The 69,837-nt window shown below is 44.5% G+C and overlaps 3 protein-coding genes and 1 long non-coding RNA gene across 4 annotated transcripts in view; 3 read left to right on the forward strand and 1 right to left on the reverse strand.

The window, feature by feature from the left end:
- Window positions 1-365: 365 nt before the first annotated feature.
- KLF11 (KLF transcription factor 11) lies at window positions 366-12,511 on the forward strand. Its single transcript, XM_083495630.1, has 4 exons — window positions 366-820; window positions 4,036-4,296; window positions 5,744-6,737; window positions 8,604-12,511. Exons 1-4 carry the CDS (start codon window positions 776-778, stop codon window positions 8,897-8,899), a joined length of 1,596 nt encoding a protein of 531 aa, XP_083351756.1. The 5' UTR covers window positions 366-775; the 3' UTR covers window positions 8,900-12,511.
- Window positions 12,512-13,672: 1,161 nt separating this feature from the next.
- CYS1 (cystin 1) lies at window positions 13,673-19,334 on the reverse strand. Its single transcript, XM_083495784.1, has 3 exons — window positions 18,678-19,334; window positions 16,216-16,268; window positions 13,673-14,275 (listed from the first exon to the last, which is right to left on the reverse strand). Exons 1-3 carry the CDS (start codon window positions 19,017-19,019, stop codon window positions 14,179-14,181), a joined length of 492 nt encoding a protein of 163 aa, XP_083351910.1. The 5' UTR covers window positions 19,020-19,334; the 3' UTR covers window positions 13,673-14,178.
- Window positions 19,335-30,787: 11,453 nt separating this feature from the next.
- RRM2 (ribonucleotide reductase regulatory subunit M2) lies at window positions 30,788-40,103 on the forward strand. The gene is made up of 10 exons (XM_083495680.1): window positions 30,788-31,064; window positions 31,546-31,623; window positions 32,984-33,142; window positions 33,288-33,404; window positions 35,897-36,030; window positions 36,458-36,552; window positions 36,654-36,787; window positions 37,492-37,596; window positions 37,735-37,848; window positions 39,321-40,103. Exons 1-10 carry the CDS (start codon window positions 30,954-30,956, stop codon window positions 39,471-39,473), a joined length of 1,200 nt encoding a protein of 399 aa, XP_083351806.1. The 5' UTR covers window positions 30,788-30,953; the 3' UTR covers window positions 39,474-40,103.
- Window positions 40,104-58,108: 18,005 nt separating this feature from the next.
- LOC310703491 overlaps window positions 58,109-69,837 on the forward strand; it is a 63,640-nt gene continuing 51,911 nt past the window's right edge. Inside the window, exons 1-2 of the long non-coding RNA XR_014524188.1 lie at window positions 58,109-58,294; window positions 68,167-68,291. This is a non-coding gene — a long non-coding RNA (uncharacterized lncRNA). The remainder of the gene's footprint in view (window positions 58,295-68,166; window positions 68,292-69,837) is intronic.

Raw genomic sequence — 69,837 nt, forward strand, 5'->3', positions numbered from 1 at the left:
AAACGCAACATCTGGCAATAATAGCGTGTGTGGCGAGAAAGGACACCGCGTCACGCTCGGCTGCACGATCTCGAGCCGCGGGCGGGGCTGCCAGAAGCGCGCGGCGCTGTTGCTGGGGTGGGGGCGGCGACGTCGTCGACGCTCTCAGCCCGGTCTCTTTGCCGCGCGCGCGCCCTGCCTCGCAACACGCCCCCTCGCTCTCGTCCCCGTCCCCGCCCCCGCCCCTTCCCGCTCTCACGTCCGGGCATTCCCTGGCTGGCTTGCCGCCTCCCCGCTTACTGACAGCCAGCCGGCCCCGCCCTTCCTCTGGCCCAGCCAGGCTCCTCCCTCCCTCCCTCCTTCTCCTCGCGCCGACCTTTCCCCTAGTTTCCAGAAGGTGGTTCGGCTACTCGGCTCGCCGCCGCGGAACGTGCCCACGAGGGGCCTTTCCTGCTATCAGCATAGCTGCACGAGGCAATCACGCCGCCCGGCGGAGCCCATTGGCCAGCCCGGAGGAAGCTCGTGCTGCGATTGGCGAGTAGCCTCTCCCTCCTCCCTCTTCCCCTTTCGTTCTCTCCTCCTCCCTTCGCCCGCCTCCCAGCTGCTTTTGCTGTATGGAGTGTTTTGGTGTGTTTCCCTCTGTGTTTTGGCTGCTCGCCTCCCTCGGAGGAGGGAGGGCGGGAGGAGGTAGGTGGGAGGCAGGCAAGCAAGCAAGCAGGCGGAGGAGGAGGAGGCGGTTCTGGCTGCAGCTCTTGCTGGCTTTGTCACATCGCTGCTGCCTGCGGGAGCTTCCACCATGCATACCTCGCCCTGCGTCGAGGCGATGGGTGATGCCCCCGCGGTGAGTACCACTTGCTGCACGGGGCGACGCGCGGGTGGGGGCGCGGATGCAGGGCAAAAAGACCCAGCCTGCCTCGATTTTACTCCCCGCTTCTGATCCTCCTCGCTTTCCAAAAGGTGCAAACGACTTGAGGTGCATGCGAGGGGGAGGCACTGATTCCCTGCGTGCGGGGAGGAGGAAGGAGAGCAGCTATCCTTGCTAGCCTTTCTTATTTATTGCTTTATTTAACCGCAATCTATGGGTTGCCAAGACGCCAAGGTGACGGGAGCGAGAGATGCGCGTGGCGCTGGGGGGGGGGGAAGCAGCCTTCCTCTCTTCTTATTTTTATTTTATTTCTATGGAGTGAACTTATATACCGCTTTTCGCCCGTAGATCCCCGGGCGGTTCTCTGCAAATCCGTGAGGGGTCGTGCCAACAAAGCCCATTAACGCTAGCCTTTCCTCCGGGCCAGGTCCTTGCTAACTTACCTGGGACTTGGTGAGGCTTATGATGGTGCATAATAGGCTAATGCTGCTCCTTTCCTCCCTCCCTCGCTTCTGGTGACTGGGAGCTATGCAAGCATAAGCGTGTGGGATGCCCTGGACGTTTGTGCTTCTTGCGCCACCCCCGATCCTGCCCCAGGTTTATTGGGAAGGAAGTTCTGCTTAGTTTCCATGGAGCAGGCAGACTTGCCAGTCAGTCCAGCCTGCACGAAACTGCTGCTTTGCTGGATCTAGGGTGGTGGTGGTGATGTCTTACACTGACGCACATCGAATAATGTGCATCAGCATGAGTAATCCCAGTGATCCCGCAGTTGCCCGGTTGTTGCATGAGTATTACAGAGATTACAGTAAATGCAGGGAGGAGTGGTCTCGCGGCTTAGGGGAGGTGAGAGCCTCAACCTTTGGGGAAGGTTTCTTTCTTTGTTAACTTGTGTCATTGCAGAGAGAGAGAGAGAGAGAGAGAGAGAGAGAGAGAGAGTCCTAGCCCCCCACCCCACCCCCGCAGGCAGCCTTTACTTTTGGACCTTGTGGGCAGAGCTACCCCGCCTCACAGGGCTTCCCAGCAGTGGCTCAGCCAGAGACCACCACCCACTTGCTCACATGGCTATTTTGATGCATGACGTCGCCCCACTCCTCCCCCCCCCACCCCTGAGCTATATTTGGAGTGGGTGGTTGCTCTGGATCCCATGAGGGGGGAAAGAAAGCCTTCCGCCCCATTCCTTCCCTTTTGGAAGGTGGCGCTTCGCTGCCTCCCACCCAATCCACATGGACATCGTCATTTTGCTGATCTGCATGCCGTTTCCTCCCCCCCCCCCAGTTTTTTAAAAATACTGTTATTAAAGCAAAGACAGTGCGAGGAAGGCGGGGAGGTCGGTTGGGCAATTGGACCTGCCGTTTGGTAGTGTTCCTTGGTACAGTGAATTGGTGGGGTATTTCCTGCCGTCTTTGTGATGGCTCTGGCTCTGCTTTTGCAGCCCGCTTCTGTTGTGCTGTGTGCCAGCTCATCCAGCTTGCCTCTGCAGTGTCTGGGTGAAAGGAGGTGATTTAAGGACAAGCCGCCAGGCTAAGTTATGGAGCCGCGCGTGCCTGCTTGGAAAGCAGACCAAGGCGCGTTGAACTTATTTCCTCCTTCCTTCCGAAGCTTATCAAGCAATTGTGGATTAATAATTGTCACGAACTGCAAGTGAACCTAAAATTCTTCTTCTTAAACGTTTCTCATCTTGGATTCTCTAGCCTTTGAATAGGCTGTCCCCCTCCCCCAAGTTCTTTTAAATCTTATTGATTTGACACAGATATCATTTTAGCACCCAAGGAAAATAATGTTCATCAGTTGCAAGCAAATGGAGAATTCCTGGTGGTTTTTAAGCATTTCTCCTCATATTCTGGAATCTTTTACCTCCATATTATTAAATGTATCGGTTTCAAGATTGCCCATCTTACTCCTTTTTATTCCCAGATTCTTTGAGTTCATTTGAGTTTCTGTGAACTTGTGATACCAATTTGTTAGGTTAGCTTCACATTTCATATTGGCTTAACCATGTGAATAGGTGCTTTCCGTTGGGTTCATTTATTATCATTATTATTATTATTAGTAGTAGTAGTAGTAGTAGTAGTAAATATATGCACATGGCAGCTCTGCGGCATCTAAGGGAGCATAATAATTGTCTGTAGACACTACATGGTTTACTGTCCAGCTGCCTGATTCCACTTTCCTTTTTATTCTGGGCTTCTAATTGCCAGTTTTGAGTGTGAACTGAATAGGGAGTAGAATCCTATGCACATGTGGGGTTCTAGACTGGTGAAAGGTATTTGCATTGCACTAATTTGCTATAGGGAGATGCTCATGACCAACAAAATATGGTGGCTTTGACCCATACATGAGTCAACCATGCTGGGCATTTATTTCAGCGGCCTGTTGTGTTGCCTATATTTATTATTCTTTCTAAGAAACCATCACTGAACAAAACTGGAGATAAAACAATCCCCCGCTATGTCTCATCTTCCCTGCAGTTTTGGAATATTAACATTAAATACTGTGTCATTCTGGGAAGTCACTTTAGAAAGTTGAAGCAAAGCTGCAGATGTTACATCTTCTTGGACCTTTCCCAACACACGCACACATGCGTGTGCACACCCACCCACACCCACCCCTCTCTCTCTCTGTTGTTGCCATGGTGGTGCAGTCTGTGCTAACTGAAGAAAGGAATAACTTTCCTGTGGAAGAGCAAAGTTGGCAGCCAGATTTTGCTTTTTTAATCTCTGGGGGCCTGATCCAATTTGAGTTGCACATAAAAAAGGTATTATTGTGCAACTTAGTTGTTCCAGAAGGTGAACAGGATATGTATTTGAATACACATCACATTCAAAGGAGTGCAGTGCGGGAAAGCAACTGAATTCACCCGTGAATTACCCAGCAATTGATATGCATGCATGCTGAGTCAGCTCATTGGTCAGGCCAGCGTAGTACTGCTTTCACTGACTGGCAGCAGCACTCCCTTGGCTGCCAGTCGTTACTACCTGCTATTATTTTAGCAGGTGATAGATAGAACGTGGAGCTCTGAATGCAGGGGATGTACTGTACTAAGTACTAAGCTATAGCCTTTCTTCTGCTCATGTGTGCATACTTAGAAACTGGATTGGGCTCTGGCATGTATGCTGCCTTTTTAAAAGCAGACAATAGGGCATATGCTTGTTTTCCGTGTGACTTACAAACAATGGCTCACTTATCTCTAGGTTGACATTGTGGACATCTATGAATCCATACGTGAACGGCAGCGTCATGACAGTGAAAGGTCTACTTGTAGCACCTTGGAACAGAACGACATAGAAGCAGTAGAGGCACTTGTTTGTATGAGCTCCTGGGGTCAAAGATCACAGAAAGGCGACCTGTTGAAGATAAGGCCTCTTACACCTGTCTCAGATTCAGGTGATTTCTCAATGCACACTGAACCCACGTCTGAGTTGCCTAAGGATTATAACTTTTTGTCCACACTGGTAAGGAAAAAACAAACAAACCCTGGAACAAAATGAATTTGCATGGAATCGATATGAATATTTTTGAGAGGAAAGACATGAATATGTCCCCCATTTAATCTGTTAGCAGTAATTTCTTGGTTTGGCTTGAAGGCATTTATTATGCAATAAGCTCTAAGAGAACAGCATACATTTCCACTCACAAGTACAGTTGCTTCAGTTTAGTTAATGATGTGTTTGATGTTATTTTGGAATAATGCAGTCTTCCCTATCCTGGGATCCTCCAGATGATGATGATGATTTTATATACACACACCACACTGGGTATCCCCAGCCACTCTGGGCAGCTCCCAACAGAATATGATTGCTAACCTTTTTCAGACCATGGCCCCCTTCCAATCTTGTTTCCTTCCTGTGCCCCTCCCATGCATGTAGCCGGGGGGGGGGGTCACTTGCCCCCCCCCTGTAAGTAACAGTCAATACAAATCTGAGGTTCTGCTCTGCCAACAAAAGCCTGCCTTCCTAACAAAAATCCTGGCTATTCCCCCGCCTCCCCCTGTCCTACTGGTAGAAAGATAGCTATTTAAACATGTTGTTTTCAAATAGAACATGTTTTATAATTTTCATAATTTATCCAAAATGCAATTACACAAAATGATAGGAACATAATGAAATGTCGTTGAAGCCGAGAAACAGAATAATAGATCTGGAATGACCCAGGGGTCATCTTTCTAGTACAACCCACTGCAGCGTAGGAAACTCAGCTAAAGCATCCATGACAGATGGCTATCCAACCGCTGCTTAGAAACCTCCAGGGAAGGAGTGTCCAGAACCTCCCGAGGGAGATCCATCTTCCATGTATTATTAAAAAATAAACAACACTTATTTGACACAGAGGAGGAAACCTACAGATGCAGTCCAAAAAGCGCACAGGGAGTTTTGTATATATGGGAGAATTATAAAAAGCAAGTGGTCCTCACTGACCTGGTGCAAAAGGATCTTGTCATCCAGAGAAGCCCTGGCTGGCTAGATAAAACACCATAGCCCCCCCCCCTTACCTGGGAGTAAGGCCCACTGAACTCATTGCAGCTTTCTTCTGCGTAGACACTTGGTTATTTACTACATGCAAGTCAGCAGCACTAGATGACCCCACTCATCAAAGTGCTGGAGTGGATTTCACCCCATGCCTTGCAGAGCCAGGCAGACAGCACTAAAGACTAAGATGAGCCCCTTCTAGCTAAACTAATCCTTAATTATCTCTCTGGGGAAAAACCAAACCAGGGTCTTTGAATATCATTATGGTTGTCTAAAACTTTTGTGGGGGGAAAGTAGTTATTATTATTATTATTATTGTGTCTGACTTACACTTAAATGTTATAAATATGAAAGCTAGGAATGATCACACCTAAAGTAGTATTTTGGTATATGTATACTATCTCTGCTTCTCTCCCCCCCCCTTTAAATATAGTGTATGACACCACCCTATAGTCCAGATTTTGTTGAGCCTTCCACAACAGCACCGCTTTCGTCCCAAGCCACTTACTCAAAACCGAGGACAATCAAGACGAACATGTCTGCCTGTCTGATCACTCCTCCGGGTTGTGCTCTTCCTGCACCCAAACCAGCTGCCCTGAATTTGGGGAGGGAGTCCAGCCAGACCCCAGCGAGAGCGGAGCAAGTTGCTCCTCAGCGTTGCAGAGCAAGGGCAACCAGCGTGATCCGTCACACCGGGGACAGTGCCGGTTACTCCCACCTTCCTCCTGTGCAAACAAAAGCGGAAGCTGCGCTGGGCGCCAGTGTTTCTGCAGACGGGCACGAGGCACAAGACGAGAGACATCCTTCAGCCTTGCAAGACTGCGACATTGCGGACAGCATAGCTTGTGGCACTTCGCCAGGACGTGAACTGTATTTGCATGGCTCAGGTTGTTCCAGAGCCACCAGCAAAGGATGTGAACCTGTGAGGCTTGCTTCGCAGCAGACCCCTTTCCCGAACGCTTGCGAAAGTGACCCGCAGCAGAAGTCCCCCTCGCTGCTAGCCTCCCCGCTCTCCAATCCCCAAGTGATCTGCCAAATGATCCCCTTGGACGGACAAAGAGGTATGGTCCCAGGCTTTCTAAAGCCCTCTGCTCAGATGGCAGCGACGGTCAAACCCATCCTACCCCACACAGCCCCAGTTTCTCAGCCTGTGCTGATGGGGCCTTCCATGCCTCAGGGGACTGTTATGTTGGTTCTTCCGCAGGCTGCTGTTGCCCAGGCACCTCCTTGCCAACAAACTGTGATGTCTGTTGGGAATACCAAGTTGTTGCCCCTGGCTCCTGCTCCGGTTTTCATTGCCTCTGGCCAAAGCAGCACACCTCTAATTGACTTTTCCCGGAGGAGAAATTACGTTTGCAACTTCCCGGGCTGCAGGAAGACGTACTTCAAAAGCTCTCACCTCAAAGCCCACCTGCGTACTCATACCGGTATGTATAGAAGAGCTGTGGATGTGATCTGCCTCTTCTAATCCCTCTGTTGCAGATACTCAGGTGGGGATGTTGTTGCTTACGTAGCCAATAGGACACCACACAAACCCAAGAGGGGAAGAGCTGTAGCTCAGTGGCCTTGTATTCAGAAAGTCCCTGGTTTAATCCTTGTTTCTTCAGGTAGGGCTGGGGGAGACCCATGCCTGAAAGCTTTGAGCAGAACAGCCATACGGCCTAGACGAAACTGAGCCAGATCGACCTGTGTTCTGAACTGGTATAATTCAGCTGTGAGCAGTGTTAGATGTATAAGCTAGGCACCAAATGGCTCCTTAAACCAGGGTTACAGTCACCAAAACAGAATGTCTAGTTGCCATTTGGGGGCAAGGCAGCTCTAAAGTCGTATTTTTCAATACAACTTTTGATTCCTGAAATTCGTTCTGATTGTGCAGATAAAATATAACAGATAGAATTCTACAGGATCCTTCGCTACTGTGTGAAAACAGGCAAGATCCAAGGAACTTCAGATGGTGGAGACGTCGGGCACCATCCTGGCGCCTTGGCATCGTCACAAGTGGCTGATAGCCAAGTGCAAAATGCACCAGGCTCCTGGTGGGTTTTGAAGTTTGCAGAGTACAAAAAAGAGAGAAAGGAAACCCTATTGGGGTGGCAGTGAGGGTAGACTAAAAGCCCAGAGAGGGCTTAAATGTGCTTAGTGGTTCCAGACGGCTGATTATGGGAAGAGACTGAAACCTCAAGGGAGGAGTAAAATGAGTATGGCCTGAAGAGGACACTGAAGAGAGCTACGCCACACAGTGTTGAAAGTCCCACTCACATGTCTTTAGTGGTTGTCTAGCAACATATGGACATTTCAGGAGTGTGGAAATAGGAGACTGGATAGTAGAACATTTCTTGTTTAGTGGAGAGGGACTGTTTTTAGGAAGACCAAAAGAGGAATGGAGAACCTGTGGCTATTCCAATGTTGCTGGACTACAACTCCCATGATCTTGCCAGAATATTTACCATGCTGTTTGGGGCTGATGGGAGTTGGAGTCCAGTAACATATGGAAGGCCACTGGTTTTCCCCACCCCCATCACTGGTTTAGAGCTTCTAAATCGCTTGCATCTGAATGTATAGGTGGAGACTGGGGAACTCCCCCCCCTCCCCCCAAAAAAACAAAACCCCCACCCTCTGAATGTTCAGTAGAAGATCTGGAAAGAGCCACTACATGTGTACAACTGTAGGCATGTAGGGTCTTCCTTGTGGTCTGGAGCCCTCTTGGTTCAGGATACAGAAAGTCTGAAGAGAGCCCTAATTGCAGTGAGTAGGTCTGATCAGGTCTACAGGCTTAACTTCTAAGTAAGAATGATAACACTGTGCAGTAAATAGACTTAAGACCTGGTGTAACTTTAGAGAAATGAATTTAAAGAGAAGGGTTGTTTCATAACACAGGCCATCATGGGTGTCGTATTCTTTTATCTTGGGGGCGAAAAATACTGACCTTTAGCGTTTTAATTGTAAAGACTAATCCCTTGACGAAAGAGTATGTCCTGGGGTGTGTTGGGAACAAAGGAGGTCTTTTTTTAAAATAAAACTTCTTGCTCTATTTATTCTTTAGAGGAGAAGCCCCCTGGCTTCTGTAGTACTCCTTAGTAAGTTCAGATTCAAGAGCCATTCCTGCAGTTGAATGAATTGCTTCTTGTCTACCTTGTTTCCTTTCTTCATGTAATCTGCTATAGAAAAAAAAGGCAGTCTAAACTAGAGATGGTTTGTGTGCCAATGTATGACCTATTTGGTAAAACCAGCTGTCTTGTTCTTGGGCTCCCTTCGATTCCCCCACCTACCTGCCCATGCTTCCTTCTTTCCAGGAGAGAAACCTTTCACCTGCAGCTGGGAAGGTTGTGACAAGAAGTTCGCCCGCTCTGATGAACTCTCTCGCCACCGCAGAACTCACACAGGGGAGAAGAAGTTTGCCTGTCCGGTCTGTGACCGCCGCTTCATGCGCAGCGATCACCTGACGAAACACGCTCGCCGCCACATGACGACAAAGAAAGTGCCCAGCTGGCAGACAGAAGTTGGCAAACTGAACAGAATTGCAACCATGGAGAAGCCTAAGAGTGAGACTCCTTTGAGCATGCTTCTGCCTATGCTGTCTTCTGGCTAGCAGGCCTGCTTTGGAAGATGAACATTTCAAGAGGAACTTGGGTGGTTTCCAAAAAACCAGCTTTGACTGTTTTTTTTTGTTTGTTTGTTTGTTTGTTTTTTGTTTTTTTAAAGTATCCAAGAGTGGTTGCATTTATATTGTGGAGGAGGAGGAGGAAAATCCTGTAAAGTCTTCTGCCCTCTCTTATTCCTCCCCATCCCTTCGTATTAAGCCCTATTTAAATGTTAACGTTTTATTTCTGTTATCCTTTTGTTTTCCCCAATGCTTTTAGGGCATTTAACAGCACTTGGGGGGAGGAGGGAGAATATTTTTGGCGGAAATGTTGGCAATGGGCTTTGCAAACATATCTTTTCTGTTGAGTTAACAGTGGTTGATGAAAAGTGAAACAGGGTGGTTCCCCCTCCCTCCCTCCCCCGGCATTTTAAACTAGTCCCGTCCCCCCGCCATCTTACGAGTTCAGCTGTGGTCTGATCTTGCAAAATCACCCTGTGAGAAGAGTGAAAAGCAACATCAGAGGTACCACTTGGAAATTTATTTTTTCCCTAAATGGAATCCAAACTAATTTGAAATTTCAGAGTGTCTGAACTCCAGTCTAGCAACTGAATCCACTTTAGGATTATCTGCTGTGCCACATTTTAAAGCAGTGTCGTTTTTTCCCAAATGTCTGAATATTGAGGCCTAGGTATTGTTGATGCCTATAACTAGCTCAGGACCAATTTAGGTGCAGCACTGACCATGTGTGTCCCTGCTGGGAAGTTCTAACCTGTGCAGTAACTCCACATGGTCAACTGCACGCTCAAAAGGTTTTAACCCTAGACACCATTCCATAATGCGCACCCTCTGTTAGTCAGTTGTTGGTGTGTAAACACGTATGGATTAGTGGATGTGGTACATCGGCTACTTGACGCTCCTGTATGTGTACGATTGTACAGTGGCAGGGCTTCATATATTCACCACTGCATTCAAATTTGCTTGTGTGAACAAAATCCCACCTGTTGCTTCCCTGCTTGCAGTCTGCTGGTCTGACTTGAGTTGGGTAAGTTTGGTGGACCTTGTATTTTGTGGCAAAGGAGTGGCTTGCTAAACTGCCCCCTACATTTATTAATTGCAACGTGAGAAGTGACCTTTTAATTTGAGTGCTGGTAACGTTTGGCTTGGGGGCAGCTTGTCTGTCCGTTGGGACGGTCCTGCCAAACCGCAAGGACTTCTGTATATCCAGTCTTCAGAACGGAAGAACTTTCGGATCACATTCCCTTCAGAGTGAAAGTTAAGCATGTCCATCAATATATCCCTTATGACATCAGTGGGGAAAATAAGTGCCTAGTTTTGGATTATGCCCTTGATCTCTTAATAGTAATGAGTATAAGGACCCCTTAAGGGAAATCCCCAAACCACATTGAGCTATTGTTTTGATCTAAATAAAGTTGGGGGAGGATTTATGATTTGAAGTAAAGGCTGAAAATGCAGTGCCTGCATAACCATCTTTATAATCATCCAAGCAAACATTTGAAAATCTGATCAATGACACAACCACAACAGACAGCACCTTAAATAATTCTCACTTGAGTAGTTCATGGTAAAGAGAATAAACAAGGCAACAGAAGCAATTGGACATTAAGGGTTCAGCACTCAAATCGGCTCCTGTCTTGCCACTTTCAAAATGAGCTGGATTTATAATGGGAAATTGCTGTCTGGCAATGGATTGTTCCAGATCAATAAGTCGTTTCTCACAAAAGTGACCTGAATATTCTTAGCTTTGGAGCAAAAGCGCTTTGTGGAGATGTTAACTGCTGTTGTGGTCTCCTTTTCCACAGCACATTGGATGAGTGAAATGAAAGGACGGCTGATGGAAGAGAACTAAAATTAAGGGTGGACCTGCCATTTCACATGATTTGCTCGATTCTGTATACATAATATTTAATCAAGCTGAGATAATTGTTCTAATGATGACGAGAAAGCATGATCAGATGTGTATGTATATATGTGTGTGTGGAATAAGTAATATCTGACACTTCATTGGTATCTGAAACTAGGTAGACCTCTCGCAGTTGGAATCTCAACCTCATCTCTTTATTATTCAGCCAAGATTGCAGTGCATTTGCCAATTTGTGTTGGAGCCATTGGAGAATATTTCCACAGATGGTGGGAGTTTACTTGGAAACACATCTGGAGTAAGTGGCTTGAGAAATGCAGTTCTAAAACACCTGTACCAATGTACCCTCAGTTTCAACACAATGCCTAGGGCAGGGATATGGTATGTGTGGCCCTCCTGATGTTAGACTCCAGCTCCCATCAGCCCCAACCAGCATGACCAGTGGCCAGAGATTATCAGAGTTGCAGTCCAACAACATCTGCATGGCTGACTTGGGCAGTACTGTTGAATAGGTTTGCCAGTATCTGCTTTTGTACCTCCGGCAGCAGCCTGATCTGCAGAAATCGAGAAAGTGAAACTCACCCTAGCACTTCATTCGCATGCTAGGGGCAGGATATCTGCCAAGAAAAAAGGCTGGTTGGCAACTCTACCAGCATCACATCATATGTTGAGAGCCTGCAGAGCCACTGCAGTCAGTTTGCCCATTTTAAGCATTTATCTACCTCCCTGTCCATTATTGACAACTAACGTTCATGAAGTTGACCATAACAGAAGCACCCAATTATCTCTCTTTTTTTAAAAAAAGTAGCCATGGTCATGGATATGGGAATTATGCATTGAAAGATTATCATCAATTTAAACCAATCTGACCTATATTCCCAATTCAAGTATATTGGAAGCAGGCAGACTTTGAAATTGATGTTAAACCAATGCTGTCACATTGTGTGAGCTACCAAGCCTATTGCAGTTTCCAACAGTACATTATGGCTTGGCAGGTGATTAAGTAGATGGAAAAGATAGGAAGTTTGCAGGAAGTTCTCCTAGGTGAGTGGACTGCATTTGATGGGTCACTAGTTCAGCACGCACAGAATGTTACCCATACTGCACCTTACTGTATTTGTGTGTTTGATTTACTATAAATAATAAACTTTATTTCACAAGCCAGCAGATCTGTGGCTCCTCTGAAACATGTTAGAAGGTGCAAGATGAGTATAAATAGGTTTTTCCCCCTTCACTTTATGGTCACCTAATTAAAAAAAAATGAATATTCTACACGTTCAGTGTTAAAAAAAAAGAGCTGGTGAGAAGACAAGCTACATGGCAGAAATGCAGTGTATATAAAACCAAAATGCAACAACTTGATTCGTCTGGAATCACTGTCTCTGCCCCTTTCTGACAATATGCAGACGCAATAGTCCATTTTTCTCTGGTTTAATTCCATTGAAGTTTATCAAATGTTGCCAGAAGTCAAAATATTTCCCTTGTGCAATTGCGAGGCTTTTCAAAAAGTTTCCTAATTCTCTCCCCCCTCTCCCATGCTGATTATCACCTGATTTAAGATTATGGGAATTTATGTTTGGTGTAGTAAAATATTGTGCCTAATATTTTATAAACCTTGTTTTGTCTTTCTGTTCATTTTATTGTGGGATTCCTGTATTTGTGTGTATATGCAAATATTGTTTGTATTCCTTCAAGGGCTGCATTGTAATCCCTCTTCTAGTAAAGTGAATATTTGCATAGATGGTTTTGCCGTTTTCCCTCCCCTCTGACAGCTCTCCTTTTACCTCAAAACAATACGGAAAGAGGAGAAAGCAACGTTTTTCTTGGCTGATACGAATGCTTTGCATTTACACCACACTTTGAAACACTCAAAAGTGCTTCGCATGCACAACATCTGCAGAATATTACAGTCAACCCTGATGCAACCAATTGAAAACAAGGATTGGGCATGACCAGCTGATAGCACCTTGTGCACAAATCATCACAAATGCACAATAGAAAGGGTGTCTGGAAGGGGGGCCCTTTGAGAGATGAATGGGACCATTAAGATGATGAAAGGGTCTATGTTTTGGCAAGGGAAGCTGGCTGCCATCTGGAACAAGTGGCTTTCATTCTAAAGGAAAAGTTTCCTGGGGAAATCCGCCAACCACTTGACTTGAGTGGGCATGTTTTCAAAGCAGCATACGTGGTTCCATCAGCCTCAGCTGATTTTTGCAGGGAATTTCCTGTTTCAAAAAACAGACTGACAGAAGAATGGCATGTGCATCCCAGAAGGTTTCCATAGCGCGATGGACCTTGGCTTTAGGTACATCTGTATCTATTCCAAGTAATTTCCTGTATAGTGCTGGCCAATTCTTGAATTGTTTCGCAGTCCTAAGCTGTCCCCATGAATGACACATAAACAACAAACACTTGTAGAAAAATATCGAAGCTGCATGATGTGTACATATTTGTAAAAAAAAAAAGATAAAAGAACAGGAAGTACAGGTACCACCCAAAGTTAAAATCTAGCCTCTGGCATTTGCTGTATGAGCACTGGATTACATTATGAATACACATAGTGCTTAAGCTTTATGCCAACGTTTCATTAGCATTTGTGTTTTAAGCTTGCCTAATCCTGTAAGATTTTCTCCAGTACCTCTGCTGTTGAACCTCAAATAGCATTTTCTTTTAATTTGAACAAGAAGAATTAGCACCAGCAAAAGGCAGAGGCAGGAGAAATTTGAAGCAGAGAGCATCTTATGGTGTCATTTAAACTGTCCACAGAAAAGGAGAGGAAGTAGTGCCTGTTTTAATATTGTTAAGAGTTAGCATTTAGCTTGGACGCATGGCTGATAAATTTCCTTCCGATTCATTCCAGTGACCACGGAGAATCTTATAACTACAAGACGCTGGTACAATTTGCTGGGAATATATGCTTTAATAATGTACAGGTTAGTGCTTGGGGTCTGACAGGATCAAAGCTGGCCCACAGGAAAGGCAAAAGTGCAGACAGTCGAAAACAAGGATTCAAGTCCCTTGCTGCATGTCTCCCAAGACTCTGAGGACGAAGGTGATGGTGCCTTCATAAGTCATAATTTTAAGATATCAGGAAAACTTGACATTCCGCCTGTAGGTGCGCCAGCTTTGGAGATGTATTTTCCCAAATGAGCACAACGAGAGTCCCTATAAGGCCACATCCTGACATAATGGCAGAGAGAACTCTGCAGAAGCTTCTCCAGCCTGCGAGGATTCTACCAGCCTTCTTGGATGGTGGCATGCCCTCTTCTCTGCTCTTGCTTTCCCCACCCCTCCCTACCCCATCCCAGAGAAAACACCTTTCTGAGAAACACCGCTGCAGCTTCAACTATTTTGCCCCATAGTGAGCTTGTTCACAGGTCACTGTTGGCACAGCCCACAACAGCCTTCAGCGACAGTATTCCTGCTCAATCGTTGCCATCAGCTCCTCTTCGGAGTAATCATAGGATATCTTGGCCTGCCTCTCAAGCTTCTTGAGTGGCAGCCTGCAGAAATAATAATAATAATAATAATAATAATAATAATAATAATAAACAAAAAAACAACAACAAACTATAGCCAATATGCAAAACTAAATGAAGGAGAGGCCCATTTTTTTTGCACCCCAATAGCAAAATGTTATTTCTGCACAGACCCCATTTTTTTTTACTTTGAATAGTTTTTTGTCTCCTATCTACACAATGCTTTTAAAAATAAATATTTATCAAGAATATTTACACCCCACCTTGAAATGCTAAATAAAATTGAGCTCGGAACAAAAGGAGGATCTTTTTGAAAGGGAAATGTGTCTGTATTTGTGGAAGAGGTGGAAATATATCCTCTGGGATCTGGGCATATTTAATTTAACTGAGGGAGAAGTCATGCAAATTTTAAGGACAGTAGCACTAACAAGTGAAGGGAAAGAATTGTTCTGGAATAAGAAATATCAAAATTGTAGTAAAGGAACCTCTTTGATTTAATGTCAGTAAGCATATATATATATATATATATATATATATATATATATATATATATGCGCCTATAAAGGGACATGGGTGGCGCTGTGTGTTAAACCAGAGCTTAGGGCTGACGGTTCGAATCCCTGCGATGGGGTGAGTTCCCGTTGCTCGGTCCCTGCTCCTGCCAACATAGCAGTTCGAAAGCACGAAGTGCAAGTAGATAAATAGGTACCGCTCCGGCAGGAAGGTAAACGGCGTTTCCGTGCGTTGCTCTCGTTCGCCAGAAGCGGCTTAGTCATGCTGGCCATATGACCTGGAAGCTGTACGCCAGCTCCCTTGGCCAATAAAGCGAGATGAGCGCCGCAACCCCAGAGTCGTCCGTGACTGGACCTAATGGTCAGGGGTCCCTTTACCTTTAAGCCTATAAATAAAAGACAGGTGCTTTCCTTCTTTAGCAAGAGGTGCAGAACTGTAGTGAGAATGCTTGACAGACAATTTTAGACCTTTCTCCGTCCTGTTCTAGAAGCAAATGGAAGGCTGCATCACACAGCAGTGATTTTTTTTTTTTTTAAGGCAAAGACATTGGGTGCTATGAATAATTATTTTCAAATTTCCCAACACGCTTCTTGAGAAAACAGCTGTCCCTACTTAGGGGAACTCACTCAACATCTAAATTAAGGCAACCAAATTCTGATGACGTTTGGTCTCCTCCAGTTTGCCTCAGGGTGAGTGGACTTCCCCACACTTGCACAAGGATAAAAATAACAGCATTCCAATCAGGCTTCGTGGCCATTAAAAAGCTCAACCTTTCCTATGTGCCTATAATACGGAGGGTGTGGGTGTGTGTTGGTTCCCAGACTGATAAGCAAAAGATGAACTATATTAAGGTTACCAGATTTTTTTCAATGAATCCAGGGACACTTTTCAACTTCAGTAGGAATGAAAGGATTTTATCAGGGGACTGGTTTGTAAATCCTGGGACTGTCCCCAGGAAACGGGGACGTCTGGTAACCTTAAACTATATAGGTGGAAACGGGGCCCTTTTCTGCAAAGGAGAATAATGATGCTCTCGCCTCCATCATGGGCTGAAAACCAATTCCTCACAGCAGGACTCCCTTGCCCCAGAGGTCCTCAGTGGGAGCTGTTGCCTGGCAACTGCCAACAAGGAAAGGCTTGCCTTCATCATGGGATGGAGCGAATTCCAGCTCCTCAGACCCACTCCCTTGCTCCAGAGGACCTCAGTGGGCAGAACCAGGAAAGACGAAGGATGAGCACACCGAAATGCCACCTGAGTAATCCTGCTGCCACCAGAGGGCCATTTCTGTTCCGGGTGCCAGATTTGAATGCCTTTTTTATTATTATTGACAGAATCTTTTGTAAGCTGCTCTGATAGCTTCCTGGGGCTCTGAGGTGGGATAGAAGTATTCTGTAAAAACAAAACAATGCCCACGGCTGAAAAGATTGTCATTTGAATTCAGGCGACTTACTGGTTGGCAAAGTTGTTGCTCTCTAGGCCTGGAGTGGATCTTGCTGAAAAGACCTGGGAACAAATCAACAGGACATCATGGATGACACACAATGAAAAGTTAAATCCGCTGAAGTTTGTGCTCCTTTGTGCACAGGGAAGATGGGAGTGGTAATTTTCTGTGGTTTATCTCTGATCTCTTAACCGCGATTAAGTGAGAGCTGAGGAACTGTGTTGCACCTGTTTTGTATTCAGGAATAATGAATTAAGTGTGCATCTGCAGCATCCAGACCCCTCTCTTGTGTCTGTTGACTTAGCAGATATCCTGCTGCAGGATTCTATTTTAGAGCCCTGCCAGGGAAAGATCCCTGTAACATTACCCAAACCTAAAAGGAGTTTCAATTACAACACAATCTCAACAGTGTGTCATTATTTTCCTGTAATACCTGTCCTCCTTTTTTCCGCCACTATGCACTCTTAAACATAGTGAAGAGACCCAACATTACATCCGCGACAGTCCCACCACCACCCCAAAAATTGCCAGTCATAGCGCAGAGCCTATTAAGTACACTGATGCTGTTGCATAATTTCTATTCATTTCAGCAGGTCTTGTGCAGGAGAGATCCCTGTGGCACCGTACTTTTAAAAAGTTTTCATATGAAACCACAGAATGGCTGTGTTTGTCACACACCAAATCAGGGCACAGCCAGGAATGCTTAAGAAGGTAAGCCACAAGATGGCATTGTTTCACTTAACACTACAGCAAACAGAATATTTTTCATAAAACTAGAATTTAAAGGAGCGCTGAGGCTTTGTGCACAGTACCAACACAAAACAGCTAGGTTCTTCTTTCTCAATTTGGATCAAAGCTGGTCAAAATGCACTATTTCATTAAAAAATGACATGATAAACATGAGTACACTGTTGCCACCCTCCAGACGTCCCATGGAAGGGGCACATGGAGAAGGACCTCAGGTGACCATCACAGGCTCTGGGTCAGTTCATGTGGGGTGAGATGGTTCTTACTAACTAGCTCATTCTTACGCATTTAGCTCTGTCATATTTTCGAACACAGGGCCCCTGTGGACCACAAATATGCCAATCCTCTGAGTTCAAGCCATGCAAAACGCCTTTCTGATAACAATTCCTAGATTACCTCCAGAGCCAGGCGGCCTGCTTACTGAACATTCAACCCAAAGTTTGCAGGAAAGTTCAACAATGTGGGTGTTTCTTCAGCATGTGTCCTTGTTTGTTTGAGGGGAAGGTACAGTGGTACCTCGGGTTACATACGCTTCAGGTTACACACTCCACTAAGCCAGAAATAGTGCTTCAGGTTAAGAACTTTGCTTCAGGATAAGAACAGAAATCGTGCTCTGGCGGCACGGTGGCAGCAGGAGGCCCCATTAGCTAAAGTGGTGCTTCTGGTTAAGAACAGTTTCAGGTTAAGTATGGACCTCCGGAACGAATTAAGTACTTAACCCAAGGTACCACTGTATTATGATGGTGAATAGCTTTGTGACAGAGCTGTTGGGCTCCCTTGGAAGGTAGTGCACTCGCCTTCCAGGGAGGTTCCAAAGCAGAGATTAGGTGCTTCAGTTGAGATTACTGCTTTGCAGCAGGGTGCCAACTTGAATAAAATATTGAAGGGGGGAGGAAGGCCCCGCCCCGCATAATCAATCACATGACGCAGTGCACATACACTATTTGAATGGCAATGCCCATCAAATTTGAAGGTGTCCGGCCCCCACAAATATTTTTTTGGGGGGGGGCTCGAAGACCCCTCGGCAGCCAGGAGTTGGCTCTTGTGCTTGCAGGGGTTTGGAATAGATAACCATCGGGCTCCCTCACAATTCTATGATTCCAGGCGGCGTCGAATCATTTGTTATCCCGCTTTCCAGCACGCCAGGCCGCTTCCGAAAGCGCGCTGCGCAAGCGGCCCAAACCAACCGGAATTGCGCGTCTCGGCTTTGCGCCTGCGGGACAGACTCCCACCCCCCAAAACACAGCTGCCTGGAAGCGCCCTTAAGACAGTGCACATGCCAATAAGGCGCGCGCTTTCTTCCAGGATCTTGCTCCCTCTCCCAGACCTTCCAAAAGTCCCTATTTTCCAAGGACAACCCCAGATTTACAGAAGCCAACCCGGTTCCTGATTTGATGTCCGGCTTTTTCTTGGGATGTCCGGCTTTTCTTTAGGACGTCCCTATTTCCACGGCAGAAATGTTGGAGGATATGGAGCCATACGACCTCCCCCCCCCCCACCAGCCAAGGGAAAAAAACCTTGGGAAGCCGCCCAGAGTGGCTTGGGGCAACCGCGTCATCATAAAACGATCATCATTACTATTGTGGAATAGGACGTCCCTATTTGCATCGGAGAAATGTTGCCCGCCCGTCTACTAGATGCTCAGCTCGCTTTTCCAAAAACGCGTGAATGGAAACCCTGGACGCGCCGTCTCGTCTCCCCACCGACCTGCAGCACCGCCTTACCTCCTCGCCGCTGCCCTCTGGCGGGCGGGAGCAGCCATCCCCGGCGGCCTCGAGGAGGAGGGGGCGTCGGCGTCGCCGCCCCGTCGGCTGCCCGAGCCCTTCGTCGTTGCACTCCTCCAGCACCCGGTCCAGAAGCTCCGAGTCCGAGTCGGACTCGCCCGCCGACGGCGAGGTGGTGGCGCGCGCCGGCGTTTGGCTGTAGCACCTGGGCTCCGCGCCCTGCTCCTCCTCTGCTCGGCCCTGCCTGGCGGGGGCGCTGATGCTCCCGCTGCCCCTGCCGGGGCCACGCCAGGGCTTCACCGAGCTGCGCCCTTTCCCCGGCCTGCTGCTGCCCGTGCCCATCGCCGACGCCCGGCTGTGTGGCTCGCGGCCGCCCCTGCCTAGCGCTGCTCCTCCGGCAGACCCATCGTTCGGGTTCCAGAGCTCAACTGTTGCTGGGGCTTGGCGGGCGGAGGCAGAGAGAGGGCGGGTGGGATCCTGGCTCCTCGCCTCGTCCTTGGAAATATATATATATCTTTCCCTTGATCACAAAGTTAAGCGTTTTTGTTTCTAACTTAAGGACGAAAACGGTAGCAAGCAAAGGAGCTGGATTTCCAGCTCCGGTTTAAAGGGAGAAAAGCGAACTTGGAATTATTTTCAGCCCTCCCTTCCCTTCCTCCCTCCCCCCCTTTTTTTTAATTCCAAGAATTTGGCCTTGAAAGAAACCAAATGGGTGTAACCTCCTTCCTCAGAATGAGGTTGGTTTCAAAAATAGTCTCTGGGCAAATATTCTTAAATGAGTATTTTTCGACGCATGTGCTTATATGCGTAGAGTCTTCATGATATAGATATACGGAAAGGCAGCCCTCACAAATCATATATGCGGTGGATTCTTGGTGACTTGAAAACCGCTTCAAAATAAACAGATTCCTGGGATCTGGAGCAAACACTGTGGAAAGTATTCAAAGGGTCCAAACTGCAGCTCAGCCTCTCCTTCTCTCTCTCTTTCTTGTATTCCCAAGTTCTCAAAAATACATTTCCTTTTAAAAGCAACATAGCAACTCAGCTGTTTAACATCTTGAAAATACTGCCAACCTATCTGTTAATCATATCTACTAGGGTGAATTGCAGAATTATTTGGTTAGACGTGCTGTTCCATTTGGGCCACTGCAATGACCGCTCCCATCTCGATAAGACTGAAGCTCTAAGCCAAGGTGGGGGACCTACAAGGGGCCGGGGCCGCATCTGGCCCTTCAGACCTCTCTGTGTGGCCCTTGGGACAACAAAATCCCCTCCCCTGCCACACCCTCTCTCCCCGGGCCACATTCCTCAGCAACACTTCATTGCACCTCCCTGAAGTTTTTTTCTTGGTTGATAACATCCTTGAACTCTGACGGCTAAACCGAGTGAGGGTCGCCAATGGGTCTCAAAGCCTCAGTGGGTTAGGGACTTCCCTTGCATGCGAAGATGAGCTCTGATGGATTGAGTGGACGGGAGCAATAGTGGATCCAATGGTCAAGAAAGCGGTTTCTGCATGTGCTGTAGAGGGAAGTGAGGGGCCGATGGGTCTTGCCAACCCGGGAAGGTAGCCCATCTAGGAGAAGGAAAACTCCGATCCTAAGCTTCAGGTTACAGACTCTGCTAACCCAGAAATAGTACCTCAGGTTAAGAACTTTGCTTCAGGATGAGAACAGAAATTGTGCAGCAGCGGCGCGGCGGCAGCGGGAGGCCCCATTAGCTAAAGTGGTACCTCAGGTTAAGAACAGTTTCAGGTTAAGAACGGACCTCCAGAATGAATTAAGTTCTTAACCCGAGGTACCACTGTACATAGAAAGAGGAGTTGCTGTGCTCTGGAAGTCTTGCTGCATTTACTTCATCCTTGGCAGGTAGAACAAGTTCTCCTGTACTGCTGCAGCGCCTTTTAGGGAAGTTTTTAATATTTGCTGTATTGTTTTTAACACTCAATTGGAAGCTGCCCAGAGTGGCTGGGGAAACTCAGCCAGATGGACGGAGTATAAATATATTATTATTATTATTATTATTATTATTATTATTATTATTATTATTATTATGTTGTTGTTGTTGTTGTTGTTGTTGTTGTTGTTGTTGTTGTTGTTGTTGTTGTTTTATTTTCTGCACAGGGTTGATTGGCTAGCAACTGTGCCATCCCAAATGGAAGATTCGTGGCAATTTAAAAAGCTATTCTTTTGAAAATAATAAGAAGGAAGACGTAAAACAAAATGTTCCAGTATATCTTCCCCACTTCCTACCAGGAGCAGTCCAGGGCACTGGTGCACTCCTCCAGGATACTATGGCTACATACCAGGCCCGGCCCACTGATGAGACAAGGTGAGGTGCCTGCCTCAGGCAACAGAAGCCCAAGAAGCAGTGCTTGCCTCATAAACCCACCCACCAGCAGACAATCGGGACCAGCAGCGGCATCGGTTCCCTGTGAGATCTCTTGGAAATCACACAAGATCTTGCTGACTGTGAGGTTTTTACTGTCATGGATACCCTAGCTGAGACTCCTGCATTGCAGGGGGTTGGACTAGATGACCCATGGAGTCCATTCCAACTCTACAATTCTGTGAAGATATGCCAGCTCTAGGAAAACACAACAGTTCAGCTGTCAATTTGGCGAAACTATCCTGATTAAAGTCTCCAGAACCACCTCAGAATTTGACCCAAGGTCGGTGGAAGTTGCTGTGCATATTGTAAACTTGTCCCTATATAAATTGCCATCAATGCGTTCCCACCCCCCACCCATTCAGAACGCATGGATGTGTTTTTAGAGCCTCCATGTCCCCTTTCTGCGGTACAATGATCTCTCGATCTAATTTATTGTTGGCCTGTAAAACAAACTCTCCTGTTTCTTCCCCAGTGCTATGGTTGCTTAGGCAACTGGGGGGCTTCAGATGGCAATTCCTTTTGTGCGGCACATTCCTCTCCAAATAGTGCAGCCCCCACAGATTAGCAATTTCCCTGCCTTTTTAGCCATGAAGAGCGAGCAAAGTCTGCCCCATCTTTTCTGTCAGCGGCATTGACCCTGTGCCAAGCTGAGGTTAATGTTTGCTGACTCTCTCCTGCTGGAATGTAAACAAGAGGATAAAAAAACAGGATTTGACTAACCTCTCTCTCCTGAGATTGCTAGAGGTGGCAATGTTGCCTCCTAGAGTAATGGCAAAAACAAGAACAGGCCCTTCTAGTCATTCTTCTTATTCTTCAGAAAACAAAAGGAATTAAAATGCAACATAGAAGAGAGGCTTTCCTGGCCTCTTCCAAATATTTCAGCCAGTGCTCCTCTGGAAATAACATCCCCCAATTCTGAGGCAAGCTTCCCAGTTCGGAAGGAAGCGTCCCAAACTCTATTTTCTGAGACTCAGACGGAGGTGGCCTATTCGAATTACTTCACATTTTGACACAAGGGAAATTTCTCTGATATAAAAGAACTTTTCAACCCTCTGCAGTTTTTCCTGCAAAATAAACGGCAGCTTCTGATACTGCCAAGTTCTGGACTACAGTGGTACCTCAGGTTACATATGCTTCAGGTTACATACGCTTCAGGTTACAGACCCCGCTAACCCAGAAATAGTGCTTCAGGTTAAGAACTTTGCTTCAGGATGAGAACAGAAATCGTGCTGCAGCGGCAGCAGGAGGCCCCATTAGCTAAAGTGGTGCTTCAGGTTAAGAACAGTTTCAGGTTAAGAACGGATCTCCGGAACGAATTACGGTAAGTACCTAACCTGAGGTACCTGTATTACTGTAGCGTAGGCTGGTTTAGCAGCAAGAAAATCCTCCATGGAGTGTGACCCCCATGAATGCTGTAAAATGCTGGAAAAAGGACCATGAGTTTTGAATTGCCCTTCACAGTGGCTATTCACGTGGGCACATTTTCTACAGTTGCCCTGCTGCTGCGAATTGCCACTGGAAAGTGTCTGAGGGCACTTCCAGACTGTTACTGTCCTTTCACACAGGATTCAGTCGCACAGCGGCAAATTCAGTTTGCACAATTTAAGTTGATTTGGATCTTGTGCACAACAAACCTGCTCCCTCCGTCCAGACTTTTTGCAGTGGGCACTGTGGAGGTAACGTTTGCTTGCTGCAGTATTTTCTAACCTCTCCACGAATGAATCAGGATGACTGCCCAATAAACAGGTCATACGGAAAGCAATATTTGCCAGGAATTTTTCTTCCCTCCATGCAGCTGCATTCCTGACAGCTCACCATATGGAGGATTTTCTAGCCCAGTAAAACTGTTCTGCTAGCGGAAAGTTCTCTTTCAGCTCTCAAATAACGTCTTAAGAATTATACATCTGAAGTTAGGGAAGGTTTGAGTATCACCATGACCAAGCCCTTCAACAACATTCTCAGGGCAGTTTGCAAAAATTAGTTTACCTAGGGCGTTTCCAGGCAATTATTGCTGTTTTGGGGTGGGATTCAATCACATACCAGAAAATTAAGGTTGCATGATCATGGTTGAATGGGAGCTCTTGTGCAACAAGCTCCTTCCCTCCTCCGAAAGAAACAACCAGACATTTTGCAATACTGAAAATGACAGGTAAATGAACTGAAAATTGTGGGAAAGCCCTTGCATGATACAGTATTGTATAACCTGCAAACAAATCCGAATGGATGCTCAATAAATAGCTGGCATGATCTAACCTCCCTGCACACTTTGTGCAAACAAGCCAGGATCAATGAGCAATAAGCAGACCACCTGGAAACAATCTTACTTACATAATTTGCATCCCACATCTTCAACATAAATCACTGGGTGGGCATATTTCACTGATATGTAGACGAGGAGGACCTTTTTCACAACAAAGGCCACACACGCCTCTCCCATCTATGCAAACAAGGGTCCTTATCAGTGCTCAATGACCTATTCCAGCCAGGCAAAAACACTCCAGGAGGATGTGAAGCAAGGCTGACGAGAGGTGTGGGCTGGGAAAGAGGGTGCAGCTGGTGGTGAGACCTGTGGGGGAGTCCCAAGGTCAGAGATTCCTGAAGAGCTGGATACGGCCCCCAGGCCCTCCCCCCTCCTTTTTCCTTTTGTGTCATATATTTTAGATTGTACTCCTGAGAGTGGTGACTGTCTTGTACTTATCTATCTGTAAGCTGCTCTGAGAGCCTCTGTAGCTGAAAACCTGGGTTTAAAAAACCCCTTAAATTCCACAAAACTCATGCACTGCATTTCGTATCTGCTTGGAAGCAAGTCCCACTGAGTTCAACAAAGGCTTATTCCCATGGAAGTGCAAACAGGATTCCAGCCTTAAGGGTTGAGCCCTTCTTCCTTGACTCCAACAATCTGCGGCTTGGTAGCATTTTGAATGTAAAAGAAGAAAACAGCCACACATTGGGTTTTTCAGACTGGTAACAAAACAGTGGATTAGCTAACAGAAGAACAGCTTTCCTGTTACTGAGTACCTTGAGCCCTGTCATTCTTCACTGAACACAGTTTATTTATTAATCCACCCTTCTAACCAGTGTCTGCACAAGGAAAGCCACTTTTGCCATTATTTAAATTTGAGTGGAAAAACAAGAGGTGTCTGGCATTTGCAGCTGAATGGACTTCATCCAGATTTTTAGGTGCACACCATGCATAAAAACCAATCAAACTCTTTCCAAAGATGATATTAACAAAAACTGATTTACTTGATTGGGGAGGGGGGCAGCTGCCCCCTGCCCCTCCTTGGCTATGCCAGGGTCTCGTTGACAATCACTCCCATATTTTGGAATTATTTGCCTTCTGAGTCTCTGTTGGCCCCCAGTCTTGCTGGGTTTCATTCTTCACTTATCTGCTGAACCAGCCCAATATATAACGCAGCAGTGGCTAACGCGTGGCACATGGGCCGGATCCTGCATGCAAAGCCCCAGACACTACCCTCCAGGCCACCTCCCCAGGTTTCCCCCAGATTTATCTCCCAAGTGCTCTTCTGATCTTTAGAGATTAGTCTCCATAGATCAGGCAGAGTGCTTTATCTCCTGAATTCAGATCCTCTCTCAAGAGTAACAGAAAGGCTATTTTATTTCACAACTTAGCACTAAGCACCACATTATAATGCAGGCATGCAAACCAATATGCCTTTAAAATGACTCGGAGGGTATGTATCCATGTGTAAAAGAGGGGACAAACCTTTGAAAGGTTTTGTTTCTGTCCTGCTAGGGGGCAGCATTGTCATGAATACAGTAAATACTTAACTATTCCATGCTTTTATGCAGGTGGGTGGCAGTGGGAAGCTAAGTTAAATACATTTGATGTACTTAACACCTTCTTTACCATGACCAGGCAACACCAAGCCACTAAAACAAGTTCCTGTTTCTAATAATACCTAGCAGGGTCCTCTACAACTGAGAGGCAGTATCATCAGTTACAGAAGCAGAGAATCCTCAAGGCTATGCCTCTCTTTCCTGTTCAACAGTCTAGCAGCCTCCAGTTGCAGTTCTTACCCCACTCAACACTCTGAATTTCTTCTGCAAGTTCAGAACCACCTTCATCACTTTCTTTGGAAAGCTTGATTATCCTCTTGCTAGATTGCCCATGCTATGTAAACAAGTGGGTCAGCTGGAGGCGTAGGCAGGTTTGATGCAGAAAAAAACAAACAATTACCCTTTCAACTTCTTTCTGTACAGCTCTGGGCATTTTTTTCTTTCCAGTGTGAAGTCAAATTACGAAGGAATGTGAAATGCTTAACGTGGTCGCTGAAGCACCACAGCATACATTACACGTTCTGGTCAACCAGAGGTTCAACCAGGGAAATGCTTATCCGGCTTGTGAACTGCGTCTTGAATTGCACGAACATGTGCAGCCGTATATCTGTGCCCATTTTAAGACAAGAGCAAAGGTTTATACATTTTCGTGCGTTACAGTGTGAACATGTGGAGAGTATGTGTGATGAATTAACTTGGACCTCAAATGTAACTCCTTAATGCAGCTCTAATAAGAGATGGCATTTTGAATCTGGCTCAATAGGGAACCCTTTTTAAAAGAGCAAAACGGATGAGGTTAAGAGAATACAGTAAAAACAAAACAAAACACTCATTTCATTTTATTGTTATTGTTAGCTTTTCTCTTTTTCTGTATTCCCTGTTTTTGTTTAATAATTACACACCCACCCACCATGCTATTGTTTTTAGGATTCGGTAAAGAATATGTTTCTGTCATTGCAGTGGGATCATAAAGTTATGAGTTTACCTGAGCTGAGACATTTGTTTGAGAGTGTAAAACCCATCCACACATCTACACCAAACATTTAAAGCAGATAGCTTCCCCCTAAAATCCTGGGAACTGTAGTAGTTTACCCTTCACTGAGCTATGTTTCCCTTCACTTTTAACAAACTGCAGGTCTCAGGATTCTTGTGGCAAGGGGAGAGGAGCCATATACTTCAAATGCACGGTGTAGATGTGAAAATACATTATTAAACTGTGACCCCCCCATAACCATATACTTCCTTGAAGTATCAGTCTTTTCCTTGATTGATGAATAGAAGGCATCAAAACTGATCTTAACAACATGTACTAAGCAGTAATCCCCACGGAAAAGCAATGCTAACTTCTGAATAAACACACATAGAACTGTGCTGCAAATTACATTTGTGGCCTAAAGGCTTGGGGCAGCAGGGGAGAGCTAGGTTCCAGATGCAAAGCATTGGGAGCGGGATAAGCCATCTCCATCCAAAGACTTACTGTCTTTAGGAAATGGGCTCTTTGCTGATCGTAATTAACCTTGCTTTGCAGTTGGATTCTTTCCAGCTCTGCCAAGGCAGCAGATGACAGCAAGAGAGGCCTTTCTGAAGCTGGAGTTTACTTTTAATCACAGCCTGCACATATGTTGAATGTTGGCAGGCTTCCTCACGGAGCAGCCTGCTTGTGACGGGCAAAGCTGAATAGCGGGAGGCGATCAGAACACGCAAGAAGCTTCTTGTCTGTTCCCGGGAGACGCACAGAAATAGCTCCCTGTTAACTGAACCAAGGTATCACAGGTGGGGACGAGTGCAGGTGGGGAAAGCCTATTATTTTTTCATCTCCGCCAAGCTAAGCAGTTGGCTCCTTATCTCTCTCGCGCTGACCTAGCCACTGTGATCCACACGACGGTCACCTCCAGACTGAATTATTGTAACTCGCTCTACGTGGGGTTGCCCTTGAGACTGACCCAGAAACTCCAGCGGGTGCCGCGGCGAGACTCCTTATGGGGTCTTCGCTGCGAGATCATATTCATCCGGTACTATACCAGCTGCACTGGCTCCCGGTGGAGTACAGGATCAGGTTTAAGGTGCTGGTTTTAACCTTTAAAGCCCTATACGGCCTAGGACCCTCGTACCTACGGGACCACCTCTCCTGGTATGTCCCACAGAGAAATTTACGGTCTGCAAATAAAAACATCTTGAAGATCCCAGGCCACAGAGGTTAGGCTGGCCTCAACTAGAGCCAGGGCTTTCTCGGCCACGGCTCCAATCTGGTGGAACGCTCTGTCACAAGAGACTAGGGCCCTGCGTGACTTGACATCTTTCCGCAGGGCCTGCAAGACAGAGCTGTTCCACCAGGCCTTTGGTCAGGGCGCAGCCTGACCCCCTCCTCTGGCAATCTGCACAGAATTTTGCTTAATGGTTGCCATCAATTTGATTTTAATTTGATTTTAATTAATTTTATAATGAATGTTTTTAGAATGTTGGATTATTTTGATTGTTGTTAGCCGCCCTGAGCCCAGCTTCGGCTGGGGAGGGCGGGATATAAATAAAATTTTATTATTATTATTATTATTATTATTATTATTATTATTATTATTATTAGAGGGATGTGCCAACATGCAGCACAGTCCTGGGCGATCGAGATTTGCAATTCGTTGACCACTGTGTTGTATTACAGGCTCCAGGATCGTGGCAGACAATCTCAAGATTCTCCTGCTGAGCTCAAGGGTGGGGAAGCTGTGGCCCTGCAGATGTTGTTGGACTACAACTCCCACCACCCCTGACCTTTGGTCATCCTGGCTGGGGCTGATGGCAGTGGGGACTGAGAACATGAAGAGGGTCAACGGCTCTGCACCCCCAGCTATAGGCAACATACAAAATGGAGGTGAGTTGAGCATGCGAGCCAAATTTGTGCTTGAAATATATATTGTTGAAGACAAGGGGAGAGAGACCCTTCTTGTTTTTGCCCCTTTAGGATACCTGGTTTTGCACCGGAACTAAGCCAACTGTGCAAGACCTATCCTCATTATATCCCCAGGGCAGTGTTTGAAATTGACCAGGTTCATTTTGCACCTAGCTATTGGCCACTTGTGACCAAGTGAAGATGCCCAGGCACCAGGATGGCACCTGACGTCTCAACCAGCTGGAGCGGCATTCCTGGGGATCCTTGCATCTTGACTGTTTTCACACACTAGCAGCACATCCTGTAGAATTCTATCCATGATATTTTATCTGCACAATCAGAATGAATTTCAGGAACCAAAAAAGTTGTATTGAAAAACATGACTTTTGAGCCTTCTTGCCCCCAAATGGCAACTGGACATTCTGTTTTGGCGACTATAACCCTGGTTTAAGGAGCAATTTGGCACCTAGCTTATATATCTGAGTTTCTAACACTGCCCAAGGGTGGGTAGAGATGTTGAGGTGCAGGGTCAACCAAAAGCATTTTGTTTTCTGATGTAATGGACCCTCCTACGATTCTGTGTGCAGAAGCCAACCAGAGTAGCTTCAGCTCTGGCAGCTGGGCGTCTTCTACTGCACCTGAGGACAGGAAGTGAAGGGGTGCAGGGCATGTTCACAGAAGGGGACCAATGGGGCAGTGCTCTGGGCAAGCTCCCACCTTGCCTACCTTGCTTCATACAACCAGCCTGAGAGGTTGGCCTTGGCTGTCAGCTCCCTCAACCTCAGTCCAAGTTTTACCCTTCTAGAACTAGCGAGAGGATGGGGAGAAAGCTAGAACGGGTTGGTTCCACCTGCCATTGGCTCTGGCTCCACCTACTGTTGGCCTCCATGCATTACATCCATTGCCAGCCACGACTGTGTGGCACCAACCACTCAGCCCTCCATCACCTTGCTTCACAACCCCCTCAAGCATTTGCCCCCGAGGCAGCCACCTCCTTCTGCCTCATGGGATTGCCAATCCCATAAGGACTTTTCCTGGAGAAAAAGTCATTTAATCCTGCCAAGCATGTGAGCAACACTTACTTGCCAGAAACGGATCTTTTTGGAGAGGCCCCAAAGTGCCACCATTTGAAGGTTGAGGTTTCATGGAGGTTTTGAACTGACAGGCAGCCCAGCACCAAACCAGAAAAGTGATAAGCAGACGCCATCTTCCAATAGAAAGAAGCACTGGGTTGCACAGGGTTTTGTGCTACATTTTCGCTGACTGCAGTGCGCCATGTGCCAAAGGCAGAAGCCCATGATTCTCGGAGGCTAACTGTGGACAAATGGTGAATACATTGGCACAGAAAGCAGAATGAATTGCAGTGACTGAATATCCAGTTTTTTTAAAAAGCCTCATTAGGATGTGGATAAACCTTTAGCTAAGCTGTTTGCCACTGATGCTAACTGAATGCGTGACCTAGAACAGGGAGAAGGCTGAGGGTGCATTTTTTATGGCCCAGGGGACAGAAGATGCATCCTCAAAACTGTGGAACTTCTTCATTCCTCCTACAGTAGTAGATAATGAAACACCTGATCCAAGAGACATCTGTTGTCTGTCACTGAGAAGCCAAGTATTATTTTATGTGTTTTACATTACCCCCATCATATCTCATCTTGAACACTTCATTTATCAAAGAATCATAAAACTGTAGAGTCATCTAGTCCAACCCCTTGCAGTGTAGGAATCTTACCCACAGCCATCCCTGGGTGAGCTCGAACCATCAACCTTCTGGCCAACTGGCAGAAGCAATAGCCCCTTCTGGCCTTTTGCTGTCTCACCTTGGTCCATTCACATCCATCCAGCACTTTGAGTGCCCAAGCCATTCTCTTGTCATTCTGACAATGCGACTCTCTGCCTTAAATCTCTTTGCTAGTTTCCCATCCACTCCTGGATCCCACCCTAGTTTCTTGTCCTCCCCTTCGAAAGCTACCATGGCCTTGCTCCTGTTTATGTCTCTATACCTACTTAATAACAGCATAATCCATTCATTTCTTCCAGAACTTAGTAAGAATAGGACATTGCAAAAACATGTTTTTTTAAAAAAAGCATTAGCTTTCCTACATCTTTAACAAAATGCTGACTTAGAAAATCCTTTTCTTTACAAACGTAGTGGAGTCCAATGAATGCTAAACATTATTTTCTGTTGTGTAAAGTGTAATTTAAGGTACACCGACACCATTGCTAAGGAAGTTAAAACACCCACTCTCTCATTGTCTAGGGCAGTATAGACAATGCCATTATTTTTATTATATGATTTATACTCCAATTATTTATTTCATTCAGTTCTTAATAGCGGCATATCAAATTGATTTATTTATAACAAATATCCATATAGAGTAATCTGGGCTTTTTTTTTTTTAGTTTTTAAGAAATTTATTCAGAAACTCAAGATCTACCTTCCAAACATACCTGCAAACACACTCTAAGAGCATTTACTCAAAGGTAATAACACTGAGTCACAGAACCGTAAGTATTTGAGAGGCTGCAGCTGGTAATTGGAAATAATAATAATAATAAACCAATAATGGTAAAGATATAATAATAATAATAATAATAATAATAATAATAATAATAATAATAATAATAATAATAATAATTTATTGTGCTTCCAATATTAGGATATCATCTGCCAACGGAGACGAAAGAAGAGGAACAAAAAAAGAGAGAAAAGCGCCACGTGATCAGTTTTCTCTAACCAATTGGAAACGCCGCAGGTTGACAGGCAGTTCCAGCAGGGTCAGACGAGCAACGTTTTAAAGGGCGCGGCCCTTTCAGCCAATGAGAACAAAGAGGAGCAAAGGCGAATGGGAGGAAAAGGGGGGGGCGGAGGAAAAATAGCGGCATCGCTACTGGTTCCCGCGTTCGGCAGCTCTTTGTTGCCGGAACGCTCAGCCAATGGAAGGGCAGAGTGGGCGGAACGTCGCCGCAGCTTCCCGCGGTTTCTTGGCCGCAGTTTAATTCGATGGCAGGCGCCGGGTGGGGGGGGGGGAGAGGGTTCCGTCCTGTGATTGGGCGGCCGGGCGTTCTGGCGCCAAGTTCGAAGCGCATATAAAGCAGCAAGCGGGCCGGGGCCTCCTTCCCACTGCCATCCGCACCCAGCGTCGCGAAGGGTTCCTGCCGCCGCCGCCGCCTCGCTCGCTTTTCTCTCTCGCCCGCCACCGGCCATGATCTCCTCCTCCGCCCGCAGCCCGCTCTCGGCTCGCAACGAGCAGCAGCGCCTCAATTCGCGACTGCCGCCGCTGAAGGATTTGGCGCTGAAGGACAAGGAGAACACGGTGGGTTGAGAAGGGGGAACCGGGAGCCCGTCGGCGGGCTGGGGAAGAAGGGCTTAATTTCCTTCCCGCGCAGTCCAAGCGCCTTCCCTTAACTTGATTAATGCGCCCAGGGCAGCCAAAGCCTTTTTGGGGGTGGGGGAGGGGGAGTCGATCCCCCTCGTTATCCTTATGCCCCTTAATTAGTCCTTGCAGCATAAAAGTCCATGGCGGGTCGTCAAAACGCAAGGTCGTCCCCCCCCAACATAGAATCAGAATTGTAGAGTTGGAAGGGATCCCCCCCCCCAGGCCCCTTCAATGCAGGAATCTCAACTAGATCACCCCTGACAGATGGCAGAAGTCTTGGAGGTCTTCTTCACCTTGGCGCTTCTTTTAATTGCTTCATTAAAAAAGAAAAGCGACCTCCCTCTGATCTGCCTTCGCACCCTAAAAAGTGCGCGGTTTTAATCGGTCTTTTGTGTCCCCTCTTCTTGGGGTCCTGCAGCCTCCGTCGCTCAGCGCTACCCGGGTCCTGGCGTCCAAAACGGCGCGGAAGATATTTCAAGAGCCCGGCCTTGAGGCGGTGAGTGCCATCTTGAGAGGAGGAAAGCTGATTTGGCGGGGGAACCATTTATGGGGGGAGGTGTTAAAATCGGGGGGGGGCGCTTGATCTCGGGGGTCGTTTTATGGCTAGGAGGCTTCTGTTCCCGCCGTCATACGAGTTGAAGGGGGCGCTGCTTAGCCTCCCCGGCTGAGCATTTGGCGCCAAATGCTCGAATTATACAAAGGCGCAGGAAGCCCCGACCGCCCCCAGGAAAGGGTGGGGCGGGGATTGAAACATTAGTGGCCTCTGGGTTGCTATAACCGATATTTTCTCCTAGGTGAAGTCCTCTGCCCAGGTTTCAGCCTGTAGCTTTAAGGCTTAGATTCTCCTACTTTCTACTTTATTGTCATTATTAATTAGGTTTACCTGCTCACCTTCTGTGACTGCATCTAAGTGGTTCATAAACGTAAAACGAATGCGTGATTAAAGCACACAGCAAAGGAAGCAATTCTGTCAGAAGCACTTCTGTATAAAGCATTCGCTACAACAAGCCCGCTGTAAAGAATAATTAAAAAGGGAATTTTAAAAGTTGGATGAAGATCAAGTTTAGGGGAATGCATGGCTGAATGAGCCTGACAGAATGCCAGTATGGGTGGGTATGTCCTTTAGGTTCCTAAGTTTCCAAGAGAGATCTGAGCTCACAATGTATAAGGGCATCCAAATTACGATTATATATTGGCTGCCCAATTAATTTTCACTCTTAAGTCTAGCCTGTTTTACCTCCATCCCATCTGCTTTGCCTGTTCCTTTTGTTTCTAATTTTTTGTCAAAATTTACCTGGGTTTAAATCAAACGTCTCTTTCCTTGTGTCTCACTCCTTGGTAATAATCCAGCCCACACTTAATTGTGTTATACATTTTGCCTCATAACTATAAAGTTCCTGATGTAATTCAAGTTCCACTCAATAGCTCTCTTGTCATTGTTTTAATTCAGTTTTATTTCCTTACTTCATTTTTAAGCCCATGGCCTAATAATAATAATAATAATAATAATAATAAAATAAATTTATTATTTGCATGTTGCCCATCTGACTGGGTTGCCCCAGCCACTCTGGACAGCTCTCAACAGAATATTAGAAGCATGATAAAACATTTAAAAATTCCCTAAACAGGGCTGCCTCCAGATATCTTCTAAAAGCCAAATAGATGCTTATTTCCTTGACATCTGACAATGGTTTTAAGCTTTCCATCACTTACCCTGCCCATGTGCTAAGTCAGCCTTTCTGTGTCTACATTTTTGTGTAGAACCCTACTCCTTTTTCATTTCCAGAAAAGAGAGATTTGGTCTTTGCGTTCATGTATTCTAGGAATGGGGTAATATATTGCATTTGTGACTTTAGGATGCACCTAAAGGAGTGACACAGCTGCCTTCAAAGAGTGTACAAGATGAACCTCTGCTTCGGGAGAATCCCAACCGGTTCGTCATCTTTCCCATTCAGTACCATGACATTTGGCAAATGTACAAGAAAGCAGAAGCATCCTTTTGGACAGCTGAAGAGGTGAGAGGCTTGTGTTCCCTCCTTCCTTCTAGGTTTGAGTGGATGCAGGCATGATAGCAGGCAGAGGTGCATTGCAGTCATATAAGCATATTTCAGATTCTCTCTTAACATTACTGCATTTTCATTGGCTGCTTTGTATATTTAGGTGGACCTCTCCAAAGATCTTCGGCACTGGGAATCCTTGAAGCCTGAAGAGAAATATTTCATTTCACACATCTTGGCGTTCTTTGCTGCAAGTGATGGCATTGTCAATGAAAATTTGGTAAGTATTTGGGTTCCATAGTAACTTAAAAAAGGAAAATCTTCATGTTTCCTCCTATCCAAGCTACATATAGACTACCCATATTCATAACATCCAGATTGGAAAAACGAGCATGTCGTTGAGCCTGGTTTAAATAATAGTTTAGAATAGCAATTAGCATTGCATCACCAATGAACAAAGTGTCTTAACTTTTAAGGCCTGATAATTTTATTTAGATTGCAAGCCCATCTTAAATTATGGCCTCACTTACCTCTAAATGTGATCAATTGGAGTCAATCTGCAAGTCATAGCCATGTGTGCACCCCTTTTGACAACTGCACATTAAGCAAGTGATGTGGAATAACACTCATGAGTTCAAGTTGGCTTTCTCCAGCATCAGCACAGTGTTTCATTCTGTCATTAGATTTTTCTTGGGCTGTTAAATTCAAACACTTCCTTAGAATGAGGACTGAGAAATTATCAAGTTAATGTCATCTTTAGCAGTCGGGAAGATACCCTCACAAGGTGAAGCATGAAACTAAAGAAAAATTCTTTCCAGTGCTTCCAAGTCTGGAAATGAAGCTCATCTAAATCTCTGGGAATCAATGATTAATAACAGTGAATTATAAGGGGATGTAATTTAGAAAGTGCTAATCTTTTTCTGACACACAAAGAAGCTTTCAATAATGTGCTCTAATGCAAATAACACATTTGGTATGAATTAATTTCATTCTTACACTGAGTAACAAGGAGATTATTTGCTTAGCATGTTACTTTCACTGAATCTGCTTCAAGCTTTATTTGCTACTGTTTCTGTGCCTTCAGAGATGAACACCATCATAAGTAGTAGTAGTACCCCACCCATCTGACTTGGCTGCCCTATCCTCTTGCCAATTTGATCTGAATGTTTTATAGACTTAGAAATGTCATGGAATTTCAGCTCTAGCTTTAGTGGATGAATGAATGAAATTTTTCCATAAATATTCAAACCATCAGGAGGTAGCTGCCTACAGAACACCTGCTTAAGACAGAGTTCTGCTTTGTTTAGAAATATGGGCAGAATTGGGGTACCTTTGTCCCTGGCAGATAGGTGTCCTTTTTCTCCAGTTACCAGGCTCTGGCAGCTATGACTCACTTTTGCTTTTTTTGGAATTGGCCCAAATGCATGTGGAATCTTTGTGCCGTCATACACTTGTCATAGCCGTGGTAGAGAGCTTAAGCTGACCATTGGATGACTGCAACATCAAATGATGGCTTGCATATGTGAATGAGCCTTCATGGATATAGCACTATGGAGTTGTCAGACATCAAGTATAGAAAAGCAAAGTGATTACATTGTGAATAAAGTCCAGAATGACCTATATACACACACATTCATTTCTTGAATCAAACCTGGTTAAAACTTGCATGGAGTTAGTGCATACATGAAATATGGAAAATAAGTTGTTTGGTACATTAAGCAACAAAACTGGTGAGAGTACCTTTCTGTTGGATGAGTTTAATCAATAGTTTAAAGATGTGAAAGCTTTTTGAGCTTCTCAAAAGTCTTCATTAGGCAAATGGAATATTCAGTTCATACATGAGTAGCCCATGTTTTTCATATTCCATGTTTCACAACTTGAGATGGCATGGCTATCGGGGTGGATCTACACACAGGAAGAAAACCCACTATAAATAAGTCAGAAATTAGATCATTATAACAAAAGGGGGAAAAACCCTATGGAAAATTGTGTAGAAAATTTCTTTGCTCTCTGGCGCCATCTCTTGTTGCACATTTATAACACATTCAAATTATTGTTTCTTTTACTAATATAGCTGAGTCCCAGGTTTCCTCTTGTCCAGAGGGAAATAGTTATGGAAAGAGTATTGAAAACTCAAGTCAAACAATATGTTTTAGTGTCCTCCTTTTTGTGTCCTCACACTGTTTTTCAATAAGAGTATGACAATTGCCTTTCAGTAGATCAGAATTTGGGTGCTTTGAATTTTTGCTGTTTTGCTCCTAATACCTCAGCTAGATCTTGAAAAATCTTAAGGCTAGGTAATACAGTGGTACCTCGGGTTAAGAACTTAATTCGTTCTGGAGGTACGTTCTTAACCTGAAACTGTTCTTAACCTGAGGTACCACTTTAGCTAATGGGGCCTCCTGCTGCGCCACCGCTGCACAATTTCTGTTCTCATCCTGAAGCAAAGTTCTTAACCCGAGGTGCTATTTCTGGGTTAGCGGAGTCTGTAACCTGAGGTACCACTGTACCCTAAATTTCCATTCCAAAAAAAAAGTTAAATTACCTTATATCCTTTTATCTGGGCTCTCCCCGCCCCTTGCTGTAATATTCCACTTGCAGAGATGTTGTAATCATGCTATCTCGTTACTTGACCAATATGCTGCTGCATAATCTGGCAGCTGTCAGACATACCTTGCCATCAGCTTTTGCTGGTGGAGTGTCTTTTTCTAAAAAAAACTTTTTTCAAAAGAAGTAACATTTATAACTGAAATGGTATGTTGTGTCCTCTAGGTGGAGCGATTCAGCCAAGAAGTGCAGGTCACAGAAGCTCGCTGTTTCTACGGCTTCCAGATTGCCATGGAAAACATCCATTCAGAAATGTATAGTTTACTTATTGATACTTATATCAAAGACCCCAAAGAGAGGTTAGTGCTGTTTTGAGACAAATCTTTTCTTATTCTATAGTGATTTTTTTCAAAAAAAAAAGTATATGCATAAATATTTTAAATATTAAAATGCTTCAAAGCATGGGTCATGCTTTTTTTTAAAGTTCATGTTTTTTTAATTTACTAGCATTGTAGGAGGACACTTGATTCTCTTACAAAACGTGCAAAAAAAGTCCTACCTATTCAACGTTCTTGTATAATTCACTGCAATAGAGACTGTAAAACAGCATGAGCTTTGGCTGTATAATTTGTATTGATTTCTTTTAGTTAGGCTGCTTTCTCTAATTCCTGGGTTCTAATCCTTGCTAATTTCTGGTCTCTTCATTTATCAGCCTAAGGGAGGGCGGGATACAAATCTCCCATTACAACAGATTGTACACTTAGCTGCGTTATTGTGTCATTTTAGGGAATTTCTGTTCAATGCAGTTGAAACCTTGCCTTGTGTTAAAAAGAAAGCTGACTGGGCCATGCGCTGGATTGGGGACAAACAGGCAGCATACGGTGAGTGTTGCATTTGGTTCTCCTTTCTGGCACATCTGTCCTTTCCCAGCGTTTGAACAAGTCTCATCACCCAAATCAACAATGGGCTTTTCTCCCAACAGGAGAACGAGTTGTAGCCTTTGCTGCGGTGGAAGGCATATTCTTCTCTGGCTCTTTTGCATCTATATTTTGGCTGAAGAAACGAGGGTTGATGCCTGGGCTCACTTTCTCTAATGAACTGATCAGCAGAGACGAGGTAAGGCTTCGCACTTTCCCATTTAGCTAATCAAGCTATTTTGTTCCTGCTCTCTCAGATGCTTAAAAGGCGTAACACAGAAGGAAAAGGGATTGGGAGGGAGGAGGAAAAAGAAAGCAAATGTGGCAACTAGTTCTTAGTTTAAGAATTCTTAAATGTTTAAGAAAGCTGCCTGCAGCTGCTCCTCCTTTGGCTGATGGACAGAATGGGGGAGGGGGGGTCCGACCCCTTGCTATGGTGTTCTTCCTGGGAATCTTAACTTTCCAGTAGCCCTTGGACCCCTGGTATGGCAAAAGCTGGGGTGTTAACCCTTCAGCTCTGTAACCCCAGGGCACTGTTTGCCTGTTCTTTCAGGAAGCCCCCTCCCCAGGAAATTCATTTAAATCTTTCACAGTATCTAATTATTATTGATGACTTGAGCACATAACTTCCACCTAAAGGTTGATTCTGCTAGATGGAGGAATGTTTGAGAAGAAAGCTCACTGAGAATGAAAATGAATTTAATTTGCATTGCTGGCAGCCATGGAAAACTGAAGATCGCCCAAAGTATTGTTCATATGGAACCTATGCAGAAATCTTATTACTTGTTACAGCCACTCTACTGTTTCAGGCTTTTCAGGTTTGCTGATGATAAAGAGGAAAACTGCATTCCCCCCCCACCCCCCAGCAGTTCTCTGAAATAACCCAATTATTTTTTTTCCCAGGGCTTGCACTGCGATTTTGCTTGCCTAATGTTCAAGCACTTGGTACACAAACCATCTGAGGAAAGAGTGAAAGAGATCATCACTAATGCTGTCAGGATAGAACAGGTAATTGGCAAGTCTTTCTGGTGGTGGCAAAAAGTGCCTGCAGAAAAAGGCTATGGAAAGCTTAAAAGTTAGCAGGGCGTTAAATTGTCTAGATGGTGTAGGATTTGCATACTTACATACTTGTTCACTTAAATGCAGGAATTCTTGACGGAAGCACTGCCTGTAAAGCTAATTGGCATGAATTGCACTTTAATGAAGCAGTATATTGAATTCGTAGCAGACAGACTGATACTGGAACTAGGTTTTAACAAGGTAAGTTCTGTGCTGTTTGCCTCTTAAGGGATGAACATTAAGCAACTGCTCTCTGGCTCGTTAGTGGAAATTTGTGATTAAGAAACAGACTAATTCAGGGGTGCAATTTATTTATTTCAATTTATATTCTGCCAAAATGCACTCAAGGTGAACATGCAGTATAATGCTTTTTTTGTACATAAGTCATTTTGATTATCATTTTCAAGGGATGTTCCCTTTTACATATAACTGAACCTTCCATCCGTGACTTGTGGATTTCATGTTCTTAATGCTAAATCTGCTGGGTTCTTTTTGCAGTGACTCACTGTTATGCTTGCATAGTCTTGCTTAATTTTTCTAGAGGCCCTTGGTCTATTGATTCTTTTTATATTTACAACACAAGGGTTCATACTGGTAGAGAGGGGGTCCCTAAATGGTTAAGGCATAAATTTGCACTTGTTGAATCAAAAACAAAACTCCACTTGGTCCAGAACTTCTTGCAGTGATTCCAGTAATCTGCAGGTCATAGGTGATCCACAAGACATTAGCCAGTTAAGCAATGATGGACGATGGTCTTGCCTTGCTCTGCTCAGTAATTAATAGGCAGGTTATACATGAACATGTACCATTCAGGGTAAAGGTAAAGGGACCCCTGACCATTAGGTCCAGTCGTGACTGACTGGGGTTGCAGCGCTCATCTCACTTTACTGGCCGAGGGAGCCGGCGTACAGCTTCCGGGTCATGTGGCCAGCATGACTAAGCCGCTTCTGGCAAACTAGAGCAGCGCATGGAAACGCTGTTTACCTTCCCGCCAGAGCAGTACCTATTTATCTACTTGCACTTTGATGCGGTTTCAAGGTGGGTGGGCAGGAGCAGGGACCGAGCAACGGGAGCTCACCCCGTCACGGGGATTCAAACCGCCGACCTTCTGATCGGCAAGTCCTAGACTCTGTGGTTTAACCCACAGCATCACCCGCGTCCCTTACCATTCAGGGTAAGATATAGGCAAATAAAAAAATGGATACTTCCGTCAGGGGAAGCAGGAGAGAGAGAGTGAGCAGATGGGTCTTAAGAAATTTAGTTTTATAGAACTGGAATTCAGGTGGGAGACTTACAGATACAAGCTGTGGGATCTAAAGATAGTACGGAATGAATAGAAACCAGGATGCTATGGACCAGGAGATAAGAGGTGTAAAAGTACTGTATTTACTTGAGTCAAATGCATCATCAAACCAATGCACACCTCAATTTTCAGAACCTTGAAACAAAAAAAGAGTATTTGCTGGCGAATGTAAATGTGCCATCAAGTCTAATGCGCACCTCAATTTTCGCAACGTAATTTGGCCAAAAAAAGTGAGCATTAGGTTCAAGTAAATATGGTAGGTTGTTTGGGACTAGATGTTAACAAGGTTATTTGTATGATGTTCAGCATTGCCTGTCAGATTGTGTATCCTAGATAAGACCCATAAGCTGTCAATTTTATTTGTCTTCAGATATTCCAAGCTGAGAATCCATTTGACTTCATGGAGAATATCTCACTGGAGGGTAAAACTAACTTCTTTGAAAAGCGTGTGGGAGAATATCAGAGGATGGGGGTGATGTCGAAGCCTACAGACAACTCTTTCACTCTGGATGCAGACTTCTAAATTGAACCCAAGACTGTTTTGGGGTTTGCTTGAAATAGCTAGCAGTCTGTCCAGTTGTCCTCAAAATCCTTGCTCTTATAATGTGTGGTGGTACTTTAGAAAGGTTTGGGAATTTTGTTTGTTTCCGGTGCTGATATGTATTTGTACAATACATGGGTCGCTTGATTATCAGAAATATCGGTGCTTGCTGGTCTGTTCCGTTATCTGGTCATAGGTCACCAGTAGTTCCTCCACAGAAAAGCAAGTTATACGGGGTGCTGTATAGAAAATGGCAGTTTCAGGGCCTCTTCTATGGGCTGTAGACAAGCTGCAGAAGCTACATAACCACATTGCCTCTTAGCAGGTTTTAAGTCTTTATTTACTATTTTAATAACTTGTACATAAATATGGCACTTTAATAATAAAGGTCTGTCCTACAATTCCTTGAAAAGGCTGTGGTAATGTGGGAGTTTAGAATGAACTCTTTTTAGACTGCTTTTCATCTTCATTTCTCTGATTTACTTGCATGTAAGTTAAATACCCGAAGTGCTGAAATGAAAATCTCGGATGTGTATGGCTTCCGATAAAAGTAGACTTTGTATAGAAGTAAAAACTTGAATAAAGCTCCAGTTTTCAAACTGCTGGATCAAATGCTATTGAGTTGCACCTTTTTCTCTCTTCCACCCCCAGCTTTCCTTGCTGGCCTTTTAAAACCTTGGTTGAGCCACAATTGCTTCTAGCCCTGTTCTGAATGACCAGTGTTTTGGGATATAACTAAAGGCCTACACTTTCTTACCATTCGGGAGGGGTGTGTGTGTGTGAGGTATTTCTGGCAATGACCTGGATGTGTGTGAATGGCTGAATATGAACAACCGTTGAAGGCAAAAGGGGGGGAGTGGGCAAATAAGTAAATTGAGTTTGCTTTATTGAAGGGGGAAAGCTTTATTATACAGACATGCAGGCTGCTTCACAACATAGCCATCAAAGTGGTGTACAAGTCCAAAAGCAATGAAACACTCTAAAAACCTTATGAATCCAGCGAAATAAAAACAAACCATCTGTATGCTCTAAGAACGGAACAGTAAAAGGACCCTGACCATTAGGCCCAGTCATGACCGACTCTGGGGTTGCGGCGCTCATCTCGCTTTATTGGCCAAGGGAGCCGGCGTACAGCTTCCGGGTCATGTGGCCAGCATGACTAAGCCGTTTCTGATGAGCCAGAGCAGCGCACGGAAACACCGTTTACCTTCCCACCAGAGCGGTGCCTATTCATCTACAGTGGTGCCTCGCTAGACGAAAGGGTTTTCCGTTTTCGTGTTGCTTCGCTAGGCGAATTTCTCTATGGGCTTGCTTCGCAAGACAAAAACGTCTTGCGCTTTTTTTTAAAAGCCGCTTGAAGAGGCGCAGTTGCGACGGACCGTGCTTCGCAAGACAAAAAACATCGCAAGACGAAAAGACTCTCAGAACGAATTCTTTTCGTCTTGCGAGGCACCACTGTACTTGCACTTTGACGTGCTTTCGAACTGCTAGGTGGGCAGGAGCAGGGACCGAGCAACGGGAGCTCACCCCGTCACGGGGATTCGAATCACCGACCTTCTGATCAGCAAGTCCTAGGCTCTGTGGTTTAACCCACAGCGCCACCCACGTCCCTATAAGAACGGAACAGTATCCTCATATAAAGCTGATATTCCATAAATGTCTGGGTTATGCCTCGGGAGAAGCCTTCCTAAACAAACAAAATATGACTTCAGTAGGCGTTTCAGATATTGTGGGACGAGTAAAACATTGGGCACAAAATGAAGATTGCAAATAAACTCCATGTGCTCTGCATGTATGTAGGGTCCCTGCACTAGTCTGATGGAGTGTGGCTATGGGGAGGAGCTTGCCATCTTGCCTGGACTGTCACCAGCTGAGTGGGTCCTATCTACATCGATCGCATCTGCTGTTTATAGTGACTGCAGAAATACATGTTTAGCTGTAAGCCAGCCAGTTTTTCTACATGCTAATGTTAAACCTTAACTCCTCTGAAAAGTGTGGGAAGAAGTTTCGCAAGATGGGAGAGATGTCAAAACCTACAGACAGGTCTTTGTCAGCCCCCTGACAAACACCTCTGCAACTTGGAGACAAGAGCTTCTTAACGCATTTTCCTCAAACCGTAAGCATATAAATATTGTGAATAAAAAGTGCTCTTTATTATAAACTGCCGACTTAATGGAACTCTTGCCACAAGTAGCAGCCAATGGAATATCAAAGTGGGCATTCATATATTAGATTTTAAGGTCTGCCAGCATCACCAATGGCCAGAGATTATGGGTGTGGCAGCCAACATCTGAAGTGCCATAGTCTTCCTACCCCTGGGTTAGATTATGGCCACCATAGTTGCACAGAATTCGGTATTCTAAATTTACATGGCTACAAACTGAGCTAGAGGACATTGCCTACTGTCACTTTCTCCGAAACTTAGAGCTAGGTCTTGCCGTGCATCCTGCCAAGGCTAAAGGGAACTGGCTCTGATTTTAATTTAAAGCAGCAATCCAAATGCACTGGATTGGAAGCCCCATCTATAACCAGAAGGGAATACTTTGGATTGTGACATTAAGCTGCCTTGTGTACATTCTAATTTTCTTTATGATTTACAAGTCCCATCGGAGTAAATTCTACTCTATCAATTAGACTCGTTGATAGTTCTCCTTGCTATTTCTCTATCCCTTCAAAGTATTGGTAAGCCTGGGTGTCCTTTTACAGTGGTACCTCGGGTTACAGACGCTTCAGGTTACAGACTCTGCTAACCCAGAAATACCGGTAGTACCTCAAGTTAAGAACTTTGCTTCAGGATGAGAACAGAAATCATGCAGCAGCGGCAGCAGGAGGCCCCATTAGCTAGAGTGGTGCTTCAGGTTAAGAACAGAACGAATTAAGTTCTTAACCCAAGGTACCACTACCTAGGATCAGAATCAGTTCATTTTATTCTCCACATACTCATAATCATGGCTTGACTAAATGTCCTTGCAGTCTTTGCCAATTACTGGCTCTCATCTTCTATTGCATCCTGTACACGGTATAACTTTGTGCCAGAAGCAAAGAGGGCTTTTCATTTATTGAAAATCCTTAGAAGGTAGAGAAAATGCCAGCGAGATGGTTTTGGTATTCAGGTTTCTCTAATGTTATGAGCTACTGTTGCCAGTGTGAAGGGGGGCAATTATGTCTTAACAGCAGGAATTACACTGAGGTGCTTGTTAGATGCCCCCAGAGAAACAATACCTTTGGGGGAATTTTATTTAATCCTCTTACTCTCTTCTGGAGTAGCAGGCACATAGCTGAGAACAAAGGAAGGTTCAGAAGTTATTGTATGTTTCTACATAAAGCATGCAGCCTGAACTATACCAGTTGCCTAAATGGTGGGCATCAAAAATGGAAACTTGTAACCAAATATTTGGCCAAAATCTGACACGCACTCAGTTTTTTCTCTCGCAAATTCAAGTAGTTCCTGACCCTGCGCACATCTGGGTTCATGGGGAGAAACTTAGCTGGCAACTATTTTATGTATTGCAGTGATTCTTCCCCCGTTGCTGTCACTGAATGAGGCTGGTGCTGCTGGCTCAACATTTTCTGATATGAGCTGTGTTCCTAGCAGGGTGACCAGATATGATGGGAAAAGCTACTTGCTGTTGAAGGACAAGCTTCATCTGCTGAAACATTGTCCCTCTTCTACAAACTTATTGAAGTCCCATTATACATGACTACGCCATTTCTCACCTTCTCACCCCTTGCCTTTTCCTGTAAGACCTATTACAGTCGTCGTCAACAGGCTCATCTCAGCTATCTGCCAATCTCCCATTCCCACCACCCTTCTGAGTAATACCCCTCCCCACCTTCTCACTATATAGAAGGATCTGGCAACTTCTGTTTCAGTGTATCTGAAGAAGTGTGCATGCACACGAAAGCTCATACCAAGAACTAACTTAGTTGGTCTTTAAGGTGCTACTGGAAGGAATTTTTTTATTGAAGTCGGTTATTCTTTGCATCCAGTCTACCTAGCTAAGCTGAGCAGCACTATGGATGACACAGGCTGTTGGTAGGGAAGTAGTTCCTAGCCAGCCTTACTCGGCCAGTAGACTTGTGGAACATGAGAGAGAGAGGGGGGCAAGGGCTGCCCCATAGCCTGGTGGAGGACGTACACAAACCTGGCGAAGGCTGTCACCCTTGTTCCCATAGGACAGCTACAGAGGTGGTCTGTGTATAAAGGAAAATGAGTGAGCCTTGAGAGAATCAGCTTCTATTCACCACCAATATATTGAAAGCCACAAACTACATATGAGATTAAACACTGGTTCAAAGGAATTCGGATCCAGTTCTTTATCAAGCTTCAACTCCAGTTCTACAAATACTCCAGGCTTAAAAAGCTGATTGATTGTACTGTAATAATACATCCTATTAGCATAGCTCAGTTATGGCTAACATCTGGCTCCCCACATGTTGCTGGACTCAAAACTCCCTCTTGGTTGTGGTGGCTTGGGCTGATTGGATTATCAAACTACATCTCTCAACCACATCAGTAGGGAAGCCCTGATGAAGAATCTTACCCAAGTGTTTTTTAAGGTTTGGGGTTGTTTTTGTTGCCCATTCTTCCCGAACAGGGAGGGGTACATAAATGTGTAGTATATTAAATTTGCCAACCAAGAGGGGATTCCTCCATGTAGGTGCATTTTAACCTATAATCTGAAGTGGCTGAGGAAATGCAATACCAAAGATACCATCTAGAGTAGCCACTCTCAGAAATGTGCAATTTCTAAGAGGTGGGTTTATCTTTGATCCCCCCCCCCAACAATCAGATGGTAAAGAGCCAAATGGCAGAAATCTCCATTATTATACCCGGCAGACTTCTACTAAAAGGGGGGAAAGAACCGCGGCATATTGTGTGCATCAAGGAAAACCACAGGTTTATCTGAAATCTTAACAATTTCCCTGTTTTATTTGCACGGGAAAAAGCTTTTCTTCCTTATGCTGCTGCTGCAGCTGCTATATTCAATCTAGAGTTGTGCCAGATTTCCATTTGCACTAAATCACAGCTATGGGTACCTTTCAAAAACAGTAATGTTGTATAGCAGGTCATTGAGATTTTTTGTTCATGTACTAGTGGAGCTGGCAAGCATTGAAGCACCTGCCTAACAATATTTCTTTGTAAAAAATAATCTTTATAGAAATGCTTTCCCTTGTCAAAATGAAAACTTCGTGCATGATGGGTAGGCAAGTCGTGTTCCATTTCTAGGGTAGGTTTTTAATCTTTACACATTTCGTATCTGATTTAGATATTCATTAGATCAGCCTTCCTCAAACTCGGTCCTCCAGATGTTTTTGGCCTACAACTCCCATGATCCCTAGCTAGCAGGACCAGTGGTCAGAGATGATGGGAACTGTAGTCTCAAAACATCTGGAGGGCCGAGCTTGAGGAAGTCTGCATTAGATTGGCCTAGCTGTTCCAAATGCTGCATGGACTCCGCTATACAGCTGCAAATGAAACGTTTTAAGTGTGTTGCAAATTGCAATATACAAATGTGACATTAGATGGCGACAGTGAGCTATGGCAAATTCAATGTATTTTTTCAAAATATATATATATTTTAAAAGCGTTTTCACAAGTGTGTAAATTCCACCCATGTATCTCCACAGTGATAGATTCTGTATAAAGTGGTACCTCAGGTTAAGTACTTAATTCGTTCCGGAGGTCCGTTCTTAACCTGAACCACTTTAGCTAATGGGGCCTCCCGCTGCCGCTGCGCCGCCGGAGAACGATTTCTGTTCTCATCCTGAAGCAAAGTTCTTAACATGAAGCACTATTTCTGGGTTAGCGGAGTCTGTAACCTGAAGTGTATGTAACCTGAGGTACTACTGCAACTGTATACAGTGGTGCCTTGCAAGACGAAATTAATCCGTTCTGCGAGTCTCTTCGTCTAGCGGTTTTTTCGTCTTGCGAAGCAACCCTATTAGCGGCTTAGCGGATTAGTGCTATTAGCGGTTTAGCGGCTATTAAAGGCTTAGCGGCTATTAAAGGATTAGCAGATTAGCAGCTAAAAGGCTATTAGCGGCTTAGCGGCTTAGAAAAAGGGGGGGGGAGCGAAAAAAAATCAGAACACTTGCAAGACGTTTTCGTCTTGCAAAGCAAGCCCATAGGGGAAATCGTCTTACGAAGCAGCTCAAAAACAGAAAACCCTTTCGTCTAGTGGGTTTTCCGTCTTGCGAGGCATTCGTCTTGCGGGGCACCACTGTACAGGCAGGATTCCTTCTACGCCAGCAGAGCATTGCCTAAGGCTACGTTTTCCATGGTATTACCTGTAAAAATGCATTGTGTTGGATCAGCACTTAGCTATGCATCAAACAAATGAGATGCAAACATGAGTAACCCAAGTCCTATTTATTTCAATGGGCCTACTCTAAGCAACTGGGCAAAGCAATCCTAGTTCTCTGCTGCCCCTGCTGGGGCTTTTTGGACTGGGTAGAGGTGATCCCTTGGCCCACCTCTTCCAGCTAAACCTGTCCCCCAGCACCTCTGCAACCGGAGTAAAGCAAGTCTCACTTTGTAGGTGTGGTTTCCCACTGCGCAGACAGTAGGAGTACCCTTCATGGCATGCCCACCAAGAGTGGACACTGACATACAAACATTTCCCAGTACAGTGGTGCCTCGCAAGACGAAAAGAATCCGTTCTGTGATTCTCTTCGTCTAGCGGTTTTTTCGTCTTGCGAAGCAAGCCCATTGAAGGATTAGCACTATTAGCGGCTTTTAGCGGCTTATCTGCTGATTGGATCAGCTGATAAGCGGCTTAGCGGCTTAGAAAAAGGGGGGGAGGGAAAAAAGCCAGCAGGAACTCGCAAGACATTGTCATCTTGCGAAGCAAGCCCATAGGAAATTCGTTTTGCGAAGCACCTCCAAAACGGAAAACTCTTTCGTCTAGCGAGTTTTCCGTCTTGCGAGGCATTCGTCTTGCGGGGCACCACTGTACAGTCGTACCTTGGAAGTCGAATGGAATCCGTTCCAGAAGTTTGTTTGACTTCCAAAACATTCGGAAACCAAAGTGTGGCTTCTGATTGGCTGCAGGAAGCTCTGTTGGATGTTCAGGTTCCAAAGAATGTTCACAAACTGGAACGCTTAACTTCCGGGTTTGCGGCGTTCGGGAGTCAAAACGTCCGAGTACCAAGGTGTTTGGGATCCAAGGTACAACTGTACAAACCAAACCTTGGCAATGCAATCGTTTTAATGCCAGCCACTTCTCTCAGTCAGAAAAGCTTACAACCAGACTACCTGCTTAACTCTTCCCTGAAGTTACATCGCTTTTTTCCCGGTAGTGTCGCACCTGATGTGAGGGAGCGTCTCCACCCCCATCGTCCAGCTCCAAGGGCCTTCTGGCGGTTCCCTCACTGAGAGAAGTGAGGTTTCAGGGAACCAGGCAGAGGGGCCTTCTCAGTAGCGGCGCCCACCCTGTGGGCATGCCCTCCTGTCAGATGTCAAGGAAATAAACAACTATTTGACACCTGAAGACAGCCCTCTTGTGTTGACCTCAAAAGGCTTGCTGGTCTGGAAGCAGCATATTAATGTCAAGATCCCTGTCTAATTGGTAACAGCTGTAGCGTTGAGCCCATTTGTTTCACGTGCTTTGATTTGTAGCTGAAGGGGGAGGTAATGGTTGATACCAGCCAGCTGTGTTCCCTTGTGATGTAGCCTGCCTGGCCCTATAAAGGTTGTATGTATGTTAAGTTAGGTGTGGACAAGCTTGCTTCTCGCTGTGGAGTCTGTCTCATGGAATACTGTGAGCAGGAGTGAGCCAGGAACCATTGGACCTTTGCTGTAAGTTTGTACCCTTCTTTAATAAATTGTTAAAGGTTTGGGAGTCTTTCTTTGGAGTTCCTGTGTATCCAAACTCTTGTGAGCTCTCCTCTGGCTCTGAAGCATGTTTCACCTGCATATGGAAGGGTTTTTTTGTTTTTATTTTATTTTTATTGGTTTACAAAAGTGCATACCTTGTCCCAGATTTATAGAAACCGTCCCAGTTTTTTGATTCTGGAATGTCCCGCTTTTCCTTAGGATGTTGCTATTTGCATCAGATAAATGTTGGAGGGTATGGAGTTGTGTGACCCCTGAGCAAAGGAGAGAAGTAACGATACAACCTTTAGAAGACACCCTGTAAAGGGAAGTGGTTTTTTATGTTTAATGTTTTACTATATTTTTATATATGTTGGAAGCTGCCTAGAATGGCTGAGGCTGCCCAGTCAGATGGGTGGGATATAAATGATAAAATTATCATTACCATTGTTATTATTATTGCTATGGAGCAGATGTTCCTATTTTCATCAGAGAAATGTTGGAGGGTGTGGATAAAGCAGCAGGAGCTATCTTATAATCTTGCAATGTGTTGTGTTGCAGAGGCTGTTGTTAGGTAAAGACATGGGTCATTAGAATGAATGAATTCTACACATTTAGAAAACGGTGCACATTTCCTTTGACAAAGGAGTAGGCGATCCTCCTGCTGAGGGAATGCAATTCTGGTTTCCACCCCCAGTGCTCATAATCTTGAATTATATACATAGTTGTCTGTGGTTTTTTTAAGATGAATGTTGAATGGAAGACATGTTTTACAATGCTACTGGCAGAACATCTTGAAATCTGAAACCTCAAATGGCTTTAGTCTACCATGTATAGTGCAGGCTAACTTCAGGGTCTCTTCTGAAAGATGTTTTTAATTCATTCACCACATGCCATTACGTAGAATTGCAGGTCTTGAATTAAGATGTGTGGTGCAAGCATTTGTCACCAGAGGGCAGCATGATGATCCTGATTATTTCTTTTACTCTGCTTGGGGAGTTATGCTTATGTACTATATTTGTGTGCATGTATAGACATTTATAAGTCATTTAATGCTTTTAAAAAATCTAACCGTATATGCACGTTCTTGTATTTGTGTGAATGTGCTCCTAGCAAAATTTACTTAAAGCTTTTAATAGCACAACTCCTCCCTCTCCCCACTATGTTTTTTAAAAAAACCCAAATGATAAGCTCATATAGTGTTAAGTTGTGGGAGGACATATCAGATGACACAGCGATTCTTCTAACAGCTCTTGTTTATTCATAGGCCAGAACAGAACTGAACTGAAGGGTTCAGCCAGGCTGCTTATATAGAGCTCCACTACAACACAACAGTAGCAACTTTCTGTAAATAGCCAATCACTGAATGTCACTTTCAATCCCTTATTTGCATATGTGGACCTGAGTGAAAACTATCTACAATATCCCCCTGCTGGCCCAGGGTGAGAACTTCAGTACATAACATATAGTATGTTTGTGTAAACAATGACACCAAACTTTAGTAACCCCCACCCTCCCTGAAAAGCAGGAAGCAACAGAGAGAGGAAGAGATACCAGGAAATGGAAGCCCCTCCCTGTCTTGCTGTTGAGGTCCACTTTGTCCTTTCCTATCTTTCCCAAAGCAGAAGGGGCACCCCGTGGTTGGACGACCACTGAGCTCTTAAGGATCTGCCTTTATTGCTTGCAGATATTCATGGGCAAAATGTGCAGCAACAAGCAAGAAAATGAAATAATATTTTATGCAGTTTTTTTAAAGGGAAGCAACCCTTTTGGACAGGGTACCAGAGCCTGTCTGTAGTATAATTTTAATATCCTGTGTTGAATAACGATAGGCTATCTCTTGCAGTGCTGTATAATTGCATTCGAACACAAATATTGGGCCGCATTATATGACAGCCAGGATGAGGTCAAATTGAAACAGACTAAATTTTTAATGCTACAACTGGAATGTGATTTTGAGATTTACAAAAAAAGTAAGTGTATTCTGAAAGTATTTCCATAAATCACATTTAAAACACAACACACACACACAACACACCCCTACTCACAGAGGTTTTGAAAATGGTTATAAGCAGCAATTTCGGACATAATCCTATACTCAAGATCCACCGACTTAGGGCCTTTTAGCAGAAGTGGGGAAGTGGGATCATACTGGAGGACCGGTTTGAGAAATGGCCAACCCTCTACAGGTCACGATTCATAGAATCATAGAACTGTAGAGTTGGAAGGGACCACGAGGGTCATTTAGTTCAGCCCCTGCAAAGCAGGAATCATGCTCGCAGCCATCCCTGTGTGGGCTCGAACCACCAGCCTTCTAGTTAACAGCAGACACAATGAACCACTGTGCCATTGTAGCCATCGTTTCCTTCTCCTGCACCTGATGTTTTATGTCGGGATGGACGAGTGAATGCACCCAAACCACATAATGGATCAAATGGGGAGATCTAGTGGACCTAGTTTGGCCTCCTACTGCAGGCCTATAAGATTAAGTGGGGACCCTGCTATGCCAGGAGAATACAAGATTGGCTGCTTGTGAAAAATATGCCAGTGTAATATTATGTTGGCAAGGTTGTTCTGCCAGCAGAACAGCCAAAATGGGATGGAGATATGGGCAGACTATGGGTATTATGGGGGAACAGTACACATGATCCACCCTATATCCCTTCAATCCATAACCGCATGTCTCTTCCCTGCTCCCATGCCACTGGGAGAGAAGAGAGAGACTTGTGTCAATCATGAAATGGGTCAGGTGAGTATTCCAGGCAGAATATGCTGATCACCGAAAGGGGGCGAACCCTATTCCCAGACAAAAATGGGAAAAGCCAGGTCTGTGCGCGCTTGCATGTGAAGGAGCAACAGATACACAGATTCCCCCTTGTGAGCTTTTTAATAAAATAATATCTGATGTGGATAAGAGGCAGGCTGGCGGGCACTAGAGTCCAAAAACATCTGAAGGACCATAGGTTTATGGTTCATCTGATTTATATGCTACCTGTTTCCTGAGTGGCCTGTGATAACAGTCAAAACATTTAAATAACTTCTACATGCAAGGGCAGTTGAGTCCATTGTGCCAGGCAAATTGAAATAAGTCTACTGGTAGCTTTTTGTCTTTCCATTAAATAATATTATTATTTATCCACAGAACAACCTTGTTATAATTGGCAATTCACATGAGGGACAATTAGTATTGACACTGGGCCAATATAGAGTGTAAAACGGATAAGAGCTCAACAACAGCCACAGCTCAAACCCCTAAATCCCAAAACAGAACTAAACCAGCGAAAGAGAGGTGTTGAACTTCACGGCCTATCTGGAAGCTGTGACCTCGTAGATTGAAAATGCTTTCTTTGCAATTCCAGCTGTGTTTGGGTTTGTTGTTTACACAGCAATACAAAAAAGAAAAAGAAAAGGCTATTGTGTCGTGTCTTCTGCTGTTTATATGTGAACATGCTACGAGTTGAGTTAATAGTAAATTAAAACATTCACGTGAAGTGTACTTCCAGTAACTTCAGCCCGTTAGATCTAGCCCTGCCCCTCTAGGGCAGCAGCAAACAAGTCTTTGCCCTCTTTTATACGGCAGCCATTCTGCCATATCTGACAAGTTCTGTTGTGTTTCTGCCCACTTGGGTTTTTTTGCTGCCTGCCTCTGAATTCATTCAACACAAATGGGATCTAGCTGAAATCCAGAGCTAGAATAATACAGCCTACAATGAAGAACCCGCTTCATCACTTAAATATTTCTAGCACACTTTCTTCTTGTGAGTGGAAAGTTAGTAAGCACAGGTCCTTTAATTCAGAACTCCTGACTCCTACAAGTCCCACAGGGACTGTACTGAGGTCTATGTACATCAAGGACTGGCCGAAGCAGTGAAGATTGCCCAATTCCAAAAAGTACCTGCAAGAATCCTATAGGGTATGGGACCAGGGTACCTTAACATATAGCATCGCCCCATCTATGCCTTCCTGAAGAGGTCATGCGATCAGGAGGTCTGTTCCACACAATATAGGAACCGAGTCTTTAGTGTGGTGGCTCCTAGCCTTTGGAACTCTTCCCTGTAGCATATCAGGCAGGTGCTGCCTCTATCTTCCTTTTTTCAGGAAGTCTTTTATGTGGAGATATTTATCCAGTAACAGTGTGGTGAGGCAGCAGTGCTCACCTAGCTGCCCAACAGCTGCAACCTTGGAAGAAAAGTAGGGAAGCGGCAAGACCTTCCCGCCGCTTCCCGCCCCCAATATCCAGCGGCAACACAGCTGTCACCAAGGCCCAGTGAACGCAGCCGGTCCACCATGTTGTCCTCTGCTGTCTTTAACCCTATCGGCATATGTACAGTGGTACCTCGGGTTAAGTACTTAATTCGTTCCGGAGGTCCGTTCGTAACCTGAAACTGTTCTTAACCTGAAGCACCACTTTAGCTAATGGGGCCTCCTGCTGCTGCGCCGCCGCTACACGATTTCTGTTCTCATCCTGAAGCAAAGTTCTTAACCCAAGGTACTATTTCTGGGTTAGCGGAGTCTGTAACCTGAAGCATATGTAACTCGAGGTACCACTGTACTGGATTTGAAATTGTTCTTATATATGGAACTACTTTTGCTTTTGCTGATCCTCCCCCTCAAAAAGCTCAACAACTCTGGTGAATCCAATCCCAATCGGTAGATCACTGCCAGTTTTATTTTATAGTGGGAGTAGTCTCTTGGAAGTTGGATGTGCCTGATATATGGAATGCAATGGAACAACAACAACACATCCTGCCTTAGCTCATTGCCTCTCACTTCTTTCAATGCCTTTTCAACATCACTGGAAGATGGGTGAGCTTTTTTTCTCCCCTGACCAAATTCCACTCTGGCTTTGAGCAGTCTGTCAGGTTACTGGCCACACAGCTTAAAACAGAGCCATGGGAAAAAGGTAAAAGGACGCCAATGGTTTCTCCAGATGCTGGCTTATAGAATCATAGTTGGTGGGGCTTTGCAGGAAATGGAGCTAGGAACATGTCCAACAGGTAGATGTCCAGTTGCTGTTTGAAGACCGCTTAATTATTATTGTAGACTTATAAGACTATTGTATAATCTTGGAAGGGGCGTGGCTGTGTTGTGACTATCACAAGGGGACCCTGCACGTCTGAATTTGCCACTGTGTCACTGCTAATCTCCCTCCAAGGAAATTGGGATGAATGCTCAATAAACAGGGTGTCTGGAAGTGCCCTAATTCTCTTATTAAACAATGATTAAATAATAAATAAATAAGGTGATGGACTACTAAATAGTGCCTTCCCCTTCATGGAGCGTGGAGAACAAAGTCCATTCAACCACGCAGCTGACTCAGAGCCGTCACCCACTGTTGCTCCTGGCTTTTGTTCCCTTGAAGCACAGATCTGAGTGAATGAAGGCTTAAAGCATAATAAAAAATTTGCATTATTGTGTCAAGAGCATTTAACTGCTTGGAGAAGCTATGTGCTCATCTTGTTTTGACGTGCGCTAAATGATGGCAGATATTCCAGCGGGACAAAAGCCTGATTAGGAAGTAAGATGCAAATGAGTAATTAACAGGAGCTTGTCAATATCTGCTCCTTATACAGTTCTGCACATGGGACAACAAATGGAAATTATCCTTACGCACATATTCAAAGTGATGTTGCTTTCTCTTGCTTGAGGAATAATCAGACCATAGCGACCTCACATTTCAATTACTTTTATGAGATGCTTTACTACCCCATATTAGACACTCTCTAGAAGTTTTGATGAGACTGGGGGTGCTTCCGCACTGCTGGAATTAATGTGGAATAGCTATGTTTTATTTACTCCACTTTTATGGGATATCTGGAGTTTGTGCAAAAAACTCCTCTCTCTCATGTTTTCTTTATTCAACTTCCATTTCATTTTCGGAGCTCAGAAAATATGCATTTCCCCCATAACTAAATGGAATAACTGCACAGTTTCTCCGTGGTGTAAATGGATGCTATTCTGGTCAGTAATGGCTCATATTGGAGCCATTTCTTTATTTATTTCTGGTTTGTCAACTCTGTCATTTTAACCATTCCCTTTCCAAATAGCATTGATTTTACAGTGGTACCTCAGGTTAAGTACTTAATTTGTTCCGGAGGTCCGTACTTAACCTGAAACTGTTCTTAACCTGAAGCACCACTTTAGCTAATGGGGCCTCCTGTTGCTGCCGTGCCGCCAGAGCACAATTTCTGTTCTCATCCTGAAGCAAAGTTCTTAACCCGAGGTAATATTTCTGGGTTAGCAGAGTCTGTAACCTGAAGTGTATGTAACCTGAGGTACCACTGTATATCCATTTTTTCTTCTCCCTAGCTCTAAATTGCAGTGCACAGGGTAGGGAGGGATTTATGAGGGGATATTTTCCCACCCAATGAAAATTAGTGCACACTTCAACATTTGGAACTGGGGAAAGGGGTCCTGTCCACTTGGTTAGAGTATTTGATGTCTGGTAGCAGAGCTGCTATTGCCAAATTGCCAAATGGAGCACTCCATGTTTTCAGATTAATTTAACTACTGTTTGTGTCTCCGCATTCCCACTTTCCCCCTTCTTACTGGAACATGGGTGGCAGATCTTGGGCTTTAAAAATTCAATGGCGCCCTGCACAACACCAAAATTCCCCCATCTTCCATTGTTTGTTATTGTTGCAGTGCCTCCTCCGGCCCCCTCTCGGTGCCCAGTGTAGGCAAACAGGTCACACTCCCCTAAATCCGCCTCTGGGGAGTGCAGAGAAAACCTCAACTTGTTCAAATTTTTGTATGAATGTGGGACAGATCTGAAAATCTGCCTCTGATTTTGAGTTCTTGGAGCCTTTGAAGATTTCACCCTAATCTAATAAGATTTAGAGCAACTTTACAGATCTTGATACCATCCAGATGTTGTAGACTACAACTCCCATCACCCATGACCTTTGTACTGAGTAGGGCAGATGGGAGTTGTAGTCTGAAACCTATGGAAGGTACCAGGTTGAGAGGGGGGTTGATTTTAGATGTCCAGTTTCCTGGCATCTTTAACTAATCAAACATTTATTCTGTGTTAATGTTACCTTTAAAGAAAAAAGAAAAAGCAATCCCTTTCTTGAAAAATCTTAGAATAGTGCTAGGCTGGGGAAAAGAGGAAGCAGCCGTTGTGACTGCCACAAGAATGAGTCTTGCATCAACACTCTTTGATCAACTACAGGAGAAAGGGGGGCAGATTTGTAATTGATAAAAGGTTCAGTCAATCAGCAAAGGTAACTTCTGATGGCAATGTAAACTATATAGCTCCTTGGTTCAACCCTCTGAGAAAGCTCATAATCTGACCAGGAATGGTTAAATGTAGATCCACCGTGCAAACTCTGTATGCAGGTTGGGAATACCTTTGTGAAAACTGCAGCAAGTGTACAGGGTGAAAGATAAGGACAAGATATATACAGTGGTACCTTGGGTTACATACGCTTCAGGTTACATACGCTTCAGGTTAAAGACTCCGCTAACCCAGAAATATTACCTCAGGTTACGATCTTTGCTTCAGGATGAGAACAGAAATCACGCAGCAGTGGCACGGCAGCAGGAGGCCCCATTAGCTAAAGTGGTGCTTCAGGTTAAGAACGGACCTCCAGAACGAATTAAGTTATTAACCCAAAGTACCACTGTATCTCAATAGGTTTTATTTTACTGTCTTGTTTTCTTCTGTTTCTGTATAGAAAACTATGATACCTCTGTGGGTGGACATTTTGGGTTCACATGAGACTCATTTTTTTATAATGTTTCTTGATGCCCACTGGTAGTTCTCTTGTAATACAAAGTTTGAGAATTGCTGGCTTAGTTGTTCAACTGATGGACTGATGAAAACTTGCAGCTCTGCTTACTACTACGTAAGTTATCCGCCAAATCAGCTTCTCTCTAGAAGCCCATCAACACAATTAAGCAGCGTCTGAAGCATCACTTATCCATCTAACAGGAGAATACAATAAGCAAAGATGAAGAGATTTTGAGTTTTAGGTCATCATCTGTCAATATATATTAATAAAATTCACGGAGAGGACATGACCTCAATTGAACAGCCTCTGAAATGATGCATGTTGCTAAGGTTTTGCAATCTGAACAAATCAAGCAGTTCAGACTAAGCCCAAACAACATCAGCTGGGAAATAAATAAATATAAAATCACCAGCAAGTGAAACCAGAATTGGATTTGATCTTGGAGACAGCAGCCTGATCTTTATTGATCATCTACTCGTTTTTAATTCCATTACTCACAAGGGAGACTAGGGATCTAAATTTATGAGGTATTTATAGAATCCTATTCCTCCACCTCCAGACAGTCTCCCTTTCTTTTTAAAAAAACAAAAGTCAGTCTCTTATTTTTAATTTGGGTGGCTGAGTTGATAGTTTCTTTGGAAAGTCTCACACGAGTTAAACTTCGAGAATATATGCCAAATATGTGAATCTTTACTGCAAATTATTGAAATATCTGCTATGCAGGAGAGTAGTAATATTAATCATGTTCTTCCTCAATAAAAGCACCCAAATGTCACGGAATATTATCTTTGTGTGAATGTCTTTTAATGCAGTTAATCTTCCTACCTAAATTGGTTCAGTGGGCAGAGGTCAGGAATTTCACTGAATACCAAATCTAGGCATTTAATAAAGCTGAAGGAAAGAGCTTAGTGGCAAGAATTTTTTCTGCCCAGCACCTACGGGGTTCTCATGGAAAAATACTATATTCCCACCATTCAGTCGCAAATGTCTTCACTGACTGATTTAAGACTAAAATTGGCATTTCACAGCCTGCTCTGATAGCTCCATTCTTGCTTCCTACCATTTTATCCTTTAATCCTGTCACAACAACTTCTCAAGGAGGCAGACTGATAAGTTCCTCCCTCCCCCTTAGAATAAATGCTTATGGGGGGGTATAGCTTTCTCAAAGGGATCACTTTCTCAAGACAACAGTTCCCAGTACGGAAGCAAAAATACACCTTAGTCCAGACCAAAGCAACTACCTAAGGTAGCAAGTGTTGGGAAGCAGCTAGGGTGTGCAGTCCTAGCTCCTCCTGCAGCCCCTGGCTGTACTGTTGGATAACAAACCTGTATTTGCCCTTTCCACAGGGCCTGTATTCCATTAACTAGGCCTCTGGTGTGCGTTGAGGACACCACACAGTTGCCAGTATAGTCGTACCTCAGAAGTCGAATGGAATCCGTTCCAGAAGTCCGTTCAACTTCCAGAACGTTCGGAAACCAAGGCATGGCTTCTGATTGGCTGCAGGAAGCTCCTGCAGTTTCGGGTTCCGAAAGAACGTTTGCAAACTGGAACAGTCACTTCTGGGTTTGCGGTGTTCAGGAGCCAAAACGTTCGACTCACAAGGCGTTCAACTTCCGAGGTACGACTGTACTGAAGTAAGATTCAGCTGCCAGACTAGCTGGTTTCTGTAAGTGGAATGCACCATCTTGTCCTTTGTCTCAGCCACCCAATGTGGCTTATTATACCTTTCCTAATCTCCTCCCTTACCCCCCAATACAATTTGAAATCTTTGAAAATGGTTTAGGTTTGCTGAACGATCTGTGTTTCCCTTACTATAGAACTGGATTGAGGGTTCTTTATTGCATCTTTTCCCAACTTTGGGTCCCCAGATGTTCTAGGACTACAATTCCCATCAAGCCAGCATGGCTCAATGGTCAGGAATGATGGGAATTGTAGTCAAGCAACATCTGGGGGCTGAAGGTTGGGCAAGGCTGCTCTATTGGACCTCTTGCCTTTCTCAGAAAACTCAATCTAGGATACTACCCTCAGATGTCTGACTTGTTGCTGCAGGTAAATGTTTTTGTTTTACCTGGGTGCTTCCAGACTGTTGCTACTTTAGGGTGGGGTTCAGCCACCCCCACCCCCTGGTGGACTTTTTGCGATAAGGAAAGTGATTGAAAAAATGTATTGTGGAGTGTATATGCTTGACACAATGTCATATAACCCTTCTGCAGGCGAATCAAAATGCATGCTGACATTGTTTAACCTCCCCACAAAACTTTGTGCAAACAAATCAGGCCTGATTGTTCAATAAACATGTTATCTGGAACTGATGTGTTTTGTTTGCTACCAAAGCCCACACTGTGAAAATGTGAACAAAATGGAATATTGTATGCATATTTTGTGTATACAGTAGCAGCTGCATTCATAAGGGTTTATACAACATTAGTATAAATATGCTGGAGAGCCAGAAATTGCTAATAAGCAGATGAGACTTTTCCACTGATTTCCAGTGGGTTACTAGTTGTGTAATTTCCAGCGGGTTACTAGTAGTTAATGAGATCTCAGCTGACCATTTCAGATTCCTCCTCCCCTGTAAAAACACCACCACCCTCATAAATCTGCATAACGCTATACTGTAGAAGGAAAGTTAGCTTAAAAATATATTATAGTAATGTCCGGGAACAGGGGAGGATAATCTTGAATGATCTTGCAGAGTGTGTACTACGAGGTCAGCTCTCGGTGAGTGGGAAAGGAAACAATTGTTCTGAATTATGCAAATTTCAAAAAAAGCACCCCAGGACAGGATTCTCTAAGAAAAACAAAATAGTGGTCTCCAAGTCTCCTCTGATCTAAAATCTTGCCAAAACAAAACACCCAATTTCGGGGTGGGTAAAATGGCCGAGAAACAGTTGTTATTAATTCGGTTCAGACCTAGATGAAATCCATGAGCTAAAGGCGCTTTCTATTTCTGTTCAATATTTTTAAACCTCAAATACACCAAATGGTATATATTTGCTCATTCAGAGACCATCTTCTTGGCTGTGAGTCCTGCAAGTCCTTCTCACTTCCTTGCAGGCTTTTCCTACCGGGCCTGGGAGGGCTAGGGCCTGACTGACTCCAGCTACAAGGGCCGAGGCTCCTGAGCAGGCCAGATATAATCTTGGTTGCTCCCTTGCTTGCAGGCTGTTTCCACCTGGTCTGGAAGGGCTGGGCCATGACTGACTCCAGCTGCAAAAGCTGAGGCGGCTGAACATACCTTTGGGATGAGGTATTGTTTAGGGTTTTGGGGCGGCGGCGTTCCTGTTGCTGTTATTATTGCCCTAACTGTTTACAAAGCTTTAAATTGTTTTAACTGCATTTTAACTTGTGTTTTTTAACTTGGGCTTTTTGTTGACTTTTTAAAAAATCAAGGGACATAAATATGTGCCTGGGAAGAGAGGAGCTGGGGAGAGCAGGGATGACCCCAACTGCAGTGGTTCTGAGCAAGGGGAGCTGGTGTGCAGGTGAGGCAGGGGGTTGGCGATTGTGCCAGCCCCTCCTCCAAACTTGTTTGCAAAGCATTTTGACAATAACAGTTCTTTAAATTCCTGGTTCGCTTTCAGAACCCGAAACCTGAAGCTGGTGTAGGGAGGAACGACGTATTCAGTGCAATTCCATGATGTATGAAATGCAATCTGGATCTTCCCACGTTACCATGGCAACATGGGGCTTCATGACTGGGGGAGCCATTTTTCAGGCGTTTCTGTGCCACCCTAGCAATACGAAGACTGGGTTCTAAGAGAGTAGTTACTATAAATTGTTACAAAATGCCGCCATATTGGCCTGGAATTGTCCATTGTCCTAGGCAGTATTTGCAGAGGCTTTGCCTTGGGGGAAGCCACTAAGAGTTCAGATCAAATCCCTGGTGGAGTTACTACTTAGAGCTCCAATTCTTGATTTGGTTGCAGGAATGAGAGTTGCTTCTTGAAGGGGGACTGGCTTCCCTGTGATGCTTTGTGTGATTCCTGAACAGACACAGAAGGAGCCATGGGGGAAGGCAAGCCCCAACCTGTCACTTGGAAATTGAGCCTTTCCTAGCATAGTTTGGCTGCTGCAGCATTTTAGGCGGCTTCTCAGCTGGCTGAGATGCTCAATTCATGAGTCAATATGATGGTGTGGCTAGAGTGCATCATGCTAAGGCTAAAGGCAGACTTGGGCCTTAAATCCTCATTCAGCCATGAGGATTCATCAAGTCACTGTCTTTCAGCTTGGGCCTGCTGTAAAGGTAATGGGCTGAGGAAAATCACCTATGCAGGGCGTTTTTTTCAGGCGGAACTCAGTTCCCACACCTCTCAGGTGGGCGCCATTGCCACTGTAAGAGAACAAGGGAGGCGTTTGTTGTGACTTCTGGCACCACTTTTTCGAGAAAAATATCACAGCGATATATGCCATGCTGAGTTGCTTGGAGGAAAGGAAGAATAAAATGGGGGGGGGGAGTGATAAATAATTAGCAGGGATCTGTGGGTTGTAGGAGGGCTCCAGCCTGCCCTTAAAATGGCCTCCATAGTCATTTATCCAGGCAGATCATGGGCAGGAGACGTTTTTCAGCCTGAGGGCTGCATTCTCTCCTAGGCAACCTTCCAAGGGCCACACACCAATGGTGCCAGTGATAAGAGTGGACAGAGGAACAAATGCCACAGTAGGCTTGTTTCTACACACATTCACCCCACCTCCACCATTTAGGCTGGCAAGAAGCGTTTTCCGAGTTCGAGGACACGTTCCAGCCAGGCAAAGGCTCTCAAGGAGTGTGTGTAAAGTAGGGCTAGTGAGAGGTTGTGGCCTGAGGAGCAGGCCTAAGGCCCTCTCGGAGAGGCCGTAGAACAGGCACCCCCAAACTCGGCCCTCCAGATGTTTTGGGACTACAGTTCCCATCATTCCTGACCACTGATCCTGTTAGCTAGGGATGATGGGAGTTGTAGTAAATGATGAGCGTTATAATGAAAATACCATATTTACTCAAATCTCACATTTTTTGGCCAAATAATGTTGCGGAAATTATGTTGCGGATTAGATTTGATGGCACATTTACATTCGCCAGCAAATACTTTTTTTGTTTGTTTCAAGGTTAGGAACGTTGAGGTGTGCATTAGACTTGATGGTGTCTTAGACTCTAGTAAATAAGGTGTGTCAAGCGTGTCATAAACAATGTGTGTGCCAGCAACGAGTGACTGAGGAACCTCCTTTTTCATTCAGGGCAAGCATATAATCTCCAGCCTTTGGTTGGTTCTTCACATCCTTCATGTGTCGTTCAGGGGGACCCACACAGTCAAATTCAAAAAAACAGTTATCTTCCTATGGATCTGTTTGTTGGTCTGGGTCTTAAACAGTGACTCAGCAGGCCCACTCAGAAAACCACAGATTTCAACACCTTCATTGTATCCACCAAACTTGACACATTCTATACAGTGAGATGCATTTTACATTTGGACGGCATACAGAAAACTTGTCAGAAGTGGCTTAGTTAATTTGGCAGTTTTCCTTCAGTCAAACAAAACCTAAAGTAATAACAGGTGTAGTTCTTTATGTGGCGACGTCTGCCCACACAAGTCTCTGAATCCAATAGATTTATAATTAATCTTTTATATAATTTTAAAAAAAATTAAAGTTAATAACAAAAGATAAATCAATGCAACCCAATTTAATATTATGAAAAATCTTAATTCTTCATCTTAATTCTTTCCAGCCCGTTTTTGCTAAGCTACCAAATTTAAATCTACCTTGATATGATAATCACTTTTGTTGTAGATTAAAAATGAAGTTCAGTAAGTAAATGCAGAAGTAAAATGCTTGGGTGTGCCAGCAAGTGCCTTATTAGCTTCTGTGTAAAGTACAAATGGCATCTGCATTCTTGAGGATTAACATGGCCTATTCCCCCCCCCCTTTAAATTTAATGCGAGAGCTTATCTGTTTCATGAACTTCCCACAGTTTGTACAACCACTGAATCACTGGTGACATTTTTAGCATACTTTCTTTTCCATTTCCTTTCCCCCCAACTTCTATTTTTGCTGCTGTGAGAAGGAACGACACTAAATCCCTGTATCTTGTGAGCATATTATGGTTGTTAATTCCATTAAGTCCTTCAAGCCGAACCAATGTCTCTCGGAACACCAAGATACTAAAATAAACATATTTTCTCTTTTCTTGTTACTGCAATTGCTCTTTCAAGCACAATGCCGATTACGGGACAGTATTCCATAAAAATCACGGGCTGGTTTCCACCATATTATCTGAAAACAAAATGCAGATGAATGAAAGCATGCAACACTAATACAGTATAAAATCCAGTATAAAACAATTACAGGTAAACAGCAGCAGATCAGAAAGACCTTAAGCACTAGTTGAAACCAAAATAACTTAAATATTTCCAAAGGCAATGAGAGAACACATATGATCTAGTGAGTTGGCAGATGCTTAATAATTTTGTCGTCATCCAAGCCTCTAGGAGGCGTAAGTTCCAAGCCTGGGCACCACAATGCAAAAGGCCCTGTCAAGGTCACCACAAAGTGTGCCGACTGCCATCAAGACAGCAAGCAGCCACCTTCCTCCACCAATCCCAAGGCCTAGGTCATTCAATATAGGGAAAGGTGCTTTGACAGGTTACTGGGTCTCAAGTCGCTTCGGGCTTTGTAAACCCAAACTTAACACCTTGAATTGGGTTTGGTAACAGATGGGCAGCCGGTGCCCAGCTTGTAGAATAGATGTTACACAACTATGTGCAGAAGTAGCAGAATATTTTCAAGGGAAGGCCCACTAGAGTCCATTTACAGTAATCAAGATGCAAGTTTAACAGAAAATGCAGTGCTGTGGCATGGCTGTAGCTAGTGAACCAGCCCCTTGCTGCAAAAGCTGCTTGGGCCTCTGATTAAAATGATGGACCTCAGACTACAAAGACTGAGGAGCACCTCAGACTACAAACCTGTACTGCAGCTGTGCTATGAAACATATACAGTACTAGCAGTTGTTATAATGGTAGGCCAATCCATAGCCATGTTTTGGTCATGAGTTTCCAATGTTTTTGTGACTATGATACTTCAGCCATCAGTCTTTTGTTGTTGTTTAGTCGTTTAGTCGTGACCGACTCTTCGTGACCCCATGGACCAGAGCACGCCAGGCACTCCTGTCTTCCACTGCCTCCCGCAGTTTGGTCAGACTCATGTTTGTAGCTTCGAGAACGCTGTCCAACCATCTCGTCCTCTGTCGTCCCCTTCTTCTTGTGCCCTCCATCTTTCCCAGCATCCCGGTCTTTCCCAGGGAGTCTTCTCTTCTCATGAGGTGGCCAAAGTATTGGAGCCTCAACTTCACGATCTGTCCTTCCAGTGAGCACTCAGGGCTGATTTCTTTAAGAATGGATACGTTTGATCTTCTTGCAGTCCATGGGACTCTCAAGAGCCTCCTCCAGCACCATAATTCAAAAGCATCAATTCTTCGGCGATCAGCCTTCTTTATGGTCCAGTTCTCACTTCCATACATCACTACTGGGAAAACCATGGCTTTAACTATACGGACCTTTGTTGGTAAGGTGATGTCTCTGCTTTTTAAGATGCTGTCTAGGTTTGCCATCGCCTTTCTCCCAAGGAGCAGGCGTCTTTTAATTTCGTGACTGCTGTCACCATCTGCAGTGATCATGGAGCCCAAAAAAGTAAAATCTCTCACTGCCTCCATTTCTTCCCCTTCTATTTGCCAGGAGGTGATGGGACCCAGTGGCCATGATCTTCGTTTTTTTGATGTTGAGCTTCAGACCATATTTTGTGCTCTCCTCTTTCACCCTCATTAAAAGGTTCTTTAATTCCTCCTCACTTTCTGCCATCAAGGTTGTGTCATCTGCATATCTGAGGTTGTTGATATTTCTTCCGGCAATCTTAATTCCAGCTTGGGATTCATCCAGCCCAGCCTTTCGCATGATGAATTCTGCATATAAGTTAAATAAGCAGGGAGACAATATACAGCCTTGCGGTACTCCTTTCCCAATTTTGAACCAATCAGTTGTTCCATATCCAGTTCTAACTGTAGCTTCTTGTCCCACATAGAGATTTCTCAGGAGACAGATGAGGTGATCAGGCACTCCCATTTCTTTAAGAACTTGCCATAGTTTGCTGTGGTCGACAGTCAAAGGCTTTTGCATAGTCAATGAAGCAGAAGTAGATGTCTTTCTGGAACTCTCTAGCTTTCTCCATAATCCAGCGCATGTTTGCAATTTGGTCTCTGGTTCCTCTGCCCCTTCGAAATCCAGCTTGCACTTCTGGAAGTTCTCGGTCCACATACTGCTTAAGCCTGCCTTGTAGAATTTTAAGCATAACCTTGCTAGCGTGTGACATGAGCGCAATTGTGCAGTAGTTGGAGCATTCTTTGGCACTTCCCTTCTTTGGGATTGGGATGTAGACTGATCTTCTCCAATCCTCTGGCCACTGCTGAGTTTTCCAAATTTGCTGGCATATTGAGTGTAGTACCTTAACAGCATCATCTTTTAAAACTTTAAATAGTTCAGCTGGTATCATCACTTCCACTGGCCTTGTTATTAGCAGTGCTTTCTAAGGCCCATTTGACTTCACTCTCCAGGATGTCTGGCTCAAGGTCAGCAACCACACTACCTGGGGTATAGGAGGCATCCATTTCTTTCTGGTATAGTTCCTCTGTGTATTCTTGCCACCTCTTCTTGATGTCTTCTGCTTCTGTTAGGTCCTTTCCACTTTTGTCTTTTATTATGGTAATCTTTGAACGAAATGTTCCTTTCATATCTCCAATTTTCTTGAACATTTTCTTGATCTCTGGTTTTTCCCATTCTGTTGTTTTCCTCTATATCTTTGCATTGCTCATTTAAGAAGGCCTTCTTGTCTCTCCTTGCTATTTTTTGGAAATCTGCATTCAATTTCCTGTATCTTTCACTATCTCCCTCGCATTTTGCTTGCCTTCTCCCCCCCGCTATTTGTAAGGCCTCGTTGGACAGCCACTTTGCTTTCTTGCATTTCCTTTTCATTGGGATGGTTTTCGTTGCTGCCTCCTGTATAATGTTACGAGCCTCCATCCATAGTTCTTCAGGCACTCTGTCCACCAAATCTAAATCCTTAAACCTGTTCCTCACTTCCACTGTGTATTCATAAGGGATTTGACTAAGATTGTATCTTACCGGCCCAGTGGTTTTTCCCTACTTTCTTCAGTTTAAGCTTGAATTTTGCTATAAGAAGCTGATGATCTGAGCCACAGTCAGCTCCAGGTCTTGTTTTTGCTGACTGTATAGAGCTTCTCCATCTTTGGCTGCAGAGAATATAATCAATCTGATTCCGATGCTGCCCATCTGGTGATGTCCATGTGTAGAGTCGTCTCTTGTGTTGTTGGAAAAGAGTGTTTGTGATGACCAGCTTGTTCTTTTGGCAGAACTCTATTAGCCTTTGCCCTGCTTCATTTTGAACTCCAAGGCCAAACTTGCCAGTTGTTCCTTTTATCTCTTGACTCCCTACTTTAGCATTCCAATCCCCTATAATGAGAAGAACATCCTTCTTTGGTGTCATTTCTATGAGGTGTTGTAAGTCTTCATAGAACTGGTCAATTTCAGTTTCTTCAGCACCAATGGTTGGTGCATAAACTTGGATTACTGTGATGTTAAAAGGTCTGCCTTGGATTCATATTGAGATCATTCTATCATTTTTGAGATTGCATCCCAGTACAGCTTTTGACACTCTTTTGTTGACTATGAGGGCCACTCCATTTCTTTTACGGGATTCTTGCCCACAGTAGTAGATGCGATGGTCATCCGAACTGAATTCGCCCATTCCCGTCCATTTAATTCACTGATGCCCAGGATGTCAATATTTATTCTTGCCATCTCATTTTTGACCACATCCAACTTACCAAGGTTCATGTTTCTTACATTCCAGGTTCCTATGCAATATTTTTCTTTACAGCATTGGACTTTCCTTTCGCTTCTAGGCATATCCGCAACTGAGCGTCCTTTCGGCTTTGGCCCAGCCGCTTCATCAGCTCTGAATCTACTTGTACTTGTCCTCCGCTGTTCCCCAGTAGCATGTTGGACGCCTTCCGACCTGAGGGGCTCATCTTCCAGCGTCATATCTTTTATATGCCTGTTGGCTTTGTCCATGGAGTTTTCTTGGCAGGGATACTGGAGTGTCTTGCCGGTTCCTGCTCCAGGTGGATCACGTTTGGTCAAAACTCTCCACTATGACCTGTCCATCTTGGGTGGCCCTGCACGGCATAGCTCATAGCTTCTCTGAGTTATTCAAGCCCCTTCGCCACGGCAAGGCAGTGATCCATGAAGGGGTGGATAGTCTTATACTGCTAATATACATTTGGTAGCACAGCTCCTTACATTCATCTTAATGTACTGTTGGGATCACTTTGACACCTCCCTTGGTGCCTGTCAAGGTCCATTGGTGGGTGGGTGTAGCTGTTTTATCTATTGTTTAGGGCAGTGTTCCCCAACCTTGGGCCTCCAGCTGTTTTTGGACTACAATTCCCATCATCCTTGACCCCTGGTCTTGCTAGCGAGGGATGATGGGAGTTGTAGTCCAAAAACAGCTGGAGGCCCAAGGTTGGGGAACACTGGTTTAGGGGACATTTCTCCCTGTGGCAGTTCCTTAAATCTCTAAATGTGCTCCCAGGCCCTCGCCCAAAAGGTTGTGAACTCTTGGTGTATGGTATGTTCAATTCAGTTCGTATTTTTCAGAGGGGTGAAGCCATGCCATGCAGTGAGCTGTGACCTTGAAGACCTGTTCTCCTATACTGGAGAATACAGATCTAGGATTTGTATAGGGAACTGAAAGTCATGTGAAACGCCAGTGATCACTTTGAGTACCGCGTCATTATTTAAAGAAAAAGAAAGCTTAGGCTGCAATCTCTACCCATGTACCTGGCAGTAATCCCCTCCCCGCCCCCGAACTCAGTGGGATTTAACTTCTGAATACACATGCATATGGTTACCCTACAAGTGATTAACACAACATGTATGCATGGGTGGTAAAGCAGAACATTCATCTGCAGGCTTCCACGGGAGAATGTGTGTCTGTATCAGGCTCACCTCTGCTCTTACCCCACTGCAGATCTTGTTGTGGTCTAGAAATAGTAGCTGCGGCTGTATGCCTTCCATAAAATCATTGACCCAAGGACACTGCCCCCCCTTCTTTCTAAACTTCCTTTGGCTGCTTGCTCCTTACACTGTACTTTTAATGCTTGAAGCCAGCAGGTTGTTTTGATTATTTTTGTTTCTGTGTGGTTGTTTTCCTAAAACTTAGAGAGTGAAGCAAAATCTCAGTGACAAGGTAGAGGCACATTTCAATCTGAATGTTATTGGAAGTGTAAAAGGAGGATAATAAGAGGCTTTGGGCATGTTTGTGCAGGCACTAATGCATCTAAAAATGCTAATGGATTGTGCGCCATCCATTTGTAAGATTGTAGATGCTGCTGCCATGCTGAACAAAATGTGATAAGACAGATTTTAAGCAGCAGGGGGGGTCGGCTGGTATCATTCAATAAATACAATTAAACAAGGCGAATGATTGCTTGCCTGCAGTGTGAGAAATTGTGGCATTGCAGTATCAGATTTAACTGTATGGGCATGAGCGAAAAGGACAGCTTCAAGAAGCACTTGTTAAACGTCTCACTCAAAGCCCTCTAAGTCCTTGTCACTTGGAATCATAGGTTTGAATCCAATGTCTTCATCTCAAGGGCTGTTGTAAGGACGCTAACAAACAATTGCTTCCCCTTGGAATGGTAGCATGTGGGGAGGGAGTCAACCAGAGCTCCGGAGGTGATACTGAGGTGGGCGAATGGGGCACTGCCCCTTTCCCATCCAACCTGGCCTCAAACACCACCACTTTTCACCTGCCTGCCTCCTTAGAACCAGATCAGGTGGTGACACTGCTTGTGGCAGATTTCTCTTCTGTAATCTCAGTGTTGCCCTTGTAGGACTCCAAAAGGAGCAGGAAAATGGGATTTAATCTAGCATTAGATGGCATTGCCTGTGGCTCTACTTACTGTTAGTCTCCCTGTGTTATGTACTGAGTTGAATAGGATCCAAAAGGCAGCAGTCTGATTGGTCCTAGAACAATAGGGTCCAGAATGCAGCAGTCTGATTGGTCCACAGGAGTCACCCAATCCAGCTCCAGGTAGAAGGGAATCCGCAACCTGATTGGCTTACAGGTGAATCCCGGAATTAGCCAGTCATGTGGGGCCCATTGTGTAAATAATGTATATAAAGCAGACATTCTGGGGGAACTTCCATTCTTCCTCACTACTATGAGCTGAATAAAGAGCATGAAATCCACACTCGACTCCGAGTATATTTCACCCTGCCTCCCACCCTACCATTCCCCACCGCCATTTGCCACTAGAGAGAGGGATGATTCCAGGAAGGAGTGGAGAAAAGAATACAAAGTTTCATGTTAAGTATAGGGATGGATGAATCTTTCATTACTGGCTTCTTGGTTTCTAATTTTTCCAATCACATTTCTGCATCCATTTCCTTTTTTAAAAAAATTCTAAAAGCATTTTAGTGTTCGCTTCTCATAATAAACACATATTTGCAAGCCATTCCCCCTAATATAATGCATTTTACATGTTGTTTTCACTTGTGTTTCAATTTTTATGCACACCTTCCTCTAATATATGCATCTCTGTAAACGTTCTAAGGGTCGAGAACTGCATTGCAGAATTTGGAGAAGTGCTGGTTTCTAAAGAAAGTTGTGCTTTAGTTCACGTATTTGCTTGGGAAATGCAAATTCGGTAGGGTCACACTGAAATTACGGATGCTACTGTTCATTTGTGTAGCCAAAGCTGCTACAAAAGCAAAATACATGAAACAGAATAAAATGCACAGAGATGAGAACCAGACCGAATTTGTCTCCCAACCCTAGAGAGTGGCACAACTGGCAATGTGCCTTGCCTTATCCCCAGCAAGACATAAGGGCAGAATTGATGAGGACTGGAACAAAGACCATTGCAATAGTATCTCAGCTGGGAAGCTAAGCTGAAACAGAAGCCAGATGAGGGGGGCAACAAATCTAGTTCTGTATATCCAAGGACCTTTGGGGAAGGGAGAATACATGAGAGACAGATAGGCTTTATTATTTTCCTTTTATCTTTTGCCTTAGGAAGAAACCTCTGCTGGGCTGGAACCACAAACTTTGTCCTGCGCTTCACATCGCTGGATGCTATTAAAATGGAACGTTATGGTGTTGAGCTACCCTTGCTAAGCCGCTGCACAAAACAGGAAATGGTAGGAAAACATACTTCTCAGTAAAGCTACAAACTAATGGCACAAGGTCATATTGTTTTGAATTTTGTGTGCCTTTGTGTATGTGGACACTGCAGCTGTTGTATTGCATGCGGTGATATTGCCAGATAGTCACATATTTATCTACATATTTTTTAATAACCTTCTTGTACAGACTCAATGGCACTTGCAATGCAAGGGTGATCGTTCTGAGATAAACTGATACTGTATTCCCTTCTTCTTCTTCTTCTTCTTCTTCTTCTTCTTCTTCTTCTTCTTCTTCTTCTTCTTCTTCTTCTTTTGTTGTCAACTTAGGTTGCTTATGTCTATGCTACCTGGAGCATAGTGTGGTATGTTGGAAATTAAAAAAGGGCATGAGAAACTCTGTCCTGTTAATAATGAAACACCCCCCCCCCCAAAAAAAACCCCATACGATGTGGTGGTGGTCGTCACTGAGATAGAAGATTTTGAATTGGGATTCGACAAATTAATGGAGGATATGGCTCGCAATGGCCAGTTGCTAGTTATGAGGGACATATCCTACTATCAAGGACCAGCGGCAGCACATCTCTCTAAATATCAGTCACTGGGAATAAACATTGGAAATGAACTTTTACTTGGCAGGTTGGAGAATTCCGACATAAACAAAAATGGGAACAGAAATTGCTAATGTTTCTTTGTCACGTTTGGAATGCAAATCAATCCAGCTTAGAATCAGTATTTGCTGTTGCTTTCAAGCCACAAATGATTACATACCTCCAGCACTTGTGATGTGTTTCCTTTGCACTGAACTGAATGGGGTGGGATAATATATGTTACATAGTTTACATCATTAATTATGTTACATATTTTACCGTATTTTTCGCCCTATAGGACGCACTTTCCCCCCTCCAAAAATGAAGGGGAAATCTGTGTGCGTCCTATGGGGCAAATACAGGCTTCAGGAAGCTATCAGCAAACCTGGGGAGCCCGCGGGAGTTCCCGCAGGGCTCCCCACGCTGCGGATAGCAGCCTGCTGCCCTGCACGCGGAGCGCCCCACGCGCCGGGCATACATCGGCCAGCCCCACAAGCTCGGACAGCGGGGAGGCGCAGCGCCACCATCCCGCTGTTCCCCAACCTGATTTTGGGGGGGAAAGGAATTTCCCCCCCTTTATTTCCCCCCCAAAAAACTAGGTGCGTCCTATGGGACGAAAAATACGGTAAGTTACATAGTTTTGCCATGGTTGGCATCTTTTGCTTTTGTAAACAGATGAACTGCAGCAGAATGGAAATGGTGCTGCTTGCAACAAATAAACCACTTTGCAGATTTTTGGCTTTTTTTTACAATCAAGCAGCATATCATGTATAGTTGCACACATGTTTGTTTCCTCGGGATCTGGAACCCCAATCCTTCAAGGGTGGGGCTACCAGGAATGTCCCCCACATATTCCACATAAAAGATACTCCACATGCACAATGACAACATGTTGTGGTTGTATAAAACTGACACATTCGAAATCCAGCTTTTTATTTAGAAACACCAATGAAGTGTACATAAGGAGAGGTGAT

This window comes from Podarcis liolepis (genome assembly GCF_965112155.1).
Source record: "Podarcis liolepis genome assembly, chromosome: 3".
Classification (NCBI taxonomy): domain Eukaryota; kingdom Metazoa; phylum Chordata; class Lepidosauria; order Squamata; family Lacertidae; genus Podarcis; species Podarcis liolepis.

Bases quoted from the DNA above. Each gene is read 5' to 3' on its own strand.
- CYS1 (XM_083495784.1), bottom strand. From the start codon at position 19,019: ATGGGCACGGGCAGCAGCAGGCCGGGGAAAGGGCGCAGCTCGGTGAAG. The intron at 16,269-18,677 runs GTAAGGCGGTGC...ATTTGTTCCCAG, and splicing joins CAGAGGGCAGCGGCGAGGAG to GTCTTTTCAGCAAGATCCAC. The intron at 14,276-16,215 runs GTAAGTCGCCTG...TTATTTCTGCAG, and splicing joins AGCAACAACTTTGCCAACCA to GCTGCCACTCAAGAAGCTTG.
- RRM2 (XM_083495680.1), top strand. From the start codon at position 30,954: ATGATCTCCTCCTCCGCCCGCAGCCCGCTCTCGGCTCGCAACGAGCAG. The intron at 33,405-35,896 runs GTAAGTATTTGG...TGTGTCCTCTAG, and splicing joins GCATTGTCAATGAAAATTTG to GTGGAGCGATTCAGCCAAGA. The intron at 36,031-36,457 runs GTTAGTGCTGTT...GTGTCATTTTAG, and splicing joins ATCAAAGACCCCAAAGAGAG to GGAATTTCTGTTCAATGCAG.
- KLF11 (XM_083495630.1), top strand. From the start codon at position 776: ATGCATACCTCGCCCTGCGTCGAGGCGATGGGTGATGCCCCCGCG. The intron at 821-4,035 runs GTGAGTACCACT...ACTTATCTCTAG, and splicing joins CGATGGGTGATGCCCCCGCG to GTTGACATTGTGGACATCTA. The intron at 6,738-8,603 runs GTATGTATAGAA...CCTTCTTTCCAG, and splicing joins CCACCTGCGTACTCATACCG to GAGAGAAACCTTTCACCTGC.